The following is a 71,202-nucleotide window of genomic DNA, read 5'->3' on the forward strand; positions in this document are numbered from 1 at the left end:
AGGGCAACCCACAGCATGCCATTAATCATTCTTTAACATTTAGCATGTGTACCCCAGACTGTAATATGCATGTGTGTGTATGTATGTATGTGTACATTCACAAACATGTATGTATCTACTCAGAATAGCTGAATGGCAAAAAAGCATTGTTTTTAGCCTGGTCTGTGGTTGTGATACCCTGGCTCTCTTTGGGTGCCTGTCGTCTTCTGTATGGGTTGTGCTGCGTGGCCTGCGTCCGTCTGCCTGTTGTTCTGTGGTTTTCTGCTTGTCCAGTTGGAGCCATTGTGTGATTGCACTCAAGCCCTGTCAGAGGATGGCGGGGATAGCTCTTCATCTCAGGAGACAGCTTCTGTCAAGTGTCCTCTCTCCCAGTTTCTAGAATCTGCTACTTCCATTTCCCCAATGGTCCTTGCTGGGCCTGAACCACTTCCCGATTCCTGTCTGCTTCCCCTAGCCATGGCCACGCTTTTGCCAGCTGGTCCTTCTTCAGCCCTCTTCAGTCAGGTCTCTTGAGTGTTGTTTGTCTCACAGCTGCATTCTCGGTGAAGCACCGGAGCCCAAAATCACCAGGGTTGAGGAAATTCAGATCAGGGAGAGCAGAGGCTCTAGAATCTAAACTTGAACTAGAACCAGAAAATCGTTGTGTTCTCCTGGAGGATTTTCTTGAAATTAACTTAAATAATACCCCTTAATGAAGGGGCTAAAATTTAGATTCTTTACTCCTTCTTGTGCATGCGTGTGCACCTGCATGCATGCGTGTGCACCTGCATGTATTGGGTATATGTACATGTGTGCATATATGCATGTGTGTACATGTGTGTGTGGCATGGGGTGTGAGTGGGGGAAGGCTAGAGATTGATGTCAAGTGTCTTCCTCTACCATTCTCCACCATGTTTCGAGCCAGGGTCTTTCACTGAACCTGAACTCATCAGTTGGCTAGACTTGCTGCCAGGAAACCCAGACATCTAGCGTCTCTGCCTCATAGCTCTGGGGTTCCAGGTCACATGCAGCCTTTTATGTGAATTATGAGTATCCCAGCTCAATCCCCCATGCTTGTGTGGCAGCCCTTAACCCATGAACCATCCCCCTTGCTCCGTCCTCATCTTAAAATAATTATACAAACCCACAAGAAAGAGGAATGGGGCCATGTCACAAGTCCCATGCTTGAGGGGAAAGATGGTTGAGAAGGCTTGGCATACAACTGTGATCACGCAGGGTTAGCCTTCTCTTTCTGTGGGTGGTAGCTTAAGTTCAGCCACCACAGTTTGAACATAATTGGAGGAGAATTTGCATGCGTATCGAATAGGTACAAAGTAGTTTCTTGTCATAGTTCCCAAACAATACAAGGTGTCAACTATTTGCATAGCATTTACATATTAGGCATTATTCTTAGCCCAGAGATAGCTTAAAGCATGTGGGAGGGCGTGCATAGGTTATATGCAAATATTTTGCCATTTACCATTTTGTATGAAAAACGTATTCATCTTTTGTGTTTCCTTTTTTAAACGAACACTTGACTTTTAAAGGAATTTCTTTCTCTCCCTGTCTGAGTGCCTGTAGGTCAGAGGACAGCTTGTGGGAGTCAGTTCTCTGTGTGAGTTCTGGGGAGCAAAATCAAGTCACGAGGAAGTATCTTTACCCGCTGGACCATCTCGACACTGCTTTTAGCTTGTCTGTTTTATGAGACAGAGTTCAGGCGATCCTTGAGCCTACTGTGTATGTGTCGTGAACTCCTGACCCACTAGCCTGTACCTTCAAAGGACGGGATGGTGGACCGTGCCCAGCTCAGTTTGGATTTTGGTATCCACAGGGGTCCTGGGTCTAACCCTCCATATTTTCTGAGGAGTAACTATACCTATTTCGGCTACAATTATAACCTTTTATTAATAGGGAATTCCAAAATGTTCAGTTCATTCTATTTGTGTGGTTGGTGCGTGTCTTAGTTAGGGTTACTGTTGCTGTGATGATACACCATGACCAAAGCGACTTGAAGAGGAAAGGGTTTATCTGGCTTATACACGTGTCACAGTCCATTGAGGGGAACCAAGGCAGGAACTCGCACAGGGCAGAAGCTGATGCAGAGACCATGGAGGGGTGCTGCTTACTGGCTTGCTCCTCAAGGCTGGCTCAGCCTGTTATTATAGAACCCAGGACCATCATCCCAGAGGTGTCCCCACCCACAATGGGCTGGACCCATCATTTACTAATTAAGAAAATGCCCAATAGGCTTGTCTGCAGCCTGATGTTCTGGAAGCATTTTCTCCACTGAGGTTCTCTCCTCTCAGATGACCATAGCTTATGTCAGGTTGACATAAAATAAACATTGATATCTACTATATTTTTTTCCTGCAGGCAAAATATATTTGATGGCTTCAAAATGATATCTGTGAAACTGTTCCTAAAACTCAATAGTATTGGCAGAAGAATGTTGACCACACTATTTTCCACAGCTCTGTAATGGTTTGTCTCTTGGTTTCATGCATTCCGCATGGGGTGGCAGGGGTCTTGGCTTACAGTTAGAGCTGGCTGGAAGGTCACAAAGCAGCTATCACACACTGCCTCTGGTGTAAGAAGCGTCTTTTTTCTGCTTGTAGCCTATTGGCTGGGACTAGTCACATGACTAATTCACTGTCAGGAGATTAGGAAATGAGAAGTGAGTATTTGGTCACTGAACCTTTTGAAGAAGCTCTTACTTTTGATGGTTTAAAAACTAGGTTTTACTCTGTAGCCCAGGCTAGCCTTCAGGCAATCTTCCCCTCAGTTTCCTGGGTGCTGGGAGCACAGGTGTGTGTCCCCATGTTTGCTTTGAAGCAGGATTTTAAGTTGCAGCTGAGGACGGAAATGTTCTGAAAGGAAGCTCTTTAATTCACTGTAACTTGGAAAAACTGTATCAGCGGGAAAGTTAGGGGTGTGTCTATCATCACAAAGCAGTGTGCCCCACTTACGGATGGTGTGTGTCCCCATTTAGAATCAACAGGTCACCAAAGCAGTGTCTGCCCCCCATCTTAACGTCCATAGCATTAAGAACTGTTAATCTTCACTAATCATTCCAGAATGTCCCCATTTATCCAATCCATCCATCCATCAGTATCCATCTGTCCATCTAATCCATGTAATCCACCATCTTTATCCATCCATCCATCCACCCACCACCATCCTGTCCATCTGTCCTCCATCTATTTATCCATCCATCATCATTGATTCACTTCTGATATATCAATCAATCATCAATCCATTCACCATCCATCAATCTATTCACTATCCACCCATCCATCATCTACCCATCCATCCACCATCCATCCATCCATCCATCCATTATCTATCCATCCACCCAAGAAATTGCTACAAATGTGCTAAACATTGTGGTAAGCCAAAAGATGTGAAACCTAAGGAGACCAACACTGTTCCCGCCCTCAAGGTACCTAGTTCACTGAAATGAAGGATGGTAACACATCTGCTTGACAAACATCGTACCCATCACTGAGGGAAAGGATTTCGAGCCAAGGAATCCTCAGTTTTGCCTCAGTAGCTGCTCCTGCTAAGTGTCTCATCTACACGTGATATTTGTCCTATAATTTGATACTGTGATCTGAGATTTTTTTCAGAAACAGGGGCTACCTTATTCATAAAGAACTTCCCCTTGGAGACTAGGGAAATGGCGACATTTAATATTTACACTGTATTTCTTAAGTTCGGCTACCAACTGTGCTCCAGACATCGGTTAAGCGTTAAATCATTCTCTTTCAAATGCCAGTTTGCCAAGCTATCGCTGGGTGTTTTAGGTGACTCCTGGACTGTCTGCTATTCCTCTCTCTAGTCTTCTAACTCCTGTGATTTTAGTCACAGTGGGAAGATCAGCACCAGGCTGGTTTATCCCCGAGTCGTAAGGCAGAGTGCAAAACCTTGAACATAAGCCCTGCTCTGTTCCAGTCGTTCCCAGGGTCATTGCTTATAACAGTGCCACACTTGGCACTGTTACTATGCCCGTTTTTTTCAGGTGTAGAAAGTGAGCGAGCAAGCGAGAGAGAGAGAGAGAGAGAGAGAGAGAGAGAGAGAGACAGAGAGAGGGAGAGAGAGAGAGAGAGAGAACAGAGAGAGAGACAGAAGAGAACACAGACACAGAGAGAGAGACAGAGAGAGAGACAGACAGACAGACAGACAGACAGACAGACTAGAATTTATTCCTAGGGTCGGGATGAGCCCAGGCTGAGAGCTGGGCCTCCCTGAGACTTCTTGGTCCCCTTTCTTGCATTATCATGTGACCCTGCCCATTTCTAGAACTCAGACAGAACCTGAGTAAGATTGGCAGAAGGAAAAAGACACAAAGGGACAGTGCAGACTTTTATTCCCAGGGAGGGAGGACCCAGAACCCTGCAGGTGCTGCTGTGTCTCTGTAAGGATCAAAGTTTACAGGCTGGGGCAACAAAGGGCAGAAAAGGATGAGGGATGAAGGAGTTTGAAAAGTTTCCTAATTTGGCCTTCAGTTGGCTGTTGCTAGGGTAACCAGCCAGTAGTCAGCTAACGAATGCCAGGTGATCGATAAGCATCTCCCATCACCGGGGGGTCGATAGGGCCAGGAGGGAAGAATCTAGAGAAACAAGCTATTTTAGTTCCAAAAACCAAATTACTGTCACTGGTTAACCGAAATGGAGGTGCTTTACAAAAATGGCGTAGCCCTCGCTAACACTCTGAGCCCACTGTAAGCTATGGTTTTTGGTGGGGAGCCTGAGCCCTTTGAGGGTCTTGTGTTCCCTCACAACCCCAGCAAGCACAAGGATGATGCTTGTCAAACCTTCGCTCTAGTCTTGGAGGAAAGGTTTCCACTGTGGATGGGATAGTCTGGCTGAGCCATTCACAGTCTATTCAGAAACCCTGCTCTGTAATTGGCTCGCCACCCACAAGTCTTCCCTTCTGTAAAGCTAATTTGGGAAGCAGAGTTTTCTTCACTAGCAGGAAGAAAATCCCTGGTGATTAGAAAATGCAATTAGAATCCCACTGTGGAGGATACTGCGGCTGGATTTTGAGGGGGTCGCTCTCCAGGACGGGAGAATGTAGTGGTGAGGCAGGGACAAGTGCCCCAGGCAAGACCTTCTATGACCCATAGTCTGTCTGAGGTTCAGAAACGGAAAGAATGCCCTTTCAGAGGCTCATCAGCTTGGTCCGTTTGACACAAAGCAGCAAGATTGCCTTGGAGCCAAAGATTGTTGAAATTAATTGACTGGGGTAATGCACATAACTCGTTATAAAAGGCACACTAGACACATAATTTAATAAAAGCTGCTCCCCATTCAACTGCGGAGACCTCCTTGCAACCCAGCTGGGGGCCTGGCTTAGCATTTGCATTTGAGTTTAAGGATTGTTGAATAAACTCAGTCTGATCCTGGGCTCCGATCTCTACCTAGTTGTGGGTCTTGCAGGGCTGCTGGGAAAGCGAACTGAACTGAGGACGTTCCAGCAGAAAACCGGAGTGGCAGGAAAAAGAAACTTTCTTTCGGTAGGCTGGCATTTGCGAGGGTGCGAGCTTTCTGTTTGTTTAGCCAAGAAGGGAGTGGGGTGAGGATCCTGAACTGGAGTTGGAGTTCTGTAGCGGTGTCTTGCAGTCCTATGGCAGGGAGAGAGAGTTGGGGAGAGAGAGGAGGGTCTGGGGAGGGAGGGAGAGAGGGAGGGGGAGGAGCACACACACACACACACACACACACACACAGAGAGAGAGAGAGAGAGAGAGAGAGAGAGAGAGAGAGAGAGAGAAGTGCCCCAATGAAAGACCTTCTGTGACTCACAGGCGTGCCTGAGGTTCATAACCTGAAGAATGCTCTATCAGAGGTTCCTCACCTTGGTCTATTTGGAGGGGTGGGGAGAGAGGGGAGGAGGGAGGGGTGGGGGGAGAGGGGAGAGAAGAGAGGGAGAGAGGGAGGGGTGGGGGGAGGGGAAGAGGGAGGGGTGGGGAGAGAGGGGAGGAGGGAGGGGTGGAGAGAGAATATATGTGAATATTAAGATTAACTGTAAAGCCCAACCAACCCCAGTTTTTTGTTTTGTTTTGTTTTTGTTTTTGTTTTTTGAGAAGACACTCCAGGGGTTAAACTCCAATTTCAGGAGGAAAACCACAGAGTCCACTCGAGCAAACATCCTATGGCAGCCCCCTTACTCCCAGCAACAGCCAGTCAGGCTACAGCAGCAGGGCCAAGGTCCATGTAGACAACCTAAGACATCCTGCAGGAAAGAATAACCTAGCCACCCCGTGTGTCAGGTGGTTTTGCCCCCGTGTTCGGTTCCTGCAGATCACGTCAGACTTGCAGTTTAAAAAATACTAACGTGCTGACCCGTGTGGAGATTACCCGAGTTTGTTGTAACTACAATAAATAGTCTGCACCCCTAGACTTGAGGCTCTCACTTGTGACCTGTTCAGCACAGTGAGAGTCCTTGCTCCTGGGTGTGAGCTCTTAATCAAGACCCTTGTGTGTTTGCATCAGAATTGGATCCTCGGTGATCTTTGGGGGTCCCTGCAATTTGGGCATATTGTTAACAAATGAGAGAAAGCAACGACCCCCTCCCTGTCCCAACCTAGGGCCACATGGAACACCGTGTCCCCAAATTTGGGAGCTATGTCAACATGTTATAAAGAATTGTGGTTCTCTTGACTCAATGCCAGTGTGAGCTTCTAACCTTTTCCAAGTCTCTGATCCACTTTTACCCTAAGGAGGGTTCTCTTGAAGAAGGAAACAACGTGTGCCACACATTTGGTATTTTAAAGGCATCCAACTTGACCTTTCGGCTGCCCCACACTGTGATGTCTGACTGACGTCTGTCTGGATGCTGCAGGGCTGAGCAGAGACAGCTCAGGCTAAGATTTTACAGTTCTGCCCCTGCCTGCTTGAGTGTCCCTGCCTCCTCTTGGCTCAGTAAGTGTACATTTGCAACGCTGAGGTTGACATAGCTGACCAGTTAAACAACAGGACAAGATCTGCTTTACTAATGAAGGTCCTAATGACCACAACATGTGTGTGTGTAAGCCACATGTGTGACAGACACTTCCCTTCCACCGTCATGGGACCTGGCGACCACCTTCAGTTGGTCATGAACACAGGGCATTTCCACACAGGAGCTCAAACTGTAAAAGCTGCAGGCTGGGGCCAGACTCTTCTGAGTATTCGCTGGGCCCGGTCAGTTGGCAGCTAGTGACACTTGACTTCAGAGAAAGCTAGGATTTCTCCTCATGCTGCCTGAGTTCCATGGCTCTTTCTTAGTGAACTGACTATTCCTACCACCCTCATATGTCCTATCCCCGGCCCAGTCCTTTGTCCCAGGACCACAGCACCTGGAAACCCAAGTGGATTCCCTCTGGACCCCATCCTCACCTGTAACAACTCAGGGACGGAAGAGAGACTTCAGGGGGAGGGACTGGGGCGGTCATGAGCAATACTACAAAAGGGTCTGGGCTCCCAAGAGAAAGGCCACACAATCCAAAGTATTTGAGCAAGGCAAAAAGTTTTACTTTCTGGAGAAGGGTGCAGAGCCGGGCCAACCAAGTAGGCAAGCAGAGTCAGTTGGTTCCTGATGGTTTCTACTCCTAATACAAAGGGGACCTCATCCTGTCTCTGAGTGGCAAGTGCTTGGCCTCGCTCTCTTAAGCACATGGCTAATTCAGGCAGTGTACTTGATGGCAAAGTGTAACAGTTGATAGTAGGATGCACATGCAGCCCTGAGCATAAATGCCAAGGGATTTACATGATGACGTCTTTCCTAATACCAATTCTCAGATCACTCATTTCATACCGTGGTGTGTGTGTGTGTGTGTGTGTGTGTGTGGTGTGTGTATGTGTGTGTATGTTTATATGTGTGTGTGTATGTCTGTGTGTCTGTGTGTGTGTGTGCATGTTTGTGTGTGTTGTGTGTGTGTGTGTGTTTGTGTGTGTGTGTGTATGTTTGTGTGTGTGTGTGTGTGTGTGTGTGTGTGTGTGTGTGTGTGTGTGTGTGTGTGTGTGTGTGTGTGTGTGTGTGTATGTGTGTGTATGTGTGTATGTATGTGTGTCTGTGTGTGTGTAAGTGTGGGGGGGAGTGTGCATGTGTATGCATGTGTGTGTGTCTGTATGTGTCTTTGTGTGTGTGTGTGTGTGTGTGTGTGTGTGTGTGTGTGTATGTGTGTGTGTGTGTGTGTGTGTCTGTGTGTGTGTGTGTGTGTGTGTGTGTGTGTGTGTCTGTGTGTGTGTCTGTGTGTTAGCATGGCTCCAGAGGGTTAACGAGCCTACATGGGTCAGAGAACTTATCCTTAAGGCACAGGTGGGCAGACTGCTGAGGCTGACACGTCTCTGTGGGGGCCAGGGGTAGGTTTTACACACTGCAGGCGCAGTGCTGTTTGGAATGTAGCCTTGTTAAATGCAAGTCCTGGCATGGAGGTCCTAGCATGAGTGTGGGGAGGCCATGCATCACCTGAGCAGAGCTGAAGGTTCTTCCCTGTGGCCCCATTCTTCTGATTCTAATGAATGGAGACCGGGTCAGCAAGCCAATCACATCACAGTGTTTAGTTGCTTCATGCAGACACCTCCCACACACACCACACACACACACACACCCTACACTGTACACCACACATACACTATATCCCCTCCTTACACCACATACTTCACACACACACCACACTTACCACACACACCACACATACCACATACTACACCTTTACACACACATACCATACACAGCACACACATACCACATACATACACACATACCATACACGCTGCACATATAAACCACACATACACACAAACTTGCACACATACATACCACACACACACACAACACAACACACACACACACACACATACCACACATACACACACACAAACATACCACACACACACATACATAATACACACACCATATACACACTACACATACATATGTGTATATGTATATATATATTTATACACAAACACATATGTCTGTCTGTCTGTAAGTATAGACACACATTTGACTATAGAGGCTGGAGAGAGGGGTCAGCAGTAAGGAAGAGCACTGGAGAACGATTCAATTCCCAGTACCCACATGGTGGCTCACAGCCATCTGTAAATCTAATTCGAGGGAATCCAACATCCTTTTCAGGCCTCTGCAGACACTGCCTGCATACAGCGCATGTACACACGTGCAGACAAACACTCATGCACATAAAGTAATTTAAAAACAAAAATTTAACGCAGGCAAGGTGGCACATGCCTTTTACCCTAGCACTTGGGAGGCAGAGTCAGGCAGATCTCTGTGGATCAAGGTTGACCTGGTTTACATAGTGAGAGTTTCAGGATAGCCGTGGTTCTAGAGAGAGACCCTCCCTCTAAAAACCAAAATAAACGAATAAAAGTCTAAATTATATATCATGCATGTGGTAGAGTGCATCTCAGAGAATAACTTTTGGGACTTGAGTCCTTCCACTGTGTATGGGTCCTGGGTGTTGAACACAGGTCATCGGGCTTAGCAGTAAGCACCTTGGCTCACTGTGCCATGTTACTGGCCCTGGTCTCCATCTGTGGTCCAGGGGAGGGCTCCGTCTGGTGCATCTGGGGTTTCTGATAGGCTGGGTGCTCACAGGACTGTTACTTATTGGTACAAATCACAGTTAGTCTGTGTCTCCTGCTGTTGGGGCCGGGGCAGATTGTGTCAGGCACTGTAAGACACAGGTCGTTCTGCCTTGGTGCTTAGACCCAAGATGGAGTAACTCAGGTCAATAGTATTGCTTTGGATAACTCAGGTAAAGACACCACCTCAAGCTGCTGTCCTGAACAACACAGTTACCCTGATATGTGGCACTATTTTTGGGGAGACATAAGTTGGAGAACCAACATCATCTCCCTAAGCTGGGGAACCAACATTTGACCAAATTACAGAGGCCACCAAAATCCATCTTAGAGAGCTAATGAATTGTATTGTTGTTACATATAGGAGCATGGATGAGGGGTCACTCACAGGAGCAGAAATGACTCAGTGATGGCCATATTACCAAAGCCCACCCAGCACGGCTATCAGTCCACAGAGCTAGGAATCTGGAGCACATTGCACAGGTCGCAGGCAGCTCAACAGGTAGAATGTCCTTTCCAAGGCTCTTCCAGCAGCTTGTCTGGTCTCTGTTCCTCTAGGCAGCTTAGCCTGTCTCAGGCTGTCTTCTGGCAGTCCTTACTGTTTACATATGCTTGGGGAAGAAGGAGTTTGTGAATCTGGTCTGTTTCAGGGACTTCCTGAACCCTTTGAGTTGCTTACTTCCTGAGCTGCCCGTGGTACAGAATGTCCCACCTCCTGTGTCTTAAAGAGCTCCTGTCCTGTCCCACTTCCTTCTGGAACATCCTGTGTCTTAGAGCCCCCCCTCCAAGATGGATGATTTTAGGTTTTATTTAGAAGGAGACTGCTATAGCAACATACCTGGAGTGGTTCAGCCTTAGCCTATTTTCCAGGAGGACTGATGACCGTGGCACAGCAGCTGTGCTGTCTCTGAAGCCATCCTTCCAAACTTCACTAACTGTCCCCTCCTGATGTTCCTTAGGTGGCAGTTACGGCACATGCTTCCTGGAGCTGGGCATTGCCTCATCCTGTGCTTTTCTTAACCTTCACAGATGGGTCTTTAATCAATCATGAACTCAACCTGAGCATGGCTCATATTATGATGACATAATATCCCCTCTTTCAGATGCTATGACTCATCTTGAAAAGACCCTTGGAAGTCTGCAAGCAGGCTGAGGTTCGTGTGTGACATTTGCACGGTTTAATTATTTTTTCCGCGGAACTGCCCTTCTCGGAAGACATGCACTGTCTGATCAAACAATAGGTTCCAGATAGAATATCTCTCTGGCAGCCACTTAATTGGGAAAAGAACTTATTCCAGCCCTGAATCTGGTCATCCCTAGTAAAAACGCTCCTCTGCCTTTTTCATATATCCAAAGTGACCAGCGGAGCTCTCAGGGGGACCAGTGAGGGCTCCTATTTTCGGTGACCGGGACTTGGTCATCTACCCCCCTGATCATTGGTCATCTATCCAGCTGTCATTCTCTGACATAACCCATCTCTGACTGAATAGCCCACACCATGCTCAGCCCTCATAGCCACTCATCTCGACTGACAGGTTGAGGGGCTGGTGAAACCCGCCACATCATACATAGGAGAGGCAACACTTCAGAGCAGTTAAGGGGCTCGCAGCCTGTCTCACAGATGGGGAAGGATGGCAGAGGAAGGGGTCAGACCCAGGTCTCCCTGAGGCAGAGCTGAGCTCTTCCAGGTGGGTGCTGCCTTGGTTGGGGTGCAGAGAAGCAGCCAGCTTTGTCGTTCTCAGTTCAGGAGTCTGAAGGTTTAGCAGATAGAAAAAGAGAAGGTTATCCCAGGAAGGAGCCTCTGTCCTGTTACCTAGGACTCTGTCCCTGGGGACGTGGTTTCTCCATTTGTGAAGAGAACAAATGGAAGCTGGAAATGTTAAATGTATACAACCGTCAGCATCTAGTGTTCTCAGTGTCACTGTGTCCCTTTGGAGAACCACGATCCCCTACAGCTGAGTCCCCTCTCTGCCTACCTTTCTTTTAGTTCCTTTCTGGGCAAGCCTCCCATCAGCTAACCTGTTAGTGCACGGTCATCTCAGAGCTCTAGGAGATAAGCCATTTCATGCCTAACATATTTAGTCCAAGGGTAGAGAAGAAGTGTCAGGAAAACAGAATTACTAATTCATCACACACAGATAGTCTGTCTCAAGTGTTGGTATATTGTTTCCAGTAATTTCTTTCTTTCTTTCTTTCTTTCTTTCTTTCTTTCTTTCTTTCTTTCTTTCTTTCTTTCTTTCTTCCTTTCTTCCTTTCTTCCTTTCTCTCTCTCTCTCTCTCTCTCTCTCTCTCTCTCTCTCTCTCTTTTTCTTTCTTTCTCCCTTCCTCCTTCTTCTTTTTGCTAAACATAAGCTTCATAAAAACCCAGAACATAAATCCAGTGGACGGATGGCTTTGACTCTATTTCAGCCAGAGGGACGTAGCAAGTCCTGAGGTGTGCAATAACTACCTGTGCATGCGCTAACTGGATGTGTGCATGTGTTAACCAGGGGTTCCTGTGTTAACCCAGTGTGGGGTTTTAACTGCGTCTTTGTACCTGGTTAAGAGTGAGCAATCAGGAGAGAATGAATCACTGCAGCCATCTAAGTCTCTCCTTGGAGGAAGGGACGTGAAAACAGGTGCCACTCTCCATTCAAGTCTATGGAGAGATGAGGTGGGGGAGGGGGCAACTGAAACACAGTAACAAACAGGCATTGACGTCAGAGCCTGCCCTGTGTTGGGGATTGAAAACTGCATGAAAGGCTGTTTCTTCTCAAGTGATTCTAATTACATTTGTTTGTTCACACGTGTGTGTGTGTGTGTGTGTGTGTGTGTGTGTGTGTGTGTGTGTGTGTGTCAGGATGGTGGTATGAACCTCCCAGGTGCCGGTGGCAGTTTGAGGACAATTCGTAGGAGTTGGCTGGCTTCTTCTGGTTTGAACTCACATTGCCAGGTTTGGTGGCAAGTGCCTTTCCCCACTAGCCATGTTGTCAGCCCATGGCACAGTTTCTTGTTAGCATGCCGCCATAGAATTATATAGAAAAACCGTGCCTTACTGAGCCCGCAGACAATGGTGTCTAAATATCAGGAATTGATTTCTCCGGGGCCTGGAGGGTGGAAGTCTGAGCTAAGGCTGCAGGATAACTGAGGTTTAATGAGAGTTTTCTTCAGGCGGCAAACCGGCCTCTTTGTGTTATGTTTCACATGAGCAAAGGAGGCTAGCGGGCTTGCAGGCTTCCCTTCATTAGGGGACCACCTCATTGATGGGGCGTCCAGGCCTCACTGTCTCCCAGGAGCCTCACTGCCCTTGCTATCACAATGAGGGTAGGATCCCAACATATAGCATTTAAGAAACACAAACATTCAGTCTTTAACATAGGAAGGGCTTTTACATGCCTTGACCTTGACATGCAAAACTTGTCTTGATACATTTGAATAATTGCAAAGAACATTACTTTTGGCAGGTCATAAATATTGGCATCTTAAAATAAAAACACCCCACGTTTAATAAAAAGCACCTCTCACAGAATCCAAACTCACCGCAGTCCGTTTGGCGGTGCATGCAAAAGCTGGTTAAATTCTTTATTTTGATCTCTTTTTCTCCTTGAATGTACAATATTTTTTTGCTCTTCCATTTATATTACTGCTAATAAAATATATGTTTTATTTTCTTTCAAAAGATTTTTTTATGGCTCATTCTGATTATCTGCAAGCAAACTTATATACGTTGGATAGGAAATATTGCTGCTTGGCACCACGAGGTTTCTTTTAAAAGCCTAAACTGAATTGAAATCCAATTACGGTTAATATAATTAAACCGCATAATACAAATTCATTATGAAGTAGGAGACGTGATTACTGATCATAAAGGTAAGAGCTTTTGGACCGTGTCTTAATAAGAAAGGTAGGGCACTAAAAGCCAGGCTGGAAAGGAAGAAATTACCGATCTAATGACAGGAGGAGCAGAGTTAATTCTCGCCTTACTTCTCGTTTCTTGGCGATGTAAATGCCAGGTAGCCTTATTCACACACGAGTAAGGTGTCAGAAAGCACACGCGAATTCATCATACTCTTTATTTGCAGTGGTCTGCGGGCTGCCAGCTCAGTGGGTTCTGGGTACCACAGTGCAGAGACAAGAATGGGAGCTGCTGGGAGTGTGGAGGACCCATTCCCTAGACGTTAGCTTCCTTCAACTCCTCCACATCGACTCCAGGGTTTAGAAGGATGCTCTGTGTGGAGCCTTCGAAGTCTGGGGACTTGGGAGCCCTCGACACTGTGTCTCAGTGGGGAGTTCTTTTTGATTTGCTAACCTTGGTTCCCATCTGTATACTGGGGACATAATGGTGTTTTCCAACCTCAGACCCTTACGAGATCTGACAGAGATGAGGAAAGGCAGCCGGGCTCCAGGCTGGCACAGTCCTCAGAGCCTGGCATGAGTGGTCCTTGCCATGTGAGGCAGGGAGAATGTTCTCATTCTTTGTCGACTGCATGGGGTGAAGACCCACGTAGTCTGTGGTGCAAGCCCACTTTCCCTCTAGGACTTTTGGGCTCTGGAAAGGACTCTTTGTTCACAGGACCCCACCTTGTCTCCCAGCGGTGTGTCCATCTTCCTACTGGGCCAACTCTAACACGTCACCTTCCCTGACTATCTTTATCAGACGGAGGAGTGGCCAGGGTCCTTCAAGGTTATAGGAAAGAAAGAAGGACAAAGTCAGTGTTTTGTTGATGGAGCCAGGGAGCTGGGCAATGTGTGGGCAGCAGTTCCCAAGCGAGGGTAGAAAAGGTAAGGAACCGTCACAGTGTGTGCTGGGGACTTCATGGATGTCTGGACACTGAGGGCTGTTGCGGTAAAAATCAAAAATGGATCGGCGGCTACCAGTACCCATGCGTTCCATCTCCGCGCGGCTCCTGTGACGTGCTCTGGCTGTCTCTCTGCCAGCTGTTTTCTCACACTGTCCCCTTGGTGGGTTGTTACCTCGCCTGACACACACACATCGAGTTCCGAGGGCCATTTTAGCATGACACCATGCTATGATAGCCCCAGGCATTCTATAGCTACGGTCTCCAGGCTGTCTCTCTGCCCTACGGGAACTTTGCTCACCATTCCCTGTAGCCCGGTAAAACCAAAGTTCTAGAAACTTGTAATTTATATGTTTAATTCTCAACCCACAATAAATTCACAGCCAATTAATAAAGATATAAACCGCCCATCTAGACAAGATAAACGTGACCTAGTCCACCTGGAGCTGGATCATCCTGCTACGTTGTCTCCATCTTGATCCCTCCCACCCAGCCCCGCCTACCCTTTCTTCTCATCCAATGATAGGCTTCGCCTTATCCTGGACCTGCCTTGGGGCATAATGACATCATCCTACTGAGGGTAGAAGATCATATTAGCCTGAGGATGAGACATTCTCCTTTAATTTGATTTTATTAGTTTGAGATAGGTCCTCGGGTAACAATCTAGGTTGGCCTGGAAGTCACCATGTAGTTGAAGATGGCCTCCAACTTCTGATTCTCTTACCTCCCCTTCCTCATGCTGAGATTATGGGCACGCTCTGCCATATCTGGGCTGTGTGACATCAGGGTAAGCTCTCTAATAACTGAGTTGTGTCCCCAAACCCTCTGCGTTTGTACAAATCCTCGCCGGTTACTTTGGCAGATGTTCACCGCCCCATCTCTCACTGCGCATGTCTGTACAATGGGAGCCTGTAACAGCTTTGTGCCTGCAGGCTATCCCGGGGGTTATGACAGAGATCTGTCAAGTCCTCGGAGCAGTTGTCCGTGCATGATGACACCTACGCTCCTTATGAGTATAAAGAAACTGGGGTCTGGAGAGATGGCACAGTGGTTAAGAGCATTTCTTGTTCTTCGAGAGGACCTGGGTTCAGTTTCCAGCATCCATATGGTGGCTCACAACTATCTGACTTCCACAGTACACATGTGATGCACATACATAATATCACACACACACACACACACACACACACACACACACACACACACACAGGAAACAAAGAAACAAAAAAAAGTCAGACACACACACACAGGAAACAAAGAAACAAAAAGGTCAGACACACACACACACACACACACACACAGGAAACAAAGAAACAAATGTCAGACACACACACACATACATACACACATAGGAAACAAAGAAACAAAAAAGTCACACACACACACAGGAAACAAAGAAACAAAAAGGTCAGACACACACACACACACACACACAGAGGAAACAAAGAAACAAAAAGGTCAGACACACACACACACACACACAGAGGAAACAAAGAAACAAAAAGGTCAGACACACACACACACACACACAGGAAACAAAGAAACAAGTCAGACACACACACACACACACACACACACACACACACACACACACGCACGCACGTGCGCAAGCATGAAACAAAGAAACAAGAAAGATTCCAAATCATTTTGTTCTGAGTGTCTTCACTGGACTCTTGCCTCTGTGGAGCGTGGGTCAGACACAGCTCTCCAGGCCCTGATTCGTGGCCCCAGCTTCTCTTAGCGTGTTTCTCTAAGGAAGGTACATACCATGGCTTGGTGTGTTTCTGGACGTCTACCAGGGGAAAACAGACAGCACAACTCAGTCTGTGCGGATGACGGCTGTGAAAGAACCATTAAGGAGCAGAGCATCACGTGGTTAGCCAGACCGGCGACATCACTCTCTTTAGCCTCCGCTTTAGAGCTTTCTGTCTATTTTGGGTGGCAGCAACAAGACTGAGGTACCCAGAGGACAACAGAGAAGGTCTTTGTGAACGTGTGGGGCGAGCGGTCTTGTGTCCAGACTGCTCGCAGGGCTCAGAGCGCTGCATCGGCCATCTTGAAGTACACAGTGGTTTTGTTTTCGAACTTGTGCTTTGTGATGTCTGGTGGGGCCCACATGTGTGAGGAGCAGATCAAGGGCCTGCGAGGCATGTCTCAGCTGCAGCTTGAAGATCACAGTAGCCGAGGATTGCTTAGAATGTGGCCAGACACAAGACTGGATATCTGTGTAAAGCATGCGATTTCTTGTGACTTATTAATAATTCATTTTTTTTGTAATTCAATTGTGCAGTAGTCCTGCGTGAACTTTGCAGATGACCGCATGGTATTGCAGTGCCCAAGGGGCATGCATATGAGAGTGTCCAGTTCATCAGGGTCTCATGCAGTTTCAGGATGGCCATACACCCAGAATTCTGGGAGCCACCACACTGCATGGGACTCAGAGAGAACAAAGCAAGCACCTTGTACCCACCAGCAGCGGAGTCATGACCAAACACCTTTGAGCAGCCAATTCTCCCACTCAACCAAAAGTTGTTTAAAAAGCAGAAAGAAAGCTCAACTGGGCAAGAAACTCACACTTTTGTTAATGTATTCTTTGATAGTGCCTTAACGCACACTATGGATCCCGTTCACCTCCGACTTCTTTTGTCCGCCTCCCACCCCTGTCAATCTCTCCTTTGAAACCTTTCCCCACATACATGTCTTTCTGTTTTGTGACTCACTGAGTCTAACCAGGGTCATCTGCGTTACCATGCGTGTGGAGTCTGGTAGCTGGTGGGCCCGCCTGTGCCCATAGAATTGAAGACAATAACTCCTTCAGCATCCATTAATGCCACCCCCGCCCCGCCACACACACAATTTCTGATATCACCAAGTAGTTGTTCGAAAAGTAAAGCCACTTTCCTTTCCTGGTCCCTTACTCTTTGGAAGCTGAAGGTGGCTGGTGTTGGTGGCTCAGACAGTGTGATGAACTGAGCCTGGTAGTGCCCGCTGCAGTGTAGTGTAGGCTGTAGTGCCGGCTGTAGTGTAGAGTAGGCTGTAGTGCTGGCTGTAGTGTAGGCTGTAGTGTAGTGTAAGCTGTAGTGTAGGCTGTAGTGTAGGCTGTAGTGCCGACTGTAGTGTAGTGTAGGCTGTAGTGCCGGCTGTAGTGTAGGCTGTAGTGTAGTGCAGTGTAGGCTGTAGTATAGGCTGTAGTATAGGCTGTAGTATAGGCTGTAGTGCCGGCTGTAGTGTAGTGTAGGCTGTAGTACAGACTGTAGTGTAGGCTGTAGTGTAGTGTAGGCTGTAGTGTAGTGTAGGCTGTAGTGTAGTGTAGGCTGTAGTGTAGTGTAGTGCAGTGTAGTGTAGGCTGTAGTGTAGGCTGTAGTGTAATGTAGACTGTAGTGTAGTGTAGTGCAGTGTAGTGTAGTGTAGGCTGTAGTGTAGGCTGTAGTGTAATGTAGGCTGTAGTGTAGTGTAGGCTGTAGTGTAGTATAGGCTGTAGTGTAGTATAGGCTGTAGAACAGTCCTGCCATCCCATCAGTTGTGTTTTATAAAACGGAGATGATGACCTGGCTTGAGCACCTCAGTGCGCCCATGCTGAGGAATCAGCCTATGACGGACAGACAGACAGACAGGCCTAGGTAAAAGAGCATATTGGCAGGAAGGGTACCTGGAGAAGGGGGTAGAAGCAGAGAAAGGAGAGACAGAGAAGGACAGAAAAAGAGGAGAGAGGAGAGAGAGGAGAGGAGAGAGAGCGAGAGACAGAGAGAGAGACAGAGAGACAAAGACACAGACAGAGAAACAGAGACAGAGAGAGGGAGGAGGAGGAGGGGGAGAAGGAGGGAGAGAAGGAGGAGGAGGGAGAAAGGGAAAGGGGTAAAAGGGAGGTGGGAAAGGGAGAGAGATAGGGGGAGAGAGGGAGAGGGAGAGAGGGAGAGAGGCAGAACAGTCCTATTCCACAGGCTCCTGCTTCGCACATGGTATGCAGCTGTTGCTAGGTAACTATTGGGCGGAACCTAGAGGAAATGCTAAGACGGTCTTCTACAGAGGCTGAGGCAGGTGGATCACTAGTTGGCCAAGTTTGTTGAATTACAGAGTGAGTTCTGGGCAACAAGTGAAGCCCCATTTCAAAGTAAAATGTAAAAAGGAGAGTGGGCGCATTCACTGGGGGAGGGGCCAGACTTGCTCAACCTATACAAAGACCCAGCACTGGAAGAAAGGGAGGGACGGAATCCTTTATGTCGACTTCCTGTAACACTGCAGAGCCTCCTGGTTAGAATGGAGTGTAAAGCCAGGGTGGTTTTGTACACTCAGGAGTACTCAGGAGGCAGAGGCGGGAGAACCAGGAGATCGAGGCTATCCTTAGCTACACAGTGAGTTCTGGTCTCGATGAGACTATGTCAAAAAATCATTTTTCGCCGCTTCAGTGCTTCTGTGTGAGAGTTAAATGTGTTTCCCATTAGTCACATGATATCCTTGTGGAGGACCGGAGCCTGGTTTCTGTCACGTCTCCAAGTCCCCAGATGATCATTTGAGCTTAGCTCAGGCTGGACCCTGACCCAGGAAATGTTCGACATTCCTTGGGGAAATCGTAAAGTGGCTTTCTGTTTGCCATGGGGAGCCATTACTTTTTAAAGCTGCTCCTTCGGGCCCTTCAGTCTCCAGAGAGGGCATCTAGTTCTCTAACATTATCATGCAGACAGGATTGCAACAGATCAGAACCCCATGCTAGTCCCCGGACTGCTCTTCTCCCACCCCATCAGAACTTCTCTCCCGGGCAGGTCTCCCCACCATTTGGTTATTTTCTCTTCTCCCTTAGGCCAGACTTTTGCCAGTCTGCCTCTGTCCCTGCCTTTGCTTCTCTCTCTGGCCCTGGAAAGCAGCAGTGGCAGACTCCTCCAGGCCCAATATTGGCGTGGTCATATTGTCGATCTCTTTACTGAGCCCCCTCCCAGAAAGTTTCCTTAAAGTATGTAAACTTGGCTGCTTGCCCCTGCCTTTAACTCCAGCTGCTGGGTTCTGACCCCTTTGGCCTCTATGGACGCTGCACTTGTGTGCACACTCTCATACATAGGCAACAGGGCACATGTGCACAATTGCAAAATTAAAGTATAAGGAGGTAAGAAAAATTCATGAAAGTAACTTAGAACTGTCGTGTTTCTTTCTTCCTTTTTTAAAAGAGGTATAAAGGTTTTATTTTTACAGATCTCAGCTGGTGAACACTACAGCTGTCACCGGTAGAGCTCGTGCTTCCCCTGGGTCTTTTCTCTGAGCGCCACTCTGAGAAGACTTGCTTCAGGAGGCAGTGGCCCAATAAGCAGGAGCCCAAAGTCCAAAGTCCAGGATGCAGAGGAGTCAAGGGCGTCAGTCAGCCAGAGCAACCCCAGCAGCCACAGTGCATGCGCTTGATGATGCGACCCACTTCCAGCTTGCCCTTGGGAACCCGGCAAATGCAGGTGGTGCCAAAGTTGGTGTCCCGAGTCTGAATGCAGAGTACCTGCTTCTTCCACTTTGCAATCAGGTTTTCGTCTGCATAGCCTTCCTTCATGCAGTATTCATAGAGTTCTCTGCTTATGCCTTTCCTCTTGTAAAGGAGGTCGAAGGCATTGTGGGCTTTCTGGTGATGGATCCTGAAGATGGGCCACCGAGATTCCACTTTCCTTTTTCCCTCCTGGGGTTCGGTTTCAGCTTCTCTCCTCTTTTGATCCAGTTCATCCAACGTTGGTTCGATCAGCTCCCAGCCAGCTGGAGGTGCTTTCTGGCTTCTTTGACTCTGGGCCTTTTCCAGCCAGATAGCTTGTAAAGATCTTGGGGTCTCTTTTCTACGAGATTAATATAAAAAAGCCTTGCTCTTCGAAGTTACGAGCCTGCGTTCTTGTCCAGATTTACCAGTTATCTATGTCTATGGGGGAGCTCGCTTTTCCTCTTCAGTCTTCTGTCTCATCGGAAACTCAAGCACCTAGGAACGCTGCTTCTTTATTGACGGCTTCCGTCCGGTGAGAAACTCTGCAGAACCAGAACTGTCATGTTTCTTTACTTAGAAAGAGAGGACACAGCAAATAGGTCACCAGAGACCACCTGAGAAACACAAGGAAATGCTGTTGTTCTTGGTGACCAGCCCGGCATCTCCTCTCTCTACAGTTGAATAAAACCCTTCGTGCCTTTGCTTCACGTTGGACTCTGTGTCTCTTTGTTCCAGGTTTTCTCAGACACGGAAGAACTTGCAGACGGATCAGATGGTGTCTTAGTTAGGGTTTCACTGCTGTGAACAGACACCATGACCAAGGCAATTCTCATGAAGGACAATTGGGGCTGGCTTACTGGTTCAGAGGTTCAGTCCGTTATCATCATGGTGGGAAGTACAGGCAGGATTGGGAGCTCCGAGTTCTGCATCTTTGATCAGCAGGTGACAGAAGCGGCTGGGTGCCACACTGGGTGTAGTTTGAACATAGGCGACCTCAAAACCTGTCCTCACAAGGACACACTTCCTCCAAACCTCTTCACAGTGCCACTTCCCATGGGCCAAGCATTCAAGCCCAGAGTCGGTGGGGGCCACGCCTATTCAAGCCACCACAGGTAGCTAATTCCACCACAGGTAGCTAATTCCACCACAGGTAGCTAGTCAGCGAGCTCTTTATTTGGAAGAGGAAGTATTTGGGGGGAGGGAGTCTAAACCTGGGGAATACCCGACACACATGAACTCCACCAGGAGTGCGGCTTTCTCCCCTGTACTTCCCAGACCAGACCCCTCCTCCTCCAAGCTGCTTCTCAACAAGTGTTGGGCCACAGCACAGCTCAGCGTGTATGTATGGATATAGACGGGGCTGGGGGCGGGGAATGGTCCTGTGTTGTTGGTCTCCATGTACCATAGTCCCACTGCTTATCATACTTCTGGCTTCATTACATTCATTAGTGAACCCACAGAATTACCGCCCACCAATAGGGGTTCCAACCCCAGTTTAATTTTTTTTTCCTCGAGGGATGAAAGGGAGGGCTTAGAGGTGAGGAACACTTGCGGCTTTTGGAGAAACCTAAGTTTGATTTCTAGCTCCCACACTGGGCAGCTCACGACTGCCCCTGCCGCTCCCCAGGGTGAAGGTGGGGGCTGTCTGACTCCCTCTGCTGGTTTCCGTGGGCACTGCACTCACATGCGCCCGTTTGCATAGACCCACATACAGGCAGGATTTAAAAAGCAGTTAAGAGCACTGGCTGCTCTTCCAGAGGTCCTGAGTTCAATTCCCTGCAACCACATGGCGGCTCACAACCATCTGTAATAGGATCTGATGCCCCCTTCTGGTGTATCTGAAGACAGCTACAGTGTACTCATGTATGTGAAATAAATAAATCTTTAAAAAAAATAAAGATAAACCTTTAAAAACAATGTTGTTACTGTCCTGGATATTTAAGAAGAATCACTGCCAGCCACGATATTCCATAGAGCCACCACCAGGCGGCCAGGGTAAGATCGGTTGCCCACTGGTGTCCTTTGGTTGATAAAGGGGAATTTAAGGGGAAATCCACTGTTCCTGTTTCTCAGCTTTATGTCAGTAATATGCACGATCCGTAAGCATGACTATGTAACTGATTAAATAACTTGATTGTAGAAAGAGATGGAGCTGAAAAAGAATCCAGTAAGAATCCCGCACCGTCAGCATCACTGAGACCAGAGAAAGCGGGCTCAGCTACCCCTGGGTGGCCTTCTCCAGTGACACGTTTGGTGCTGTGCCACCCAGTCAGATTCAGGCAGGAAGTAGTGCCTGGCTTCAAACATCAAACTTCTCCCCTCTGACCCAGATCTGTCAGCTCAGCTCGGTGTCTAGAATGCTCCATGGCCTCCTCACCCAGCACTAGCAGCTGGGACTGAGTGTTCAAACCCCAAGCCCACGGGTCACAGCCATGACCATCCTTTCTTCCTTTCTTCCTTTGTTTTTTTCGTTTGAGAAGGTCTCACTATGTAGCTCTTGCTGGCCCGGCACTTGCTGTGTAGACCAGGCTAGCCTTATATTCGTGGGGATCTGTCTGCTTCTGCCTCCCAGTTCCTTTACTGGGATGAGAAGTGTGCACCACCCCCACCCTCCCAGTCTCTGGCCAGTCGTACTTTTTTTTTGGTTCTTTTTTTTGGAGCTGGGGACCGAACCCAGGGCCTTGCGCTTCCTAGGCAAGCACTCTACCACTGAGCTAAATCCCAACCCCAGTTGTACTTTTTTTTTTTTGTTGTTCTTTTTTTTTTGGAGCTGGGGGCCGAACCCAGGGCCTTGCGCTTCCTAGGTGGCGCTCTACCACTGAGCTAAATCCCCAGCCCCGTGCTTTTTAATTGAATCTCTACTTACTGTGTCGCTCTCTCTCCTAGTTGTACGCGCAACATATGATGCTTTCTTTCTTTTTATAATTAAATTCATGTATTTGTGCGTGCGTGTGTGTGTGTGTGTGTGTGTGTGTGTGTGTGTGTGTGTGTTAACACCCTTGCGAGTCCATCTGTATGTAGGTCTCAGTGATCAAACTCAAGTGCCAGGCTCTGTAGCAAGTGCTTTTAGCAGTTGGGCCTTCCTGCCAGCCCCATGAATGACATTTTCTCCAAGTTTCAGCCGTGATCTTTATTTGGTAATTGTTCGATGTTTGGTGGGTGTTTGCCGTAATGCTCCTCTGAGTTGTTGATGACCATAATAACAGAAAATTAACAGACTTCTTTCCCAGCCTCGGGCTTGACTAAACACTTTAAACCACATCGGTGGCTTTTATTACACTGGCTTGCATTGACTGTCTGTCCGTCGTGACACATAGGAGCAGTTCCCCTGGGGTTTCTTCATTTTATCTTCTGGCGGATTTCTCTTTGGCAGCCGACAGTATCTAGCCAGAGTTTAATAAGCCGCTTGCTCTAATGACATTTAGTTTTGGATTTACAGACTTCTTGTGATGTGAGAGGGCGGGCATTCTGACTCGTCCATATCTGGTCCTCCTCCGACTCCAGACACACAGAGGATTACCGTGCTCTGCGCTCTGCGAAGTGTGCATGGTCACATGGCTCTCTTCAGCCCATGAGTCATGAGTTTTGATTTTCAGGTAGAGACAGAGGCGTTTGGTCTCTGGCGATCAAGTCTCTCCGTGGAGGCGTCGGGTTGGTGCAGCTTGGAATTCTGAGTCCCCAGAGACTGTCGCTGGTCTGGCGAGGGTGGCCTGGACTGCAGTAGCCTTTGGATTGTCAAAGGATGGAATGAGAATTTAGAATCCTTTCTGTGGGATGAGCCTACATACGTTGACTAAGGGGTGGAGCGACTCCAGTTTTTCATTTTAAGAAGTTCATGTCCCTTAAAAAATTCTGTCTAGAGGGGTTGGGGATTTAGCTCAGTGGTAGAGCGCTTGCCTAGCAAGCTCAAGGCTTTGGGTTCAGTCCTCAGCTTCAAAAAAAAAATCTGTCTAGTTTTTTTTTTTTTTTTTTTTAAACAAAACCAAACCAGGGTCTTGCTCTGTAACCCTTGCTTTGAACTCATGGAAATTCCTCCTGTCTTTGTGTTGTGGAATGCTGTCATCTGAACATAACATTCATAAATAAATGGCTTATTTATTTTATGTGCGTGGGTATTTTGCCTGCACGCAAATCTGTGCAAATTTGTGTAGTGCTTCCAAAGGCCAGCAGGGGGCATCACATACTCTAGAATTGGAGTTATAGACCGTTGTCAGCTGCCTCGTGAGTGCTGGAACTGAACCCAGGTCTTCTAGAAGAGCAGCCAATGCTATTAACTGCTGAGCCGTCTCTCCAGGTCACCTTACCATCCGTGCTGGCTAATTTTACGTCAGCCTGACACGGGTTAACATCATCTGAGAAGAGGGAACCCCAGTTCAGAAAATACTTCTGAAGAGCGGGCTGCAGACAACCCTGCAAGACACTTTCTTAATTAATGGTTGATGTGGAAGGGCCCAGCCCATTGTGGGTGGTGCCGCCCCTGGGCTGGTAGTCCTGGGTTCTGTAAGACAGCAAGCTGAGTAAGTCAGTAAGCAGCTCTCCTCCATGGCCACTGCATCAGCTCCAGCCTCCAGGTTCCTGCCCTGACTTCCTTCTATGATGAACAGCGATGTGGGAGTGTAACTCAAATAAAACCTTTCCTCCCCAAGATGCCTTTGTCAGGCCGTTTCATTGCAGCAGTAGAAACCCTAACTGAGGGCTGGAAAGATGGCTCAGTGGTTAGAGCACTGACGGCTCTTCCTGAGGTCCTGAGTTCAATTCCCAGCAACCACATGGTGGCTCACAACTACCCATAATGGGATCTGATGCCCCCTTCTGGTATGTCTGAAGAGCAAGGTGATTTCAAGTGGAAAGTCGTCAGACATTGACCAGAGGTCCCGCCTCCATTGTCCTTCCCACATCCAAAAGCTGTGTATAATCCTCCCCCTACCCCCAACTCCCAGGTACACATGGTCTTGGGAGGGGTTGCACACACAGAGTACGAAGGCTAGCTGGGGAGAGGCTGCATCTATGTAGCTGAGAGGACATCATCCATGCTGGGGTAAGAACATTCAGCATTGTGTTTGGGGGTCACTCGTGTTTCTGTAAATACTGAACCCCCCAACACATGCTTCTGTATAATCAGGTCAACAGTCCATCATGACGGACCTGGGGGGATTGTCCCTTTGCTCTGTTGTTGGTGTCCTATCTGGAGTCGGTGGTATTTGCTCACACCATCCCAGGAAGAGAGCCCTCAGCTCCCAAACGCTGCGATTCCAGCCACGTGCCACCACCAAGCCCAACCCATTGAAAAGCACCAACCTAAATTCAAATAGATACAGGCCCCTTGCCCCCATTTTTGAGTCAGGGTTTCTTTCTTTCTTTAAAAATTTATTTATTTATTATATATAAATACACTGTCGCTGTCTTCGGACACACCAGAGGGCATCGGGTCCTATTACAGACGGTTGTGAGCCACCACCGTGATAGTTGGGGATTTGAACTCAGGACCTTTAGAAGAGCAGTCAGTGCCCTTAACCGCTGAGCCATCTCTCCAGCCCCCGAGTCAGGGTTTCGTACAGCCCAATCTTCCCTTGGATCTGTGATCCTCCTGTTTCTGTCTCCCGCATGCAGAGAGGTGATGTTGGGCTCCAGATGGTCTGCAGTTCCTTTCTGGGGTACAAACCATGACCCAGATGCAGCTCTGTGACTGTGGCAACCTGCAGGCACGAGGAAAAGCCCAGGAGAAGTGTCCTCTGTGCTAAGACATGGCCGCAAGGGCGGAAGAGAGAGCCCAGACGAAGATCCTGTTTGATCAAGCCCTGCTTGCCGCCGTCTCTCTAGTATCAGCTAACGAAAACGTGAAGAACAGCAGAAATAATAATGTTCTTTCCGGGAGTGAGCCCTGTGTCTCTGTCTACCCCTGGCCTCCTTCCCAGGTCCCTGTGATGCACATGCCATATCATCATGGCCGCAGCACGGTGCCTCAGCACGGTGTGCCACCACACGCCGACCTCTCAAATGGAAACTCTAGGGCACATTGGGCACTGATGCCATAAAGGTAGGAAAACTTCACCGACATCCTGGGTTTAAAGTCTCCTTGAGGAAGGCTGTAGGAAGCTGTGGGCTATCTCCAGCTCCCTTCCGCTATTCTACTGAAGGGAGGTGGGAATAGATTTTAGGGAGGCTGCGGGGAATTAACAATGTTAGAGGGAGGGGCGTGCGGCCGAGTCTGGTCCATTGTCTGAGGAAGGACCAACGCTTCGGGAGGGGGGGAGGTCTGATAGAGTGAGGTTTCATTGGAAACACCAAGTCGGACAGACACAGACGTACGTATGACTTTCTTGTTTGAGGCTGCGAGGCCGTCGTGCCCTCGGACCTTCCATTGTCCCCGTAGAGCTGTGCACAATGGAGTTAATTCACAAAGGTTCGAGCACGGGGATGAGACTCGTTCAACAACAACTGCCACCTACCCATGGCAGCAAGGGGCCTCCGCACCCAGCCCTTGTGAATAACGCCAGTGACTTCCTGAACTCCTGATCAGAAAGCGGGGGCGTATGTCTCCCACGGCCCTGGATGGGGACTGCGTGGGTAAAGAGCAAACGGCAGGGCCGACCCAGGGTTCCCATCTCTCACCTCCCGCCCCCCACAACTGTTCCCAGTGAGTCATGACCGCTTGCGTGAGTTTAGTGGCTGCCCGGGGTAATTTTTACATAACGTTTATGGAAGCTTCCTGTAGCTGTGAATCACTCTCATGCTTCTACTCGGAATTTTGTTAAAGCCTTGTATTTCAGGGAGCGATGGCAAGGCCTTTCAGAGAACTCAATTAAGGAAGGCAGGTGGTTAGGGCTGTGCTTTGAAGCAAACGGCCACAGCCCTGAGGCTCAGCAACGGATGCCAATCCAGTCACATTTCCCCCTTTAGGTTTGGAATCAAAAAGCAATTCATGTAACACACTTGTCACCGTACTCGGAGATGACCTGAATGTAGAAGGCAAAGCTACAAGTTTGGTTTTTTTTTTGTTTGTTTTTGTTTTTTACCTTTCCCCTCCCACTGCTCCTGGCACACAGGTAACCATGGTAACTGTTCAGTATATTCTTCTGGGACTCCCCATATAAACATGTACATCTTAATTCACTTAGCGAATCGCAGTCACATTGTCCCTATAGGAATACATGTTCAGCACGGACAGTTAGGCGTACAGATGTCAAATAACTCATCCAAAGTTATCGTATATGAGTATGTCTACCCATCTATCCTCTGTCTGTCTGTGTATACATGCATGTGTACACGCATGACTACATACATGCTACATCTATCCTCTGTCTGTGTATATGTGCATGTGTGTACATGAATGACTACACACATGCCACATCTATCCTCTGTCTGTCTGTGTATATGTGGGTGTGTACACACATGACTGCATGCATGCCACATCTATCCTCTGTCTGTCTGTGTATACATGCATGTGTACACGCATGACTACATACATGCCACATCTATCCTCTGTCTGTCTGTGTATACGTGCATGTGTGTACACCAATGACTACACACATGCCACATCTATCCTCTGTCTGTATATACATGCATGTGTGTACACACATGACTACACACATGCCACAGTGTACATGTGGACATCAGAGAATGGCTCACAGGAGTTGGTTCCCCTCCTTCCTCTGTGTAGATTCCTGACTGTGTATACGTGTGTGTGCGTACACGCATGACTACACATGTGCCACAGTGTACATGTGGACATCAGAGAATAGCTTGCAGGAATTGGTTCCTCTCCTTCCTCTGAGTAGATCCAGGCACAGAACTCAGGCCATCAGGCTTTAGCAACGGGTGGCTCTACCCACCACGCCATCTTGTTGGCCCCTCCGTGTATATTTCAGAAGGCAAGTGACACCATGAAATAACACCATGAATGGCAAAGTGTGGATCACGCTTCCAGTTCAGGATGTCTGGGCTTAGAGGACAGAGATCGCCTCCAAGTTCACAAGCCTGCAAAACCCACAGCTGGCTGCCTTCGATGTTGTATGGGGCTCTACCCAGCATCTCCTCCTTCCCAACCTGCTCTGCAGAGCTCAGACTTGCCAAGCTTTCGTGACTCTGCACTGCCAATTCTTCAAAGCTATCTCTTTCTCCGTACACGCGCATACATGCCTAGGTGTGCGCGTTATTCAGCATGCGTGTATGTGCTCACGTACAGGTGCCATGGTGCAAGTGTGGAGGCCAGAGGACGACTTGCTGGAGTTGGTTCTCTCCTTCAGCTCAGGGCACCAGGCCCAGAAGCACGAGGCTGCTAATGTAACAGCACTGATTGGTCATCGGGCGGATTCTGTCAGCCTAGCACAAGTTAGAGGCATCTGAGAAGAGGGAACCCCACTGAGTAAATGACCCACCTGACTGGCCTACGGGCAAACCTGTGAGAGGGCCCTGCCCACTGTAGGTGGTGCCACCGCTGGGTGGGTGGCTCTGGGTTACATAGGGACGAAGGCTGAGCAAGCCATGAGGAACAACCCAGTAAGCAACATCCCTCCATGGCCTCTGCATCAGCTCCTGCCTCCGGGTTCCTGACCTGTATGATTTCCTGCCCTGGCGTCCCTCAGTAAGCCACATATACCCATTTCTTCCCAAGCTGTTGGTGGTCATGGTGTTTTACCCAGCAATAGAAACCCTAACTACAGCAGTTGCCCGGGAAGCCAACACATAATTTCCCCCAGTGAGGCTCATTCAAATACATCTTCGCCAACTTTCTGTTTTTTGATGGTTTCCTTCACTCCCCAAGCTTGGCTGTCCTGGGACTTGCTCCTTAGACCAGGTTAGCCTACACTGAAAGATGTGCCTGCCCCTGTCTCCCAGTGGTGGGACTAGAGGAGTGTGCCACCACACCCAACCCTAAGCTTTTCTTTAATTCCTTTTCACAAGTTGGATGTTTAATGGGGTGGGGGGTCTGGCCCTGGAGTCACCACTCTCTTTATTTCACTTAGCATTGTGTTTTCTTTTTATCTCCTTGAGCACTGGACTTGACTCTGTGTAATGGTTTGTATGTGCTCGGCCCAGGGAGTGGCACTATTAGAAGGTGTGGCCTTGGAGGAAGTGTGTCACTGTGGGGTGGGCTTGGAGACCCTCCTCCTAGCTGCCTGAGGATGTCAGTCTGTTCCTGGCTTCCTTCAGATGAAGATGTAGAACTCTCAGCTCCTCCTGCACCATGCCTGCCTGGATGCTGCCATGCTCCTGCCTTGATGATAATGGACTGAACCTCTGAACCTGTAAGCCAGCCCCAATTAAATGTTGTCCTTTATAAAACTTACATTGGTCATGGTGTCTGTTCACAGCAATAAGACCCCAAGACACCCTGTTACACTTTCTGATGCTCCTTTTCCCCTCGAACTGTACATTTTGTATTTTCCTTCATCTTGCTCTATTTCATTATAGATCGACACAACCGTAGCCGCTAATGGCCAAGCAATACAGTCAATACTAATCTATCTAGAAGTCTTCTCTGCTAGCGTTGTTCTTCATAACTCTTTGATTTAGGCTCAGACAGATTCTTTTTGGATAAGGAAAGCAGCCACATTCTTTGCCAAAATATCTCAGTAATGGTCTCCAGGCCACATACTAATGGTTTTCTCCTCTGAAAACCCTTGAGCCAGGCCCCCACAGTTCAGTCACCCTCAGCACCACTGCCTTTTATTCTCCTTCTAGGATGGCTTTTAAAGGCTTAAAACACTCAACTGCTTTCCTCATCCAAAGTCCACATTCCTCCAAACAAAAGCACGGGAAGGCCTATCACAGCAATACCCCAATCCCTGGTATTAACTTTTGTCTTAGTTAGGGTTTCTATTGCTGTAAAGAGACACCGTGACTCGTAGGAAGGAAAACATTTAACTGAGGCTGGCTTACACGGCCAGAGATTTGTTTAGTCCATTATTGTCATGGTGGCACTCAGGCAGACACGGTGCTGGAGAAGGAGCTGAGGGTTCTGCATCTGGATCAGCAGGTGCCAGGAAAAGAGAGAGAGAGAGAGAGAGAGAGAGAGAGAGAGAGAGAGAGAGAGAGAGAGAGAGAAGAGGGAAGAGAGAGAAGAGAGAGAGAGAAGAGAGAGAGAGAGAGAGAGAGAGGGAGAGAGAAGAGAGAGAAGAGAGAGAGAAGAGAGAGAGAGAAGAGAGAGAAGAGAGAGAGGGAGTGAGAGAGAGAAGAGAGAAGAGAGAAGGAGAGAGAGAGAGAGAGAGAGAGAGAGAGAGAGAGAGAAGAGAGAGAGAGAGAGAGAGAGAGAGAGAGAGAGAGAGAGAGAGAGAGAGAGAGAGAGAGAGAGAGAGAGAGAGAGAGAGAGATTGGGTGTGGCTTGAGCATGTGAAACTCCAAAGTCCATCCCCAGTGACACATTTCCTCCAACAAGGCCAGGTTTTCTAATCCCTGTCGAGCGGTGCCATGAGCCCTTGGGGGCCATTCCTATCCAAATCACCACAGTCTGGTTTTTCTTCAAGGATCAGTTCGGGCCTTGCCGCTGTTGTCACATGATGCTACATGATGATGTTGGGTCCTTTTTGAGTTGTCCCATCTGTAGATAATGTCTGTCTGTCTGTCCCTCAGAAGAGTCCCCCCCCCTAATCATAAAGTATTGTCTGATTTCCATGCTTTATAGGAATTAACTTTCTCTGTATACTTAAAAAAGACAATTCGTGTGGGGACATTTCAGGATGGGCTAAATACGAATGATTAAGAGGCGATGAAGTCACTGCTCTGGGCCGCATCGGATCACAGTGAAGTCGCTCTCACTCAGCTTCCCATCGCCACGCTGAAAGTAAACTCATTTGTCTTCCCGGAGGTGAGGATCAGGATTAGGGAGACGGCAGCCATATTTCCCAAACAGCCACTATAATGGAGCTTCCTCTCTGACTTAATACTTATACAAAAACGTCAACCTGAAGTAACCCATGCTGACAGTTAGCTGTCTCCATTCTCATACTTACAGTGAAAATAACAGTGAAACAATTTATCTATTTTTCAACTATATTTTATCATCATCATCATCATATCATCATCATCATCATCATCACCATCATTATATTTTTGCACGGGTGTTTTCCTTGCGTGCATATTTGTGTACCGGGTGCATGTGTGCCTGTGGAGCCAAAAGAGGGCATTGGAACCCCTGGATCTACAGTTAAAATGGTTGGGAGTTGCCTTGTTGGCTCCAGGAATCCAACCCAGGTCCTCTGGAAGAGCGGCCGGTGCGCTTAACCACTGGACCATCTCTCCAACCTGGCTCCTGTTTCCTTCAGCCTATAAAACCAACCCATCCTTGGTTCACTGCAAAACTTGATTCTTTTTTTTTTTTTTTTTTTGGTAGCCTGAGATGAGATGCTGCCATGAATCACGTATAGATCCAATAAAGATCTTTAAATTTTTATAACCTCATCCTTCAATGGATCACAGCGCCTCATCGAATTCTCTGGCCAGACTCAGGTCTTTGATGGTTTTTCCCTGAACTAGTCCTTGAGGGATTCCAAAGGATGATGTTGAGCACAAACACAAACCCCACCCCTTCCTCCGTTTTAGCCTGTTGTCATCCTTCTATTTATTTACTTTTCTTTTGTCGTATTTACTTATCCACCTCTCTTTGCTCAGGAGCAGAGACTCGGACTCCCCCCTTCCTTAGTGGTTCATATTTCCCATCATTAGTGAGTCCAGTGCTCACCGGCTCCCAGATTTAGCCGGGGTGACGTGCTCCTTGGATGTGCTCTAAGCATAGCCTAACACGTGCCAGGCTCACCCGTTCCTTCCTTCCCCGGTCCTGAAATCAGCCCTGTCTCTGAAGAGTTTTTTTCCTCAGTGAGGATGTTTAGAGTTCAGACTTGGGCAGCAGCTGCTGCCTGTGGGTTCTCTACTTCCAGACCCTGTCAGGAAACACACGTGTACGTGCATGAGTTCAAACCCATGACTCCTACCCTAGGGCGTCGCCGTCTGGGTTTATATCTCATACTGGGATTTCTCAGACTGAGCAGAGTACCTTATGTGTCATATTGGTGCAAGAGGCATCCTGAGAGGCCTCCAGGAAAAGGAGTCATTTTATCTCACTGAGGGAGAGAGAGAGAGAGAGAGAGAGAGAGAGAGAGAGAGAGAGAGAGAGAGAGAGGGCTATTGTCACACTGTGTGGAGAAGACCTTTATGTGTCCCTTGGGCCCAGCTTCTTTGCTTTAGCACAAGGGTGTGGTCTTATTCTCTGTAACTCAATCTAGGAAGCTCAGGTGAGGAAGACACCACATGAGCCTTTAAAGTCGGTCTCTGCAGCATCAGGGTCAACAAGGATGCTCAGCCAGGAAGAGGGATTGTTGTAGAAGATTGACAACCCGAGTTCTGTCCCCCAAACCGTGTAGAGGTGGAAGGAGAGAACCGGACCCCACAAAGATGCCCTCTGATGTCCACAGTGCGAGGAGGCATGCTGTCCACCTCTTTAGTTAGTTTTGAGACAAAACCTCTTACCAGTCTGGACTTTGTCAACTAGGTTGGGTTGGCCACAGTGAGCCTCAGGGCTACCTGTTTCCATGTCACCTGGGATTAAGAGTGTCACCTGTGCTTTTAAATAAAATTACATTTAGTATTATGTGTGTGTATGTGTGCATGTGGTTATATGTGTATCTGTGTGCATGTATGTGTGTGTGTCTGCTGTGTGTATATGTATACATGTGTGTGCATGTATGTGTGTATGTATGTGGCTTTCTGTGTGCCTCTGTGTGCCTCTGTGTGTATGTTGTATAATATGTGTGTCTGTGTCTGTGTGTGAGTGTGTGTATGTACATGTGATCATGTATATATATGTATATATATATGTGTGTGTGTGTCTGTGTGTGTGTGTGCAATTGTGTGTGTATGTTGTGCATGTGTGTGTCTCTGTGTCTCTCTGTGTGTGAAGTGTATGCATGGGTGTCTGTGTGTGAGTGTGTATTATGTATGTGTCTGTGTGCATATGTTTGTGTGTGTCTGTGTATGGATGCACTTGTGTATATATATGTGTGTGCATGTACATGTGTATATGTATGTGTAGTGTATGTGTATGCATGCATGAATGTGCATGTCATTTGCATGTGTTTGTGTGTACCACAGCATGTGGAAGTCAGGCAACATGTGTTGCCTGTTAGTTAGTCCTTTCCTTCCATTATGTGGATCCTAGAGATTGAACCCTGGTCGTGAGGCTTACATGGTAGTAGTTTGGCTGAGAATGTCCCCCATAGGCTCAGATATTTGAATATTTGGTTCCTGGTGGCTGGTGCTATTTGGGGGAGGTTTCATTGGTGCAGCCTTGCTGGAGGAAGTCTGTCTATCCGTCCGTCCGACAGTGGAGGCGGGCTTTGAGGTAAAGCCTCCACTATCTCCCGTGTGCGTTCTCTGCTTTGTGCATATGGCTGAGGATGTGGTCTCGGATTCCTGCTCTGGCTGTCACACCTCTGCTTTTGCCGTGCTCAGCTGCCTTGGCAGACCAGAGCTAAGATAAGCCCTTTCCCCTGTAAGCTGCCTTGCTTGTGTGTTTTAGAACAGCAGCAGGAAGGAACTAAGTCGCCTGGCAAGTGCTCTCCCACCAAACCGTCTCAGTGGCCCTGAGCCTGGCCTTTCCCAGGGACCTGGAACTTGGGTCCTTGTCCTCAAGATAAACCCAGATGGTCGAGCCATTCCCCAGGTTCTACATGTATTAATATGGGAAGAAATCCATCCAGCAGAAATGCCACAGGACGGTGCCTAGTCAACATTATGTCCCCAGTCCATGTCAGCAATGTTACATCTGGCTACACAGAAGATAGGGAAAGTGCTCTGAATCAGGGTTCTCCCCTCCCCAGCACCTCAGAGCGCTTCTTGTTAAATACTCTGTAAGACATCACTGCCCACGGATGGATCTGTCTCTTCTAGAACCCAGCACCCAAACCCTTCCCTCCTCTGTGCTCTCGGCTTTATTTCATACATTTGCTTGCACCCGACCCGTCAAGGCACCCTTCCGTCCACCTGCTGTTTAGTCTCACACCTGTCATGGTGGTGTTCATAAATTGCCACCAAACAGATTATTAATGAAGGAACTGCAGGAGGCACCTGAGGGTGTCACAGCCTTGGTAGGAAGAGGCTGACCCCAAGGGCTCGTTGGAAGGCTCTGATGGGAGACGCTTCCAGCAGGAAAGCGATCAGTTAATAAGACAGAGAAAGGAGCCGTTTGGGGTGGGGGAGAATGGGAGTTCTCCTGGGAACTTGGGCTGTCTGAGAACATCTGGTTGTCAAGGTAGGGTTGATTTTCTGTTCGCCTTCTCCCGAGAGGCATTCGGTGTGCTGAACAGTAGGATTTTCCATTTTTCCATTAAATCGCAAATGCCAATAATTATAAATAGAATCGTGTTTTAGAATGTGGCCTTTTCATTCGCCCACTGCGCGGCCACTGCTCTCACGGCGCGTGAAAGCACTTTCTGCCTGCGGTACTAGAAACGGTAAGGGCACGGAAGGGTTACCAAGGGAGATAGACGCTTGCTCTCTCTCTCCAAGGCCCGGATCCGGGCCCTTGGAACCTAATGCCTGTTTTTGTCAGTGTTCATAGGAGCAAACATTTTGATGACTGTGTAGGAGTGGAAAGGTGCTGTCCATTTCTTTACCCATTATGATGGTCAGGACCCGGATTTCCAAACTGAAGGTCACCCAGAGAAAATCATAGAGAAATTAATTGCAGCTTAACATGACACGATGAGCTCACAGGTGAAGACCTAAAGCCCCAGGGAGCTTGATGTGTTTGGGTTTGATGAAGTATACACAGCTGTGGAGAGATATGACAGCACAAGGGTCTATGGTAATGATGACAGAGGGGGTCGGGGGCACCAGCAGGACCCGTCTGCTTAGATTCTTCTCTTCTTTCTGGTTCTCTCTCTTTCATCTGGGACAAGGAGCAGAAACCCTGCAAGTGGGTCTCCTGGAGAGAAAGGAGAGAGGAGGCAGGAGTCTCTTCAGATGTTATGGTTGGCTCTGAGCACAAAGGCTTTCTATGACCTGCCTTGGGGAAGAGCTTTCTTGTTTTCTGTCCGTCTTCCTTTTAAAAAGTAGTGTGTAGTGTATGTGTGTGTGTATGTATGTGGTGTACATGTGAGCATGTGTGTGCATGTGTCTTTGTGCCTGTGGTGTATGCATGCACAAAGACATGTTCTACGTGTGTGTATGTGTTTGCATGTGTGTGCTTGTGTATGCACATGTCTGTGTGCATGAGTATGTGGTGTATGCAGGCATGTGTGCATGCATGTGTGTGTGTTCTACCTATGTGCATGTGGGTGTGTGTATGCATGGATCTGTGTGTATGAGTGTGTGGTATATACATGCATGTGTACATTCGTGTGCATGCGTGTGGTGTACCTGTGTGCATGTGTGTTCTCAATTGCTTTCTATCTATTAGTTAGCTAGTTTGTTTGTTTGTTTGTTTGTTTGTTTCTGAGACAGGGTCTCACTGTGTAACCCTAGCTGTCCTGGGACTTGCTCTGTAGACCAGGCTGACCTCAAACCCACAAGATCTGCCTGCCTCTGTCTCCAAGTGTCGGTGTGCAGCACAGTGACCGGCGCCATCTTGTTTTTTCATAGCGTCGCTCACTGAGCCTGAAGCTTGTGGATTCAGTTGGCTAGAGTAACTGGTGAGGAAACCCCAGGGATTCTCCCACCTCTGCCTCTTCAGTGCTGGGATTGTAGGCACACGCTGCCATGCCTGTCCAGACTCAGATCGTGCTTACACAGCAGACACCTTACCCATCTCTCTAGCCTGGGAATTCAGGTTTCTCTGACTCACCTTGGGAGAGGGAAGCGGGAGGGCCCCCTTGCACGCAGCCTGCCAAGGGGCCCCACTCGTGGTGCTACGTTCTGACCCACCATCAGAATAAAGGTCTTTTGCCTTGAGATGATAGAGTTGCACTTGATTGTACGCTCCTCCGCCCCTCCTCCTCAGCGGAAATGATATCATTCCTGGACTGTGGGAAAACACAGGCTTGATCTGAGGTAGTCTCATCCTCCAACTCTCCTGTGTTCTCAGGGCCTCAGTTTCCCCTATGAAGACAGGAAATAAGAGAGCTGAGGAGAGCTGAGGAGAACAGTGTCCATTCTCCCACCTCAGGCCCCTTGGGCATTTCTCTCACCTCAAGGTTATCAGCCCTGGTTTCCCTGCTGGGGTTTTTGTTCTGTGAGGTCAGGTGACCAACTTCTCTGAGGAGCAGCCGGTTTGCTCCTGTGCCCTCTGCTCCCCAAGGCCCCTGAAGAAGATAGTCAGTCTGAGCGCTCTCTGCGGCAGCAGCCTGCGCCCAGGTCTGTCTGTCTCTGTCATTCTTCATCAGAAACATTTGGCTGAGTGTCTGCACTGGTCCGTGCTCTGTGGCACATCATGGGGTGCAAGGGGGAACATGGCAGCTGGATCTCTCCTGGGGTGCAAGGTGTCCCCAGCTAGGTTCTGCTTCCTGGACTGAGGGCTTCTGTTTGTCCACCCTCACCTCTCTGCATCTGTTCACTGTCTGGGGGAGCTGCTCATATCAGAGCCTTTCTTGTTCCTGGCCTCTGATTGCTTCAGCTGAAGAAGGGAGGCTGGGATGTGAGCTTTCCTAGCTCCCTCCCTGTGCCTGACAGGAATACTCAGCTCCTCGAAACAGCCTTCCCTGGGTCTCTCCCAGCTTCTTTCTCCTCTCTGTCTTTGGGTTTAGTTCCTACGTTTCTCGCTGCCTTTCATATCTCAACTTGTAAATAATACTTCTGTGAATATCTCCTTTTGAAATTACGTCAGTCTGGATGGCCTATCTGCTTTCTGTTGGGCTTCTCACTTGGTTCACGCCAGCCCCTGTGTGCAGTGAAGTGTGGATCGCCAAGGCTGGGTTCCTCACATTCAAAAGCTTTCACAGAATTCTCTGTGAAGCCCACAGTGCCTAATGAAGAGTGAATTGCAGCTTAAGATTTCTCTGTGTCGGTTATCTCCGGACGGGCTTTCTTAGTATCAATCTTCCTCTGTACAACTCGTGGTATAAATTATTACTAAAAAGCCTTTTCCACAGCAAACACATTGATAAAGCCTCTGCTCTGAGTGAATTTCATGATGCTTAGTGAGATGTAAGCCTTGTCTGACGCTTTCCACCTTCCCCTCACAGGGCTTTTACTCAGCAGAGTTCTCCTTCTCAGAGAAGTACGTCATTACCCTTCGTGTCTCAGGCTCACGTCTCTGCTGTGGATCCTCCTGTGTGGGGAAGGCTCTTCCTTAACTGTGTTCGTGGGGCCTTAACTCCATTCTTAGCAGAGCTGTAGCAGAACAACTTTGCGTCTCCTTGGAAGAGACAATGTCATATTTTTATATTTCCCGGAAACAGTTAATCTGTTAGGTTATTTCTCTGTTGGTGAAATGAGCCAATTCAAGCCAAATTAAATTATATGAAATGCAAGTTTATTGGGAAGGGGGAGAGAGGATGGGAGACGGAGAAAGAAAGCGTGTGTGCAGAGAGAGAAGGAGGGAAAGAGAGAGAGAGAGAGAGAGAGAGAGAGAGAGAGAGAGAGAGAGAGAGAGAGAACCAAAATAAAATGTCTGGATTATATTAGGGAGAAGACTACTCTTGGGGAAGGGCAGTCCAACCCCTGGGCCAGATCGTAGGGGGCAGGGTATGCTAGGCAGGGACTGAGGGATCCTGGGAGAACCTCGAGGCCAGGTCTGCTTTGATAGGTGAAATATTCACCTCAGCCCTTCGTGCTGCCTGGGTCTGAAACCAAACATGATCAGGTCTATTTTATGCTTCAGACTTGCTCTAAGGGTGTCACAGAAGGGAATTTTAATTCCTAGGGAAATGTGTTACCAGATTAAACCCACATCTGTTAGCATCCTTCCCGGGTGGTTGTTACTGTCGTGGTGGTGGTTGTAGCTGGCTGTTGTTCATCCGAAAAGTCTTCCTTACTTTCCTAGCTGCTACAGGTCAGGGCCCCACTTTTTGGAGATAATAAAAAAAAGCAATAGAACAGAAAGCAGGATTTTTCTTTCTTTTTAAATCTTTCCACTTATACAAGGAACAAACGTCTTCAAAACCTCACGTTGCCTGGAGTGAGCTCCTTCACTTCAGTGTTAGAGTAAGCTCGAATGAAAATACCCTTGTTCCATCTCCTTCCTCCCGAGCACCCCCGTCCGCCATCCCAGGAAGGCCAGGAAAGCCAGGCAAGCGCTCTACCATGGGACCAACCCCCCAAGCCCTCACCTCTCCCCTTTGCCATTTTAAAAATCGACTTTACTATTTGTGTGTATGTATGGGGGGGGCAGTCATGCCTACCATGGCATGTATGCATGTGGAGGTTGGAGGAGAACTTTGTGGATTGATTCTCTCCTTCCCCCTAACATGGGCTGCAGGAACTGAGCTCAGAAGCTGAGGTGTGCGCACCAGGAGATCAAACACATTACCTAGTCTGCGTGATGGGAGAGAGAGCTTCGCGACCCGGTCAAGCAACCCCTATGCTTCCGCAGCTTGTAAAAGCGTAACGGTGTTGGCAACCTCACTCCGCGTGTGTCCTCTTCCTGGGACCCAGGCTGAAGAAGAAGTCTCTACCAGGGAAATTCTAGGCTGCCAGGGGCAGGAATCCAAGAAAAAAAAAATGTTTAAGCTTTATTGGACATAGAAATGTTAAATTTGCTTACATTTCATCACCTAGATGTGGTGCAAAGTCTAGGGGTCAGGTCTCCCCGGAAGGGTGGGGTGAGGTCTCACCGGAGTGGGGGTCCCAGGTCTCCCCGGAGGGGTGGGTCAGGTCTTTCTGGAGGGGCGGGGTCAGGTCTCTCCGGAGGGGTGGGATCAGGTTTCTCTGGAGGGGTGGGACCAGGTCTTTCTGGAGGGGAGGGGTGGGGTGAGATCTTTCTGGAGGGGTGGAGTGAGGTCTTTCCCGAGAGGTGGGGTGAGGTCTCCCCGGAGGGGCGGGGTCAGGTCTCCCCTGGAGGGGCGGGGTCATGTCTCTGAGGAGGGGCGGGGTCAGGTCTCTGCGGAGGGGCGGGGTCAGGTCTCTGCAGAGGTATATGTGAGTCAACATGCTATCAAGCAGATTGTATATACTTAGGACAGGAAAGAGCCAACAGTGAGAATCATGAGTCTAAGAAACGCGTATTCCTTTTTGGTTTTGGTTATGTTTTCACGGCCTGCAGCTTGTAAACTGCCACTCTCTCTGTTGTTGTCTTGAGACATAGTCCTAGAGATGACATTGCTGACATCCGGGAGACTGTATTCGACTCCCTTTTTGTTGAGTTCTGTTTGCTACTTCCATGTTAATTGCCTGGCTTAGTATTTCATTTTAGTGGCAATTCCAATGACCGCCTAATATAGCAAGAAAATCCAATAAAAAATAAAGGCCCCCTTTGCCTACCGCAGGGCCGTTGCAGTGATTAGCTCTCTGTATGTCATTTCAGTTGTCCGCTTTTTTTTGCATTCATAAGACATACGGAAAAACCTTACTTTTTGTTTGCCTACATGTGTTTTAATGTAAGTGGAATAACACCGCAGATCTGATTCTGCAACCTATTGTTTTGTTTGCTTGTTTGTTTTTTTAAACTTGGAGCTCTTCCCCAGCTCAGCTGTATTTTCACCTGTGACTTTGGGGCATTTAAGGACATTGCTATCTTCAGATTATTCCAGAACTTGCGTGGTAGCTCACAGTTGTTTCCAAATCCTCACCTCTGCACATGACTAGAATGTATTTTTTTTTCTATGTGCTTTGCTTCACACTCTCTAAGGCAGATACATATGACTACCACATCCCATTGAAAGGTAAATATGCAGCTAAATTCTCCTCCTGGGGGATTTTATTCATTCACAGTTGCAGGAACCCAGGGACCCTGTGACCCTGCCTCCTGTGTGTTCAGTGACAGGGGGTGTTTCCCACCTTTTCAGTCTGGACCAGTCTGGACCAGTCTGGACTAGTCCGGACCAGTCTGGACCGTCTGCTGGTGGAAAAGGTTGCTTTGCTATCCTTGTGTCAGGAGAGGGAGGGACATTGTCTGAGAGCCAAAGTTCAGCGCTCACACCTCTCTCTGTTCCTATCCTCTTTCCCCACACGCACTGGCTCTGTAAACTCTTTTCTCACACAGAGCCAGTCACAGTTTGTTAGAAATAAGTTTGGGGTCGCAACAAAGGAAAGAGACCACCACTCCAAACGGAGTGTCTGGACAAGGCCAACTTCACTCTGGACCAAGAGAGGGTGTCCGTGGAAGAGCACATGGAGACAGAATGTATTTGAGTTTTATTCTAACTCGGGTGCTGACTGTGCTTTTTCCCTATTGGCTGGGGTCAGACCAACAGTCTTGTTAGTTGGCTAGTCTGAAAAGAATTAGTATGTAGGAAATGGGGGTGGGGGATGGGAAAGGGCACCGCACTAAGGAGAAAAGCTTCACAACTCCAGGCACCAAAATCTGGGAATATAACAGTGGCCCTTTGTATGAACCTTCCTAAGTTGGGAGCGAGGTAAAATGTTTGCATAAAAGTCTTAGAAGGTTGTGTTCTAAACACAAGTGTGGTGTTTGACTGAAAAGATTCACATTTAATATTATTTCTTCCTAGGCGACATCCCTAGGGCAGGGCCTCGCTTGTTCTCAGTGTCAAGCAGGTGAATGGGTATCTTTTCACCCCAGCAGGTGAAATACAGAAACAGATGGGACCTTACATAGTCTCACCTTCCTTCCCTGCCGTACCTCAGACCTCAGCTGAGGAGCTGACTCAATCAGAAAAGCACCTGCCACACAGACACGAGGACAACCCAGAACCCGTGTGAAGTCAGGGAGGGAGGGAGGGAGGGAGGGAGGGAGAGAGACAGAGAGAGACAGAGAGAGACAGAGAGAGAGAGAGAGAGAGAGAGAGAGAGCAGAGACACAGAGAGAGAGAGAGAGAGAGATAGAGAGAGAGAGAGAGAGAGAGAGAGAGAGAGAGAGAGAGAGAGAGAGAGAGAGAGAGACAGAGAGAGAGAGAGAGACAGAGACAGAGAGATGGAGATAGACACACAGAGAGTGAGAGAGAAAGAGAGAGCAAGAGAGCAAGAGAGAGAGAGAGAGAGAGAGAGACAGAGACAGAGACAGACAGAGACACAGAGACACAGAGAGAGACAGAGAGAGAGGGAGAGGGAGAAGGAGGGAGGGAGGGAGGGAGGAAGAGAGAAGGGGAGGATCAATCCTGGGGTTTGGGGTCAATATAGGTGTAGAAGATTCGATAAAAAAATCTTGCCTCAAACAACAAGGCGGGGAAGCTGTTGCGAACTATAAATCAGTGGTATGGTGCACTTTAACGAAGCGGCAGTGGTGGTGGCAGGAGTACCTCATGAGTCTTGCCAGAGTGTCCCCCTGAAGAATCAATCACGCCATGCAATAGGCCCAGTATAAAGATTTATTGAGGAAGAAAGGAACAGGAACCTGGAAAGGTATAGTGACAGAGAAAGTTGGGGAGAAGGACAGAAAGAGAGGCCCTCTGGGAACACATGGGGGACAGGGAAAGAGAGTGAAAGAAGAGTGGGGCTGGGGTAGGGAGCAGTCCGCTAAAAAGCTTTCGCCTCTGCTGCATCTGGCTCATGGCGCACAGATGACGCAAGATGTTGCTAGGTAGCTGTTGGGCGGAGCCTAGCAGAATTGTCTGTAAGGCAACAGAAGCAGTTGAGGAAGATAGTAGATGTGGATTTCTGGCCCCTATTCCGTGTGCACACCCCATTCACGTGTGTACGCACAAACACAGAAAGCATTCATCTTCAAAGCTGAAGAAATCAAGGCATGGTGTCTCATTCCCTGGAAGCCCAGCACGCCAGAGGCCGAAGCAGGAGGATTGCTGCAAATTTGACGCTAGACTGGCTTATAGAGCCTCTTTCAAACAAACAAACAAACAAACATTAAAAAAACCCAAATTCCGCAAACCTGAAGGTGAACTTCTACTTTGCAGAAAAGGAAGCAGATCTTCTACACATTATAGCCCTCATGTATGCACGTTGGCCTAGTTGCTGTGAAGGAAGGCAGGATTTCCGTGGGGGGTTTCAGGATTTCCAAAACCGGGAATGTGCAAAACGAGACCCCAGGGATCCCCAAATTACCTTCCATAAAATATGAAAGGACCCCCAAAGGAGCACCGACGCTCTAGGATCAATGTAACTTATGTAGGTGAGTGCTGTTGGCATCTAACAGGGTGATGGGAGCTTAGGCTCGGCTCACAAATGACAAAGGACAGCGTGTCTCCAGACTTAGTCCTCTTCTCTGGCAGGACCGCCCACCTGGGAGTGTGGCTAACAAGTGCAGGTTTGTTCTCTGTGCAGAGCATTCAGAACTCAGAAGATGGAAGGCATCGGAACACAGAGAGGCTTCAAGTCAGTCAAGCCATGGAAGGCAGAACCCGCCCTTTTAAATGGTTAATGACTCGTGTGACAATTCTCCCAGAGTGGGACAGTCTGACCTTTCATTTTAGAGAGCATATAATTATTAACATTTTCCTTCCAGGCAGCAACAGTCACCTCTTGTTCCATTAGATTAAATTAAAATTTTTGGTGTACTGAGCATCAGGTCATTATCAAATCACAGAAGTACTGAGGTGGGCAGATCCAGAGGTTCAAGCTTTTCCATTAAAGGGGCGTGTACCATCAGACTTTGGGGATCAGGCAAACAATCAGATTTTGAAGGCTGGTTCTTCTTAAAACACAAGCCGGTTTGTCTTTCGAGATTGGTTTAAGCTTTCAACTTACTCATTTTATTTGAGATAGAGTCTTACGTTGCCCTGGCTGGCTTGCAACTTACTGTATAGTCCAGGCTGGCCCCAAATAGCGATTGGCTTACCTCTGCCTCCTGTGTGCTGGGATTAATGGTGTGCATCACCGTGTCCAGCACTCGGTTTCCTTATTAATTGTTGAAGGATGTTCTTGTGTGCACGAGTGGTCTGCCTACATGTATATCCGTGTACTATGTGCACGCCTGGTGCCCTCGGAGGGCGGGAGAGGCCTGGGGAAACGAACCCACAGTCTCTGCAAAAGCAGTAGATGCTTTTAACTGCAGACCCCTCTTTCTAGCTCTGTTCTGGGGGTTTTGACTTTTGTGTCTTCTGAGACAGGGTCTGTTTTTCTTAGTACCATGACAAAATGCCTGACGAAAATCGAGTTGGGGGGGGGAGCTTATGCGTCTCAGCTTTGCCTCCTTCAGGTGGGTAGACCCGATTAACTTGCCTTGCACTGACACAGCAAGGACGGTTTCCAAATTGTTGAAAAGACTAAAGGAATGGAGAGAGAAAGCCTCACCATCCATCCAAGTCTCCTGAGATGACGACGTCGCACGTGTCTGCAACAGACGCAGTTTCCAGTGAGAAGCCCTGGTCCTTGCCACCGTGGGAGGAGGTTCTGTTTCCTCAGTGGGTCCACGTGTGTGTAGAACTTCTGGGCGCTGTTTCTATCATGTCTCTTGTTGCATATGAAATGCCTGACAAAACAGCGCAAGGAAGGAAGGGTTTGTTCTAGCTCACCCTTGCGAGGGACACGGTCCATCCTGGCTCAGAAGTCATGGTGAATGGAGTTATGAGGCAGCCGGTGACACTTTCGACGGGTGTGTGTGTAATGCTGGTGGCAGCTCACTTTCTCCCCTTTATTCAGTCTAGGATCTCAGCCCGTGAAACGATGCCACAAAGACAGTAGAACTTCCTACTCCGGTTAACCCAATCTAGACAGTCCCCTGCATAGGTAGCCAGGAGTCTTACTTCCTCGAGATTTATGTCTTGTATCAATTTGAGAGGCCCATATTAAACACTGCAATTTTCCTTCCCTTCCTTCCGCTTCCTGTCTTGTCCTCCAGTTCTTTCTGTCTATCTTCCACTCTCTCCTGCCTACTCTGGGCATGACCCACCTTTTCCTTCTAAGTCACCTGTATTGATTTCCTGGAGGGCAAAGTCCCACAGTCAGGTGACTCAAAGCAACACAGATCCGGAGACAGAAATCTGAAATTGAGGTTCTGGCCTCTGGTGTGGCCATCAGTGCTTGGCTTGCCACTGTGCTGCTTCAACCTGTGCCCCTCTGTCTGTCTGGCCTCTTTCTGAGGGACACCGTGTCCGTGTCTCTCACTGTGTTCCACCAAGAACATTTCTTATAAGGAGTGGATTCCTTTTGAGCATTTAAACATAATTACATCGTTAAAGACTCTTACGGATACAGAACGTTCTGGGTGGACATGAAGTTTTGAGGGTGGATTGGACTACTTATTATATCATTTATGGAGCCACCTAAATAGAGCCAAGATGCTTCTGGTCTCAGCGACGGGACCTGGGTGCCATGGCCCGAGTTCGTGTGTGTTGAACATAACCTGAGGACGTGACTGTTTCTACATAAAAGCGCTAACTTTCAGGCACGACAAAGCTACCAGAAGATGAAGGCCATTTATCCCACACCTCCACAGTAGAAAACACATAGAATGGCTGTGTCATCTCCTAATGCACTGGCCGGGTACGCATACCCGCAGAACCTACATTAAGTGATTACCAAATGGTAAGATTTGGCTCCAAACAATTTGCCATCCCAGAGTTGAAATCACTAGTGAGGAAGTCCGCTAGTTTCTCAGGGTTATTTTACAGTGTACGGAAACATGAGGAGTGGGGGGCACAAGGTGGGGGACCCTGAGGGTAAGAACAAGGTAGACCATCATGCAAGCCACTGGAGGCTCTGGCGTAGCTCAGTCTCCTTGACTAAGCAACTTCTGGGTTTAATGGAGCCCGGTGTTCTTTATTGAAACCCAGCTCTTGGGTTGTAGACCAGGGAATGCATGCAGCTCCATTCTACAGTTTTTGCAGAGATGCAGCCAGGAACCAGTGGTTGAGCCCTTTGTATAAACTCCGTCCTTCTGTGACGGTTTGTATATGCTTGGCCCAGGGAGTATCTCTATTAGAAGGTGTGGCCTTGTTGGAGTAGGCATATCACTGTGGGCGTGAGCTTAAGGCCCTCACCCTAGCTGTCTGGAAGTCAGTCTTACATGGCAGCCTTCAGATGGAGATGTAGAACTCTCAGCTCCTCCTGCACCATGCCTGCCAGGATGCTTCCATGTTCCTGTCTGGGTGATACTGGGCTGAACCTCTGAACCTGTAAGCCAGCCCCACCCAATTAAATGTTGTCCTTATAAGACTTGCCTTGGTCATGGTGTCTGTTCACATCAGAAAAACAAAACAAAACAAAACAAAACTAATACTACTTCCTTCCTTCCTTTCTTCCTTTCTTTTCCTTCCTTCCCTCCTTCCTCTCTCCCCCCGTCATTCCTTTCTTTTTTTTTTTTAAAAGAGAGATTTATTTATATTATTTATGTGAGTACACTGTCGCTGTCTTCAGACACACCAGAAGAGGACATCAGACCCCATTACAGATGGTTGTGAGCCACCATGTGGTTGCTGGGATTTGAACTCAGGACCTCTGGAGGAGCAGTCAGTGTTCTTAACCGCTGAGCTGCCTCTCCAGCCCCCTTCATTCCTTTCTAAGGCATCCATTTAGCAGAAAGCATCATCAGGAACTTCGCCACCAGGGTCTATGGCTTCCTCAGCTACAGGGCCAGGTTTAAAGAACTAGATATGAGTGCCCACCTGTGCACAAGTTTTACATCCAACAAGAAAACGGCTGGTTACTTTACCGCCAGAACAGCTGTGCCACTATTGTTGTGGTGGGCTCATGTTGCCTGGCCGGTTGGGGTTGCTGCCCAGGGAACACCTCTTTATGGATCGCCGTGTTATGTATTGGGCATCTTCATTGTGCTGGGCACTGGGGTAAGCCGTTGATGGGAACTGATTTCATTCTGTTTTCACAGTGACACCATGGTAGGCTTTAAGTAGAGGTAGGATATGATTGTGGAGGAAGAAAAGCTGTTGAAAACGGCAGGACAGGTGACAATAGGTACACAGGTGACTTTTAGAATCCATGGTCTTTAAGGGTGGTTGCTTGTTTTGGGCACGGATACTTAGCTGTTTGGTGTCTCGGTTTTTCTATCTGTAAAAGGACATATTAGGCACTTTCTACCTTTGGGAGGGGAACGCGATTTACATAAGAACAGAATCAAGTAAGATAGTGCGTTTGAAGATGTGGAGTTGTGCTTGGTGCCCACTAACGCCTCGGCAGGAATTATTTCTCTCCGTGTCATCACAGGCTGTCACCATCCTGACTGACCTCGCCATAGCATTGTAACCAGAACACCAAGGTTCCTGCTGTTTGTCTCCACCGATTTCAATGAGCAGAGACAAGAACCGAGTCATTAAATTGTGTTTTATTCATAGTCCAGTGTCTGGGAAGGCAACAGGTTCACACCATAGATGAACCCTTTATGTTTCAACTTTAGCCAGTGGGTTATTCAAGGAGGAGGAGACAAGAGTGATCAGTCCCTTAGGAGCTCTGCCCTTCCGGAGCCCCGCCCCGGGACCCTGGCCTCAGAGCCCCGCCCTTCCGGAGCCCTGCCCTTCTGGAGCCCCGCCCTTCCGGAGCTCAGTCCTGCCCCTCTGGTTAGCTGGCCAGACTCATCCTCCCACCTTTCCATCTCCCTCATCATTGCTTCTCCATACAGCCGGATAGGACATTCCCAGGGATGGTGGGTTTGTTTAGTATATGCTGGTCTATCGGTTCTGTGTTCTGCCAGGTGCCAGCCGCCTGTGCTGGGGAGTTAACTCACAACAAATTCATTAGCGGTGTGGGTTTGATGAGCTACTCACAGTGTGCATGTACAGAGTCCTTTCTACACTATGGAATGGAATACAAGGAGTATTTATACATTTGTATGGAGTGCAAATGCTTCCTTATAATATAGGATGTACTATGTCCTATATATAGTATATCCTATGTATAACTCGCCTGATGTATGTCCTATATGATAAATCACACACCATGTGCCATATGCATATACACACATACATACGAACATATATAACACCCTACACAATATATCCTATGTACAATATGTCCTATATGTAGAATATACCCTGCACATTATATGTATATGTAATACATCCTCACTGAGTATTCTGTTAGAACACATCTAAAATATACAGACCACACACCCAGTCCTGAGAGGTTCGTTGACATTCTGAGGCTTGTTTTTCTATGGCGAACAGGAAGATTAAATCCACTCTTGGAAGCCTGTGACTGGAAGCACATGCAACTCCACAAGAAACCCTCAGGTATCATGAATAACACTACCACTATGTACTTTTTGAACAAAGGGTGCATTGGGGGGAAAAAGATACTTTTTTCCCTAGCAAAATAAGAAAAAAATGCACAAAGACGTTCTTTCTTCTTTGAAGTTTTTTCTAGGCTATCAGTGTGAGGTAAGGGGCCCTCCATGGTAGGGTGGAGAGGGAGGGAGGACTTTCCTGGGTATCCCAAGGCTTTTCCAGCTTTTAGAATACAGGCAGGGCCGTGCAAGCCTGACTAGGTTTGATCCCTGGATGTCAGTAGAGGTGGAAGGAGAAAACCAACCCTAGATTGTCCTTTGATCTGCAGGGGCATTTTTAATGTAAATATGTCCTATGTAAGTAAGGGACTTGCTTTTACAGGAAAATTAAAGTTTGTTTGTTTGAAATTTAGAGTTGACCCCTTTTTATCTGGTGACCTACAGAAGGGGACAATGATACAAGCCCTGGGACTGGGTCTAGCATAGAAACACAGGTTACAGAGAGAGAGAGAGAGAGAGAGAGAGAGAGAGAGAGAGAGAGAGAGAGAGAGGAGAAGAGAGGAGAGAGAGACACAGAGAGAGAGAGAGAGAGAACAGAGAAGAGAGAAACAGAGAGAGAGAGAGAGAGAGAGAGAGAGAGAGAGAGAGAGAGGCATATTTCTCCCTTTTGTACTGCAGATTGAACCCAGACCTTCATGAATGCTACCCAAATGCTTTACCACTGAGTTACACCTCTAGCCCTTGAACCAGGTATAGATGGAACTCGTGGTTCTAAGTTGCCCAGGGGGAGACTGAGCTGTGTGGTCTGGACCTTGGAATGCTGCTGTATATATGGCTAAGTTTACACAGCCTGGCCCATGATGGGGTGTGGTGGTGGGCCATTTGCACAGAATGGGAGCTTCCTTCCTTATCTAGAACTACAGTGTCTGAGGTGCCCTGGGCTTCCTGGTGGTTTGGGGAAGTGAGGCAGGCTGTTGCATCCTGGGACTACAAGTGTCTCATTTCATTTCTGGTCTCTTTATTGTAAACCTTGACCTTTGTAAGCAATGTGATTGATGCATATTACTATAAAATCCGTGAATTTTAAGTGTATAAGCAAGATCTTTAATAAATTTATTGAGTTAGGCCACCATATCCACATCCAGTTTTTAGGACATTTTTATCACCACCAAAGACACCACCGTTTGTCTGTTTATCACTGACCTAATTCCTACTGAGGTCCAGGCAGCCACTGACCTACTTTCTCTGTATAGGATCACTTTTTCTAGAAACTCCCAAGGAAGGGAATCACTTAGTGTACTGGGTTTTAGGTTCACCCATCAGAAACGTATTAAAAAAACCCAACTCATTTTATTGACAGCATTATGTATATGTGCATGTGGGGGCCCTTGGTGGCCAGCAGAGGGCATCAGATGCCCTGCAGCTGGAGTTACAGGGGTCTGTGAGCTGCCAGACACGGGTACTGAACTTGAGTCCTTGTAACTCTTGTAAGAGCAGTATGTTCTCTTAACCACTGAACCATCTTTCCGGCTTCTAGTGTTGTTGGGTAGAGACCCAAAGACCACTTCGCATGACCAAAATCTGAATTGAGAGTCTATTAGTGGCTGGGCACCACCAGGAGAGAAACACTTCTCACAGAGCAGCCTTGAGTACATTTTACAGGACGTCTCTGAAGGCAAAGATCACAGGAAAGCTACAAACATCCTGGTTGGGAGTAGCAGGGAAGTAAAGCAAGCAAGCAGTTTAACAGAAGCCAAATGCATGCAGTTAGCTGGGCCATTGGACCCCCCAGGTTATAGAACTGAGTTGGGTACCTTCCCACAGGTAGAAAAGGAAGTGTCAGTTTCGGATTAAGTCGAAGATGGCTCCAGCTAAGACCAGATGGAGGGAACATGGCCCTGTCACACTAGTTAGTTTTTTTTTGGCTAGTTTTTTTTTTTTCTTTTCTTGTTAAATAAAATTCCACTTATGGCTTTGCTAATTTTGTTTCCTCCTATGCCAGTCATCGGACAACTGTCTTTTTACCTCTTGGCTCTTAGGAACAGGAAGGAGTTACTAGGACATGGCCAAAATATTAGGGAAGTGCTGATTTGTATCACCGTCCTGACTGGGCGGCGTGTGAAGAGAGTTTTAAGATGGATGTGATCTTTGGTGAAATGAGAGATTCTTTTTTTTTATATGGTATAGGACTGTTTTAAGTTGTAAGATTCTTTTAATTTGCGTTTTTCAGGTCTGTGATGATATCCACTTGACCGTTCTGAAGAGTGCCGGCTGAAGCTTTCCTTCAGAGCGTGAAACCAAGGAATAAACTAGGAAGGAGAAGCAAGCCACTTTGCAAATGAGCTTATGCAAGCCCTTAAATGTCCCAAGGGATCAGAAAACCCAAGCATTACAATAGCCAGGCACTGTCTGCGACTTTGCATAGAATCTTTTAAAGACATTTCAATCGTTTGGAACGGTTTGCTGGGGCTGTTCTACCTTGGAGCCTCTTCCTCTCTTTTCTTTAGTAAATCTATATGTCTTCGCTTAAAAAAAAAGAGATAAGTGAAATGGATGCATCTGCTTGCTATCTAGGAATCGCTGGCGATGTTTTAGAGAAAGTGAAGGAAGCCTGCAGCCTGAAAGAATTGGGTGGGTGGTTTGTGTGAAAAGAGCCACGTGGGAAGAGGTTTTGGAAGAGAATGTAAAATGGGAGAGGTGGGAACTGCATCCTGGATGCTCACTTCATTTTGAAAGCATCACTGGTCGTCTTCTGCAGGTTTCCTCTCTGGCTCTCCTGGGCCATGTTTGCCCAGGACTCAGAGAACAGGCCAGCCACAGCAATTGGTTCAGAGAGAGGAAGTCGAGGCAGGCTAACTGTCCTGAAGTGTGATTTCCATTTGACGATTTCTACAAGGCCTGTGATAGGGAAGTCTGGGATAGGGTCTCTGGTTTTCTGCCGAGGTCGGTGTAGCTGACAGCGTTCAATGTCCTTGGGCACTCCATCAGCTATCTTTCTTCTTGCTGACTAAATTCCAGGCAAGGAATGTCTTAAGGAGGAGTTTGTTCTGTGTCACACTTTGAGCTGAAAGAATAAAAAATGCAGCTAAGAAGTCAGAAGTTTAAAGAAGCCCTAAATACCTCAAATTCCAGACCCTGCCCTCTCCCTGTAAGTAAAAGGTCATATTTCTTGAGCCTGCTGTCCCAGGAACTAGATAAAAGGACTTAAGATAAGGCCCTTAGAATCTTGAAAACTGGAAGCTCCTCCTTGGATATTTCAGGCGCCATCCCTGCTACCTTGGGTTGGTTTCTCCTTTAAGCCTCTCGGGGTGTGCCCCTGCCTGGGATAGAGTCAGTGCAATCAATAAACCTCATGTTTATTACAGCAAGGACGGTCTCACGTGAGTTCTTGGGGGGTCACATCATCCCGAGGCTTGAGTGAGGGTCTCCCCGCTCCGGGGGTCTTTCAGAGCAGTCCACCACGGTGGGAAAGGGGATGGTGGCAGGAGTGGTTCCAGCTGGGGTAGTGGGAACAGAACACTTCAGTTCTCCTCAGGGTGGACCAGGTGAGAGGGAACGAGAGAGAAAGTGGGAGGGGAATATGGGGGAGGGGGACAGGGTAGGGGAGAGGAGGGGAGAAGGAGAGATAAAAGCTGGAAACCAAGTGTTCAAACCCGTGAGTACTGTGTGGGCGGAGCAGGTGGGAGTGGGTGCATGAGATTGAGTGGGTGTCAGGGGAACACGTCTCACCCACCTTTACCCAAGTGTGAGGGACCTGTCCGAGGAAGAAGACAAAGGAGAGAAAGGCATCTTGGGACCTAGAGGAAGCACTGGATGACATAGCATGAGGCCTTAGAAACAGAGTGCATAAAGAATTCCTCTTTCCAGGCAGAAGGAACACCCATTCAGAGCCTGCCCCACATGTGGCCCATACATATACAGCCACCAAACTAGATAAGATGGATGAAGCAAAGAAGTGCAGGCTGACAGGAACCGGATGTAGATCTCTCCTGAGAGACACGGCCAGAATACAGCAAATACAGAGGCGAATGCCAGCAGCAAACCACTGGACTGAGAACGGGACCCCTGTTGGAGGAATCAGAGAAAAGGACTGGAAGAGCTTGAGGGGCAAGACCCCATATGAACAACAATGCCAACCAACCAGAGCTTCCAGGGACTAAGCCACTACCCAAAGACTATACCCTGGACTCTCTGACCTCATCCGTAGCAATGAATAGCCTAGTAAGAGCACCAGTGGATGGGAAGCCCTTGGTCCTGACAAGACTGAACCCCCAGTGAACGTGATTGTTGGGGGGAGGGAGGTAATGGGGGGAGGATGGGGAGGGGAACACCCATTGAGAAGGGGAGGGGGAGGAGCTAGGGGGATGTTGGCCTGGAAACCGGGAAGGGGAATAACAATTGAAATGTAAATAAGAAATACTCAAGTTAATAAAGATGGAAAAAAGAAAGAAAGAAAGAAAACCTTATTAAAAAAAAGAATTCCTCTTTCCAACTGGAAGGCTCTTGACTCAGTCTCAAGTAAATTGAGGTTGTCAGAATTTGATTGAAGTAAAAAGGGAATGGGTATGCTGTCTTTGTTCCTCAGTGTGTGGCATGAGCTCTTGTTTCTTACTGGCTTTAGAAAGTACCACACAATTTGCTTGTATTTAAAAAAAAATCTATAAAGGGTCTCATATAGCCCAGATTGCCCTTAACCGTGGTAAGTGGCTGAGGGTGACCTTGAACTTGCTTCCCTGGGAGGGTTGGGGTTGTTACTAAGAGAAGGCTCCTTTGCCTTCCAGCTGGCTTGTTTTCACCCTTTCTGTTTTTTGTTTTTTTTTTTTTCTGATGCTTTTTTATAACCGACAGAGTCATCTAGAATAAATGACTCAACAGAGGGGCTGTGCTGGTGAGTCACACGCACGCCTGGAATGCCGGTAACTCATTTGCTTCATTTTACCTCAGACAGGCTGCTACCACATAGACAGATGCTCCTGAAAGTTGAAGGAAAGAGGATGAAGATAATTCCCCAAGAAGGACAGATCAAAACAATGTCATTTAATCTCGAACCTTTGGATTTCCCGAGGCCATCTCCTTTGGCTTTGAGACACCCGGTCAATACATTTTGCTTTGCAAGGAAGCCTCCCTCGCTGTAATTGATTTTCAGCGGCGAGAAATTGTCCCATCTGGCTCTCATAGCTCCCACAGCGGAGGCCTCGATTGGCCAAGTATGATGAGTCTTGGCCTAGGGCATCATTGCGAAGCCAGCACTTGTTAGAAACTCAGAGTGCCAGGCCTGGCCCAGTCCCCTGGATCAGAGTCTTCATTGGCAAGCTCCCAGCCCTCATTCGTCTCTCTCTCTCTCTCTCTCTCTCTCTCTCTCTCTCTCTCTCTCTCTGTCTCTCTCTCTCTCTGTCTCTCTCTCTCTCTCTGTGTTTGCATGCACTTGTGCCCCCACACACTTACGTACTTACGTGTAGGGGTCAGAGGAATTCACTGTAGACCAGGTCGGCTGGCCAGCAGGCATGAGGATCTACCCGTGCCCACCTCTATAGCACTGTGATTATAAGCACACACCACCATATCCAAGTCTCCAGGGATCGAATCAGGTCCTTGTGCTTGCAAATCAGGCCCATTCCCGACTGATCTATCTCTCCAGCCCGTGACTGATGGCGCTTAATGAAGCCGGCAGTAAGGACCAGCAAAGTAAGTTAGCGGGTGCTAGGCGATGCGGGAAGAGAAGGCGTCTCCCAGGAATCCGCGTCCTTGGAATACCTCACCAAATGCTTGAGCCCGCTGCTAGGACCATACCAGGTTTTCTCGATGAAGAGACAGAAATTGCCTGCCTCGTGCTGGGGAAAGGCAGTTTGCAGGGCTCTCTAAATCTGATGGCCATTGTGAAGCCATTCGAATGAATTAAATGGGCAGTCTTGAGGTCTCAATTGTTCATGCGCCTGATCCTCAGACATGCTCAGAGGAGGTGCGGATGTGGAAGAAGGTGGCTCCACCCTCCTCAGTATAGTTCTAGTGTGAGACGATCCTAGGAAGAGGGAAGGGTGATTGATGGATTCCGACCGTCTCCTGTTCTATCAGGGTGTGGATGTGGTGAAATGCTCTCCACGTGCTTTTTATGTTTGGACACTTGAGCCCCAGCTGATGGTGCTGTTCTGAAAGGTTGTGAAACCTTTTGGAGGTGGGACCTAACGGGAGGAAGTGAGCCTGGCTCCACTTCCTGTCCTCTCTGCCTCCTGGTCTGCTGAGATATGAGCCAGCAGCCTCACGCCTCTGCTGCTACAGAGCCTCCCTCTTGCCATACAGATATGGAGTAGTTCTAGTTTTCTTTCTGTTGCTACAACAAAACCCCTTGCCTAAGCAACTTAAGAGAGAAAGGGTTGATTTGGCTTATAATTCCAGGTTGCGGTCCATCATTGTGGGGAAGTCAGGGCAGCAACAACTTGAAGTAGCTCGTCACATCCAATCAAGAGCAGAGAGAGGATGAGCGAATGCATGTTTGTCATCTCATTTCCCCTCCTCTATATAATCCATTATGCATACCTAGGGAATGGTGCCGCCCACTTTGGGCAGATGCTCCCACATCAATTAGCAGAATTCCCCACAGACCAACTTGATTTAGACAGTTCCTCATTGAGACTTTCTCTTCCTAGAAGATTCTAGATCAATTTAATTGACAAAATAATGGTTATAGGTCACTAGTCTAGTGAGTCTGGCTGTGTAGGAAAGCTACTAGTGTATGTTCTGGGCCCTCCAACATCAATCATTCTCTAAGAAAATGTACCACAGACTCGCCCACAGGACAATCAGGTAGTGAGGAAGTCTGCTACTTTCTAGGTGAGGTCATTTGTTCCAAAATGACTCAGCAATCTGTCTGGGCACTTCTTGTGAGTTTTGGGTTCCCCTTTGAAGTTAGATATCTTTCCCTAAAGACTGAATCCATGTTCACAGCGCTCCTGATGTGTGCGTTTCACAGAAGATTTTTATGGCGCTAGAGGAGATTTTCTTTTGTTTCAGGTGCAGAGGTCCCCTCATCCCTTCTCCCCCCTACCCCCCACAACTTCTGTAGCACCCACACAGCCACTTGCTACATGTATCAGTCCACAGGCCTTTGAGATGCAGCTTCCTACAAAAGTTACCCCGACAACCTCTGTAGCACCCTCACAGCCACTTGCTACATGTATCAGTGTATCAGTCCACAGGCCCTTGAGATGCAGCTTCCTACGAAAGTTAAGCGCGTCTATTCCTAGGAATTTAACCATCTAGATGAGGCAGGCGGTGGGGAGATGGAAGGTTCACGAGGCACGGCTAGGGGATCCGATTGAAGCCTTTGCTGGCTGAGGGTCAAGCACTCTGACTTGTCTAACAAAAGCTTGCTGTGATGATTGTTTTCCTAGAGATCATGCCGTCCGAGCACTAGTGTCTCCTGGGGTTGCAACACCAGACTGTGTACTGTCCTTTCAGAAATCCTGGGGTCGCCCAAGGGGAGACAGGGGTGCAGTGTACTGGAAAATCTGGGGGTGATTCCTGGCGTGTATTTTGGTCTCACATGATAAGTAAAAGCGTCTCTGTGTACGTTGCCTTTTACATTTTTTAATTTAGTGCCGGGGAATCAACCGGGGTTCGTACACGCTAGGCAAGTGCTCACCCGAGTTACATCCCTGGCCCCCTTTGTTTGTTTCTATGAGACGAGGTCTCGGTCTAGCCTAGGCTGGCCTTGACTCTGTAGTAGTCTTCCTTCCCCTGCCTCCCAAGTGCTGGGATTCCAGGCGAGAACCATCATGCTACCTCACACAAGCATGTTGAAATAGTACTGAACCACGGCTAACGGCCAAGAGTGATTGTGACCTTTGACCTGGGCCTCCCTCCTTCCTTAGCTTTAAATCTGGAAGCTTCTGAGAACGTCACAAGTAAAGGTTACACACGTTGTTCACGGTCAGGCCACATAGTCGCTGCCTTACAACCTGTTGAACAGTGATTCCCTGACATGGTTGACCGATTTGACAGGGTTTTATTGTGTAGCCTAGGCTAGCCCTGAGCCTACAGCGCTCGCTCCTATTCAGCCTCCCATCTGCTGGGCTCGTGGAGATGGTCGGTTTGGCAGGCGGTTTTAACTGGTTTCAACCGGTCGGCATAGCTTCTAAGTTTGCTTCCGAAATCACCTTATTGTCTCATTCCAAAGGAAAGTTGTGAGAACAACAAATCTCCTCTCGGCTGAAGCTAAGGGACCCACGCTGCTGTCTGTGGCACTCCTGGGTCTCCTTAGAAACCAGCACTCATGTGAAACTGGGGTTCTTGACTTAAATGCCCCAGAAAAGAATTCCTGTGGGGGGAGTCGGTATTGGAAGTGTATGAAGAAAAGGCTGAAGAGACAAGATTCGGTGCATACGTGGTGTGTGTGGGCATGTGCGAGTGTGTGTGTGCGTGTGTGTGCCTGTGCGTGTGCATGTGTGTGTGCGCGTGTGTGTGCATGTGTGTGCATGTGTGTGCATGTGCATGTGAGTGTGCGTGTGCGTGTGCGTGTGTGTGTGTGTGTGTGTGTGTGTGTGTGCATTCCGTAGGTACCCAAGGAGGCCATTGTGAGTTGCTTGGAATGGGGGTCTGAACAATAATCTGCAAGAGCAGTCAGTGCTCTTACTAGTTAAGCCATCCCTCCGGCCCTAAGGAAAGGTTTTAACATGGGTTTAAGCAGGGACAAGGGAGAGGGGAAAGAGACACGTAAGAGAGAGAGGGTGGGACTCACCCTGGACAGGCTTTGAAGGAGAGAGCGTGTTGCTGGCACTCGGTTTCCTTTCACTCCTGGTGTAAGAGGATGGCAGACCACAAGTCACACCCATCATCTACTGTGGGAGCTCACGTATAGGGAATTCATTCTGCAAACGCATAAACCCCATAGCAAGACAAGCTGCGGTGGCTCCCTAGTGGTCAGACCCCTAAGTCTTCTCAGTCATGGAGCCCTGTTCTCTGTGCATCTGGGTCCCCCCTCCCCCATCCTCCCCACGATTTTGGCCTCTGAATAAAATAACATAGGTTGTCTCTGAATGTCAGGATCCTGGCGGCTACAGGTGACCAACACTGACTAGCACACTGACTAGTGCACTGACTAGCACACTGACTAGCGCACTGACTAGCTTGCTCACACCAAGTGTATGACTGACGCTAACTCAAATGCGAGGAGCAGCAGTCTGTCTTCTCCCTTCTGTGTCTTCATGGATGATGGATGTTGTCTGCGTCCTCAGACCAGTGAGACTCATCCCCACCACCTGGGTGTCCCATAGGACTCGATAGCCAGTGGCCCAGCAGGGAGAGCCTCTCTGGTTTTGCTTGTTTGGTTGTTTTGTTTTGTTTTTGTTTTTTGTTATTTGAGACAGAGTCTTGCTCTGTAGCCCAGGCTGGCTTCAAGCTCACAGGGCACCTTTATTTCTGGCCTGATCGGTACAGTTACTTGGGGTTTTCTGTGCTGCCTGGGGTCAAAGGTGTAGCTGCTTTGGACAAGAATTGGAAGGCACTGGCGAGTTAGGTATAGCTCAGGCAGGCAAATTGGGGCAGGTGCAGGGGGGACAGGCAGTGGTGTGGTGTCTGTGTCCTCCGAGTCTACAAGGGATAAGGACGAGGGTTGAAAGCCACCAGTCATATCCGGTTCTGCCATCTCTGAAATAGCCGTCAATGATAAAACATTTGATCAAAAACAACATCACGCAGGCCCAGAGCTGGGTCTGGTCCCCACTTCTCTTGAACTCCAGCTCCCAATGTCCTGTTACTCAACACCCTTGTCCTAATTTAGGGGTGGGGCAAACAGCCTCTTACCTGATAAATGGAGTCCTTCAGAGACACTCCCACGGTCCTTGTCCCTAAGGACCGACCATCTGTGACAATGTTCTTGTATTTTCTCGTGACAACCCTTCTAGGACCTGGCCACTCTAGGGAGCCAGCGTAACAAACAAGAGGAAAAAGCAGAGTGGGAGAACCCGGCAGGGCCAAGAGTCTGTGTTCCACAAGGCTCAGAACAGGGAGCTGGTAGTGGGGCGCTGTGTGGAGAATCCACTTCAGTTGAGCAGCTCACAGTGTCAGCCTCATTCTCCACCCACATTCAGCTGTCAGCAGGGAGAAATCATCACGGTGCGATAGGACCCTGTGCACAGCACTGCAGAGAGGAAACATCAGCAAACCTTTGCTGTGCACAAAGGGGGCTGTTGAGATGGCTTACTGAGGAAAGGGGCTTGCTGCCAAGCCTGCTGATCTGAGTTCAAATCCCTGGACCCACATAGTAGGGAGCGAGAACTGACTCCCACAGGTTGTTCTCTGGCCTCCACACATGTGCCATGCAAGCATTCGTGCACACACACACACACACACACACACACACACACACACACGAGTTTAAAAGAACATTGTCTCTAGGCAGGCGATCTACACAGTAACTTTTTTGTTAGCTTTGTCAAAATTCTTCCATTAAGACATTTCATCAGCACTGTGGGATGAGGAATCCTTTCCTCTCCTCATGTCCCCTTACCTCTCCTTGTCTTTCCTCCAAGTCTCAGCCTCACCAAGCAAGCCCCACCCCAATGAATTCCAGCATTTGGGGTGGGTGAGGGTAGGGGTAGGGGTGGCAGAGGCAGGCAGATCTCCATGTGCTTGAGGCCAGCACGGTGCACACAGTGAGCTGCAGCCAGCCAAGGTCACATAGTGAGGCCTTGTCTTGATAAATAAGTAATAAATGAACACCACTGAGGTCGCTTCATGATCCTAAGTCTAGACACAGAGCGCAGCTCACCCACCTTGCTCTATGACATCCCCCTCGTTCTATGACAACGCACCCACCTTGCTCTATGACCGACACTGAAGTTAATGATAAAACATTATAATAGCTGTCGGTCTCCCACTTGGCAGCACCTCTCGGTGTTGGGTCAGGGAGCTGGAGGTTGACATTCTCTTTTGAGAGATCCTGGTCTTCAGAGGAGGATGTCCAGAGGGGTTGCTCACAACCAATCTTAGATAGGGGAGCGAGCACTTGCTTTGCACTAACGGTGTGTCAGCTACTATACAGAGCTTTCACACTTATTTCCTTTGCCCGTGCATAGTGAATGTGTCTGCATGTGTGCATAATGAATATGTTCATATGTGCATAGTGAGTGTGTGAGTGTGTGCATATAGTGAGTGTGTTTGCATGTGTGCATAATGAATATGTTCATATGTGTGCAGAATGAGTGTGTGTGTCTGCATGTGTACATAGTGAGTGTGTCTGCATGTAGGCATAGTGAGTGTGTCTGCATGTGTGCATAGAATATGTTCCTATGTGTGCAGAGTGAGTGTGTGAGTGTGTCTGCATGTGTGCATAGTGAGTGTGTCTGCATGTGTACATAGTGAGTGTGTCTGCATGTAGGCATAGTGATGTATATGCATGTGTGCATAGTGAGTGTGCATAGTGAGTGTGTCTGCATGTGTGCATAGTGAGTGTGTCTGTGTGTATTCAGGTAAACGTAGAGACCACAGGGCAATCTTGGCCGTTCTCCAGTCACTATGCCCTTTGGTTTTCTTGGCAGTCTCTCGCTGCCTTGGGGCTCGCTGTTTCAGAATGTAGAGCTTTGCTCATGTAAGGCAAGTCTTCTACCACTGAGCCATAACCAGCCCTTTCCTTCTTTTCCTTAAAAGCTAGCCTTGAACTGAGCTGCAAAAGGTAAGTGCCCAATGAGTGAACTCCCATCAGAATCATGCAGCAGTGGAAGACACAGGATTCAAACACTGAGTTTGGAGACCCGAAACCAAATTCCGAAGGAGGAGTTGAAGTGTTCGTAACTTACATCTGTTGAATTTGTAGTTCTCTTACCAGCAGGGCATTCCTAGCTTAGCTTAGAGCCTGGGAGATAAACTAACAGGTTATTCGGTGGCTCAAGTTTCCTGGCAGAGAATCCTGCAAGGTCTGGGAGCTTTACTGAGGACCTTCAGCGCGTGTGCTAGGTGGCTGAGTACAGTAGCTCTCAGCCAAAGTGACACAACCACTGGCCTCTTGAACTAAGGGGTTGTCTGACCAAATGCAGTCTTTTCTAGGGGCAGTGGCTGAAATGCACACGGGTCGCCTTGACAGCGTGCACAGAGCCAGACCCCCACAGGAGGCAGCCTCTGCCTGGCATCATGAGAAAAGAAGCAGATGAGAGAAGGATCCACACAGCCGTTCTCACCTGGGGTGACCTGGCCCTCCAGGGGCATTTGGCAACATCGGGAGCTATAACGATCACATGCCACATGACATTATGGTGCTCCTGGGATCGCGAGTGTGTGTGTGTGGGGGGGCGCACAGAGGCCAAGGCTGTTGCTCCCCACTCTGCCTTGCACAGGATGCCTGGCTGCAGAGGATATGGCTCCAGAGTGATGTCTATGTTGCTGAGACCGAGAAACCCTGCTGGGACGCAGTGCCAAGCTTCCCTCAGACTGCTCTAAAGACTGACCAGGTCGACGGAAGGATGCCGATCATAAGGCTAGACCTGTTGAGAATGCCTCTCCTAGGGGGAGATGGACACGTGTGTGCCTGCGTGTCTGCATGCATGTGAGTGTGTGTGACTGTGTGTGAGTGTGAGTGAGTGCAGTGAGTGAGTGTGTGTGTGTGTGTGTGTGTGTGTGTGTGTGTGTGTGAATGCGTGTACATGTGTGAAGGTTACTGGTCAAGCTTGGCTGTCCCTTCAGTTACTCTCCACTTTGTTTCTTGAGACAGAGTCTCTCACTTTAATCTGGAACGTGCCAAGTTCGCTATCCTGGCTGTCTGGTAAGCAGAGAGAATTAATACACTCACCAGAACACGAGGCCGTCCGGGAGATTGGAGTCTCTCGGTTGAACTTGGCCATGTACCTTGTCTGTCTGCTTGCTTGAGACAGGGTCTCACCATATAGGTCAGACTAGCCTGGAATTCAGAGATCTGCCTGCTTCTGCCTCCCCAGTGCTGGGATTAAAGTTGGGACCCACCATGCTGGACTTGAGCCTCAATCACTCGATGATTCGATGACCGGATCTCAGTTGACTAGTTTTAACCACCACGTATTGCTTTCTCGTGGAAGATACCCGTGGGGATCAAATGAACAGAAATGTGGGTACATCATCAATAAGGGGTGTGGTGAGGTGAGGCAGATGGGAATGGGTGCAACTGTAGACAGGGAGGCTGGGAATGGATACAGCAGGTGACAGGGAGGCTGAGAATGGATACAGCAGGTGACAGGGAGGTTGGGAATGGACACAGCAGGTGACAGGGAGACTGGCAATGGATGCAGTGGGTGACAGGGAAGCTGGAAATAGATGCAGCTGCAGACAGGGAGGCTGGGAATGGATGCAACCATGAGGTGGAAATGGCGGGGTCCTTAAGAACCTAATCACTGGCAGATCTCAGGAAGAGAGTTCAGAGGAAACAGCAGCAGCAAGGGCCTGGGGCATGGCGGATTTGTGTCTAGGGAACAAGGAAGGGGAACGATATGCTAGAGATTCTGAGGAAGGACTGATTTTACTAAGATACAGTGGGATACTGTATATTATGGCATACTTTGATTTCCTGAAGTTAAGGGCATTTTGTTGCTTTTTGTTGAGGGAAAAGAGAAAGGAAGTGGGGGGGGAGAGACAGAGAGAGAGACAGAGAGACAGAGAGAGACAGAGAGACAGAGAGAGAGAGACAGAGAGACAGAGAGACAGAGACAGAGAGAGACAGAGACAGAGAGAGACAGAGACAGAGAGAGACAGAGAGAGACAGAGAGAGACAGAGACAAAGAGACAGAGGTTGAGAGAGAGAAATTGAGAGAGACAGAGATTGAGAGAGACAGAGACTGAGAGGAAGACAGAAGACAGAAAGAGGTTGAAAGAGACAGAGACAAAGAGAGATTGAGAGACAGGGAGACAGAGGCCACCTCCCTTGGTCCAGGTAGCAGGCTGTCAGAGTAATGCCCCTTCCTCCTGAGTCCCAGCATCCCATGGGTTCCCTCACAAAGACCTGAGATGGATTGTAGGTGTCCAGGGCTGTCTTCCTGAGGGAAGGAAGTCAGCGAGAGCTTGAGGAGACTGGGACTTGCGGGGCCACACGCACTTTTGGAAAATTATACTAAGTGAAGTGATTAGTTGTGGCTTCATCCTAACTTATCTTAACAGAAACTCAACAAGCTTCCAGAATGTGGCAGGAACATGCAGTAGAGCCTTCTAACGTGGCAGTGCACACTTTTAGCTCATGTTTGATGCCATTCGGGGCCAATTCAACCAGCCGGAGCTTCTGTGAGGAGGGTACTGAAGCCGGCCCCTGTATTACTCTTCTCATCGCTGTGACCAAACACCTGACAGACGACGATTTAACGGAAGGGTTGTTATTTTACCTCACAGTTAGAGGGTGTACCATCATGGTGAGAGAGCCACTGTGGTCAGAGTCTGAGGCAGCTGGCCATGTGTCAGGAAGCAAGGAACAGCCAGGAACTGACGCTGGGCTTCCAAACCACTTCCTCCAGCTGGCCCCTACTTTGAGACCTTCCAAGTTAGCATCACTTGGAGGGTCAAGTGCCTAAACCCATAAGCTGTTGGGGGTGTTTCACATTCGACCCAGGACAGGGCTGAGGAGGGGACGAGGGCTGCACAGTGTGAGGTGGGATCTCCCTGAGTGCATCTGTCATCTGAGTGGAAACCTCCTTAACCTGGACTTCAGACATCTCGTCTGGAGCATGCAGCTAGCCACAACATCTGCCTTGTAGGGCGTAGCAAGGGTCCAAGCAGTAAATGCCTAGAAAGCTCTCTCACAGCTCCTGGCATAGGCCAGCACACTGAAGACTTGTGCCAGGCTTGTGTGAGAGCCTTCCGTGTCCGCTCTACTGAAAAAACGAGGCCCTCGGACCAGCAGCCACACCCCAGGGGGAGAGTCAGACACAGCCGGATATTACTTCAGGATCCCACTCAGACCTACAGAGGCAGAGCGTGCACCTGAGGTAGAAGCTGAGTAGTTCTTGGGGGTGTTTTTGTCTGATTGAACCCCTGGGAGCTGATGCTCACAGGAAGAAGTGGGTCTGGTTCGATTCTGGAAGTCTGTCGACAGCAACCTGTTGGTGCCAAGAGATGTCAGCATCGGGACACAGGACGCAGCCTATGGGGCTCTCCGGGGGTCCTCACAGTCCTTCAGGACCCCCGGGACTGCACGAGATCACCCAAAGTGGCACCACTTACAGATTTGCTGACAGGCAATGTGACAAGCAATACAGAAACAGGAGAAGTGATTTCTCTCTCGTTTTCTCAGAGCAAGGCCATTTCGATTCCTATAGGTGACCCGTGGTTATGATTTTTCCATTTTCTGTATTTGCTTCCCGGCTAGCCACCCGCACTTCCTTTTATTTAGTGTTTTAATTGAAACCGTGAGGATTGGCAGTAGCGGAGGAGCCAGAAACCTTGTAATTTGGGAAAGTAAATGGGAGCATTTTGTTTGGAAAAAAAAAGTGCATTAGCAAACACTGCTTCCTTACCAGTATTACTTTTAAGGTTTATTTATCTTTGTTTTATGTATGTGGGTCCTCTGTCTGAATGTGTGTCTGTGCATCACGTACATGCAGTGCCCTCAGAGGCCGGAGAAGTGTGTCAGACCTGGAACTGGAGTTACAAATGGTTGTGAGCCAGGGTGTGGGTCCTGGGAACGGAACCCCAGCCTTATGCTAAGATCCAACGCTCTTAACCACCGCTTCACCTCTCCAGCCGGCGACCTTCTTCCAAGACCATTTGCATGCGTCCTATGCTGTGTCTGTATGTGGGAGGCACAGGACGACTCGGGGAGGTGCACCACAACCTCACATGTGTTCGTGGTCACGGGAACCAAAGTCTTTATCCCCCCCCCCCCGAAGCATCACAATTACAGCAGGAGACACATGGTGTTTACTATCATGTTAGCAGGAGACATTCAAGCACGGTCCCTCTGCCTCATGGATTCAAGAGCAGGAAAACACAGAACAAGGGAGGTATCTGTAGCTGAAGTTGTCTAGGGCAAGAAGGGAGCTGGCGGTTGCCGGCAGCACACAGCGTTGTCGTACAGCAAGCTGGAAAATCTTGTCCTGCGGTGGTGGGAGTGACTGCTTTACTTGACAAGGTACAGACGTTGCCCTGACAGGGTCATTTGACTTTAACACCACATCTAGAAAAAGAAGCAACAGCCCAGACAGCCTCTCTCCTAAACGATGTTAAAATAACCACTTGATAGAACACTCTTACCAGGGGCGGGAAGGGAGCTTGGGAGTAAGGAATGGAGCAAGAGGCAGTTCCAGTGCTGGAACAATCTCCAGTGACAGGAAAGCAGTTTCTAGTGAAACACACACCCTCCTGCCTGCCTCCTCGCCTTTAAAAGGCAGAGAAGCAACATTACAAGACCTTTTTTTATTTGTTTGTTTTTGTTTTCAAAAGAGTAACATCTACCTTGAATTGGCCAGGATACCAGGACCTCTCACTGACTAGAGCAAGTTGCTACATTAGGTTTTGAAGCTTAGATTTAATGAACGAAACCCCAACAACAGTAACAACCATGACAACGGCACAGAGAGAAGGGGGGTCACATCTCCATGCAGGGGTTCGGGGAGGCTGGCATGGATGCGAATCCTGGAAGGGAGCAGCGAACATCACATCGTTTTTTCACAGCTTCACTAACTCTCCCACAGAATATGTGCAAAGCTCTCCACATAGCAGGCAGGGAGCTGGGGCTGGCTGCTGTGAGCCGGGATGCTTGCCGGAGGTCTGAGCGGTCTGTTCACAAGAGCCCTCCCGTCTGGATGGCTTGAAGTACAGAGTTACTGATATAAAGCAAAGAACAGGCAGGAGTCACAAGCCCTGGGCGCCTAGCAATGAACACAGATGACACTCAGGGCTGCCTTGCCTGATTCTTCTAGAATGTGGTGGATCACACTCTGACTTACCCACACACAGATCCTCACAGGCAGCCCATTCTACCCCATGTCCCCATCTGCAATGGGTCACCAGCTTACAGATGAAGCCAAGCACAGTTCCAGCTCCAAACACCCTCTGTGTCTCACCTGAGCATTGGTTTTCTCTCTTGGCTAGCCGTGGAACACCTCCACGGGGGTCCTAGCCCACGTTCATGCCATTGCAACCGCAGAGAATCTCCTTGAAGGTGTTCCGCAGCTCCAGGCTGCGGAAGGCGTAGATGAGGGGGTCGATGACAGAGTTGCACATGATGAGAACCAGGTAGGTGTTGAAGTGCGCCGTGTAGCAGATGCAGTAGGGGTTGGTGGGGCAGGTGATGATGAGGACCAGGTGGAGGAAGAAAGGAGCCCAGCAGAAGATGAAAACCCCCAGCAGGATGGTGATGGTGACGGCCCCCTTCATGCACGAGTGCTGCTGCGGGGCTACCCCGTCAGCAGGTGGCAGCGCCGCGATGCGCTGGACGTGCAGCCTGGCGAAGAGGAACATGTGGATGTACAGGGTGCCCATGAGGAGCACCATGGCGAAGAACATGGTGATGAGGCACACGATGACCATCTTGCTCTCGGAGTAGACGATGAACATCACGCCGCAGATGCCACAGCAGACCCAGATGGCCACGATCAAGGAGAGGGCTTTCCTAACGGTCATGATGCTGTGGTAACGGAGGGCATAGAAGATGGTGACGTACCTGTCCACGGCGATGGCCAGGAGGTTGCAGATGGAGGCCACCAGGGAGATGCAGATCATAGAGTCGAAGATGTTGTCCATGTGCTGGATGAATTGGTCCTCCAAGGTCAGGGAGTCGCTGTTGATAACCACGATCATGATGGTCTCCAGGGAGTTGGACAGGCTCACCAGCATGTCGGCCGCAGCCAGGCTGCACAGGAAGAAGTACATGGGGGAGTGCAGATTGCCGTTCCTCACCACAGCCAGGATCACCAGGATGTTTTCCATCAGACTGACGATGCCCAGCGCCAGGAAGACCTCAGGCTTGATGAAAACCTGCTCGCAGAACCCACTGCCACTCCGGTTGCTGGCAGAGGGGGCTGCAGGGTGCTGGGAGAGGTTAGGCAGCGTCGGATAAGAGGAGGACGGGCAGCAGGAAGAGTTCATGGTTAGCAGCGGGGACCAGTCCCGGCTGCAGCTCCTGCAGGGTCCTGAGCAAGCTGCTGGGAAAAAAAAAATCTTCTTCTAGGTGCTTCTCTTGTGGATGCTGTCCAGTCTAGATTTTAGTTTCTCCAGAGAGAAAGGGGGGAGGAGGGGAGGTTGGAGACATAGAAAAAACTTTCCTTTGCGTCTCCAACAATCAGTGCAGACTCTGACCAGCCTGTCTCATCCCCTGTCGCTCTGACCCTCTCTCTCTCTGGTCTCTTCTCATCCCCACCCAACACCGGTTGCTACAGTTACAGCTCTCTACTCATAGCGAGGCAGGGGTTGTGGGACTTGATGCTAGATGTGAGAAGGGAGAGCACTCGGGTTTTATGCATCGGAACTCCTACTTCATCTTCAGTGCAGCAAAATGACCACTGAGCTGCTAGCACGGTCTGACTGACAGCAGGTCGGGGCTCCGGGTTCCATCGCGGAGATGAGGAAGCAGACTGGCGCCCCCTGCAGACCGGACTGCTCACCTGCGCTCCAGTAGGAGAGGTTTGGGTCTGCCGGGTAAAGAGAGATCAGCATTTATTCCTCCGCTTGTGGGTTGGTATGGGTCAGGTCTGCACTCGGTGTAAGGAATGCAGAAGGAAGCAAGAGACGCGCTGCCCCCCTCCCACCCTCTGTCAACCAGAGTCTGGGTTGGAAGAAGAGAAACCAGAGAAGCACACACACACTTTGATGATATCGCAGGTGTTACTCGGGAAACCCGTAGTGAAGCAAATAACACAGTCATGCGAATTGCACCAAATTTGTTTATTTCCAAGAACATACGAAAACTAAATCTTCACTAATAGATCAATTTAATATGAAATTTAACATGTCTAAGACACAATGTTATTGCTAAAGTGTGCCAATGCTTCTGGCCCTACAGGGAGTCTCAACCTTTTTGCTAGGGGAGGAGAGTGTTTGTCGCCAATGTTGATGGCTCATGATTGGTCAGGGCATGGTTTCTGGAGACTGGGGTGGTCACTGCGACTTTCTAAATTACATCGACCTCTGGTAGTGATGTAGGCTGGTGTGAGCAGAGGTTTCCTGTTTGTGGGGAGTCGGAATGTGTGGGTTCATGGCCAGATTATCTTGGGTTACTTTATTTTCTGCAGACAGGGCCTCACCTATACCAGGCTGGCTTCGAACTCACTGTGAAGTCAAGGATACGTTTAAACGTCTGATCCTCCTGCCTTTGTGTCCTGACTGCAGGGATTACAGGCACGTGCCAGCACACCTTGTTTCTGCGGTGCTGGGGATTGAACCCAGGGCTCCATGCACGCTAGGTAGGCATTCTACCAACGGAGCCCCATCTCCCAGTCTGTCTTGGACTATATTTAGAGCGTACAGTAGTCATTCTGAGACCTTTGGGAATGTAATAAGTTAGCGGATCACCAATTCCCACCCACCCCACCTCGTGACACAGCGTCCGGATCGAGAAGTCCCCAGCACTTTGCCGTAACCTGCCTACACGCTATCCCCACCAATATACTTGAAAGTACCCAGATTTATTACTTTCTTTTGTTTTGTATTTATAAACAGTTCATGAAAACATTCACACACTGCGACCTGATTTTGGGGGCGAGCTGAAGCCATGTGTATCAGCCATAGCCACTCATATTTGGTTCCAGAATAAACAACCTCTTGTTCCCTTTGAGGTGAGAGCTGTGTTTTGACGTCAGGATGCTGAGGCAGGAGTGTTTTGAGTTCAGGTCCTGCTTGAGCTACACAGTGAATCTGCGATGGTTTGTCTACGCTTGGCTCAGGGAGTGGCACTATTAGGAGGTGTGACCTTGTTGGAGTGGGTGTGGCCTTGTTGGAGTGGGTGTGTCTGTGGGCATGGGCTTAAGGGCTGCCTGGAAGTCAGTCTTCCACTAGCAGCCTTCAGATGAAGATGTAGAACTCTCAGTTCCTCCTGCACCGTTCCTGCTTGGATGCTGCTATGCTCCCACCTTGATGATAATGGACTGAACCTCTGAACCTGTAATCCAGCCCCAATTAAATGTTGCCTTGGTCATGGTGTCTCTTCACTGCAGTAAAACCCTAAGACAGAATTCAAAGCTAAACTGGGCAACGTAGTGAGACCCTGCCTCAAGATTACAACCGTGAAGAGGGCTGGGCTGTAGCCCAGTGGTAGAGCACATGTGTAATATATAAGGAGAACAGGTTCAATCTCCAGACCAAACCAAACTAAACCAAACCAAACCAAACCAAACCAAACCAAACCAAACCAAACCAAACCAAACCAAACCAAACCCTGGGCATCAATGAAGCCGCTGGACAGAGGATTTTTCCGTTTGCTGGCTTCTCTCTGCACGAGTCCACGCTCTGTAGCTTTTTACTTGCAACAGAACTTCTCCTTTGGGATGGGAGTTGCACTTAGCAGACCCTGCCCCCATCCTGTCCAGCCGAGCCTGTATACTACAGTACAGCTCGGGGTGATGGACACAAATCAGGGGGATCTAGGGGACCATGGGGCAGAGGGCAGGGGCTCTAATCTGGATGGCTAAGGACCCTTCCTAGTCTGCTGGATATGTAGGATTGACTTCTACAAAGAGATGATATCCAGTGTGTGGGTTGGTGGGGTAGAGGCTGGGGCTGAAGAGTGTAGAGGGGACCAAGGGGATCATATGGGAGGGCTGAGGTAGAGGAGGGCTCCAGGCAGAAGACCTACCAACCATGCTTGCAGTCTGGAGGGCACAACCCTCTGGGGTAGGTGGGCATGAGGACCCCACTGGACCTCTGAATTGGTCACCTGGAGCAGTATGAGCCAGGGCTATGCCATTTTGGGTGACCTGTGGCAATTTTCAGAACTATAGTAATTCGATAACCAGGGCTTAAGTATTGAAGTTTTCTGGATGTTTCCCTCCCCCTGGACTCCCAGTAATAGCCATCCAGGAGAGATAGTTATCAATCACCTGACATTCTTTAATGGACTACTCACTGGTTACCCCTAGCAACAGCCAACCGTGGCCCACAGAAACTTTTTCAATTCGGGTAGAAGGAAATTTAGGATATCCGTAAAAGCTTGGAGCCGAGGAAATTGTTTTAAGCGGATAGCCTCAAGTTTACGATGCAGATGGCTGTTAGACACAGCCAGAAGATAAACCAGGATGGATTCCAAATCCCTCTCACAGACAAAGTGCCCTCCACACCGATAGAAAGCAGAGAGTGGCTGGCTGAGAAAACTGGGTGGAGGATGTGGGTATGAATTCGTGTAAAAGTAAATATGACTGGGGGATTAACCATCGGGAAGGCAGGCATATGCAGATCAGGGTGGGATTTCGATACTGTTTCCGCCTGTTGGATTGCAGGGAGTTTAAAAGCTGGCAGGCTCTGCAGAGAACGTTAGGATTCTCACAGCACCTTCTCGGTGTTTGTAAACAGATCTGCAAGCTGTCAGCGTCTGCTAAAACGGGACTGATGGGGGTGGGGGTGGGGCATCTCAGCCAGTGAGCCAAGGGGTGTGAAATACTACTTTGCCAATTGTCAGCCCTTTAATGTGATTTCCTGATTTTAAGCCACCGTTCTCCCTGGGTGCAGGGAAAGCAATCTCAAACTTCTGGCTGCTTCTTGTCGTCAGGGTCCCACCCAGAGCTGTATTCATACCATTTGGGTCTGTGTGTTTGAGGGTACTAGTGTCATGGGTAAAGCTGGGTTGCAAGGTAGGAATATTTGATACCCATGAGGTTTTCCCTGTTTTGTTCTTGGCCTGGGAACACTTCCTGGTTTCCATCCTCTGGAGGAGAACTTGGGGACTTGACGTCCAACATGTGTCTTTATGTGATAGCACTTTAAAACTGCTTTTGCTTTTGTTTTGTTTTTTTAAAGCCCCCAAACAAACAAACAATAACAAAACACCATAGCTTTGAATCCTCACTTGGGCCCACCAGGTAACTAAAAGATCGGTGAAGGGCAGGGACTTCTGTCCTCCTCTGTGTCTGCCTACCTAACCAATCTTAGCATGTCCCCCTTTAGGGCTGATGACAGAATGGACAATAGTCCCAAACCAGCGGCCATCTTGGACAACTCTTCACTAATGAGTGAAGGCAGGCAGAGTCACAGACCCATTCCCTCCAGATGAGGCCAACTGTCTGTCCCTGAGAGTGAGTTGCTGACCTCACCATCTTGTACTCTGGTGACCTCTGGGGATATCCCCACCCCACAACTGAGGGCAGAGGCTGATAATCTTCAGTATTGTTTCTCACGGGCTCTCCACCTTGCTTTTGAGGCAGGGTCTCTCACTGACCTCAGAGAATGTTGATCGCACTAGGCTAGCTAGTCGCTGAACCCCCGAGATCGGATCCTTCTGCCTCTGTCTCCCCAGAACTGGGATTCCCATCGTAAACACGCCCAGATTCTTCACGTGTTCACAGGAGAATTCAGATCATTCCTCAGGCTTTGCCGACAGAACCATCTTCCCGTCTTTATATGTTGGCTCTTTAATTGGACTATTGGGCTGGGCATCAGAGCTGGGGTTTTTGCCTTAAAACTCTGGCTACACTCCAGCCGCTAAGGAGGACCTACTTGGTCTCTGACCACTGTGACCTCTCCTCTGGGCTTTGAGAGAACCTAAAGACTCACGTCTCCATTTCACTGGGATCTTCTATAAATAAGTTGACTTTATTTTAATCATCGGAGGATATGACAGTGTCTGCCTGTGTTTGCCATGTGGTACTGGCCCATGTGGGGATTCTTGTTTTCAATCCTTGGTCAAAAGCCATCCTAAAAATTTAGAGTGGATTAGTAGAAAATCCGCCCAGATGTTCTCTGCACTCAAAAAGCATCTTCAGTCATGCAGCCGCCGTATTCCTGTTGTCTTTCAAGATCTAGCTGAAATGTCAACTTAAAGACATTTTTTTCCCCTCGACTTTCATGTGCCGGCTTAGCCTCTCCACCGCAAAATCTCCCAAACCAGGCCGGTGGGGTTCCGCACACCTTCCTTATTCTCAAAAGCACACAAAAGAAAAAAAAACCCCAATATTTTAAAACCTACCAAGAAAGCAAGAAAACAACACGCAGAATTGGAGAAAGGCACTGGAGATGAGACAACCTGCTAAGTGACTTCTGCTTAGGAGACACAGAAAATGTGCATAATCCAATCGGAAAGCCAAAGGACCAAATTAAAAAGCAGTCAGTAAATTATTTTCGTCATTATACTTCGTCATTTTACAGTATACATTATACTCTAATATCATGTCATATCCAATCCCATAAATATGCCCAAGCATTTATGCACTGATAAAAATATATTAAAAATAAGTAGCAAGGGATTTATTTGGTCAGATACTTCACCGAAAGACATATCAAATGTCCAACAGGGGGCTGGACAGATGGTGCAGTGGTTAGGAGCACATGCTGCTCTTGCAGAGGACCTGAGTTCAGTCCCCACTAGCCATGTTGGGTGGCTCACAGCTGGCTCTAACTCCAGCTCTCGAGGATCTGAGGTCCTCTTCTAACTTCTGTGGGCAGGCACTTGCACTCATGTGCACAACAAGCACACTCATATACATCACTAAATGTAATAAAAATAAATCCTTTAAAGATGTTCAACAAGCACTTAATATCATTAGCCACTATAGAAGTACTTAAAAATCCATTAAAATTCACTGGATTGTGTGACTTAGGCAGACAGACCTTATGATTCAGTATTTTATGTTAATAAAGCCGTCATTAAAATAGCATGAATGTAGTGTGGTTAGAAGTCACGTGTCATTGCAAAGAGGTGCCCCTGGCTAGTGTTGGGACACGTCACTAGATTTTACCTGGATCTGAACTTTTCCTGACAGGAAGGTGTCCACCCTTCCCCGGCACCCTGCGATTTCAGCAGCTCCTTGCTGGACAGCTCCCAGTGGCCCGCTTCCTGCTAAGTCTACCGCTGGCTTCCTTGCTTTAGCCTAGAGATCTTCAAGTCCCTGGCACGCACTGTATTACCGTGTAATTATTTCCTAAACTCACTAGCCACACACTCTATTTTAAGCCTAATTCTGATTTGTTACCTTCTGAGTTAAAACTCCTCAATTTACTCCCACTGGTTGGTCTTTGTTTCTTTGTTTCTTTGTTTCTTTGTTTCTTTTTTCTTTCCTCTGTTTGTCTGGTCAACTGGATACATCATCTGGGAAGAGGGAGCCTCCGTAGAAAACGATGCTCCATCCTATTACCCTGTGAATAAGTCTCTCTGTGTGAGGTCGTGGTGGTGGTGGTGGGGCATTTTCTTGATTAATTATTGATGTGGAAGGC

At 48.5% G+C, this 71,202-nt stretch overlaps 2 protein-coding genes across 2 annotated transcripts; both read right to left on the minus strand.

Annotated features, from left to right (window-relative positions):
• Window positions 1-19,691: 19,691 nt before the first annotated feature.
• Window positions 19,692-25,845, minus strand: LOC116901082 (protein BUD31 homolog). The gene is made up of 2 exons (XM_032902647.1): window positions 25,778-25,845; window positions 19,692-20,145 (listed from the first exon to the last, which is right to left on the minus strand). The coding sequence occupies exons 1-2, from the start codon at window positions 25,843-25,845 to the stop codon at window positions 19,692-19,694; spliced, it is 522 nt and encodes a 173-aa protein (XP_032758538.1).
• Window positions 25,846-62,961: 37,116 nt separating this feature from the next.
• Mc3r (melanocortin 3 receptor) lies at window positions 62,962-65,028 on the minus strand. Its single transcript, XM_032902466.1, has 2 exons — window positions 63,912-65,028; window positions 62,962-63,022 (listed from the first exon to the last, which is right to left on the minus strand). Exon 1 carries the CDS (start codon window positions 64,933-64,935, stop codon window positions 63,964-63,966), a length of 972 nt encoding a protein of 323 aa, XP_032758357.1. The 5' UTR covers window positions 64,936-65,028; the 3' UTR covers window positions 62,962-63,022; window positions 63,912-63,963.
• Window positions 65,029-71,202: the final 6,174 nt, after the last annotated feature.

The sequence above is a fragment of the Rattus rattus genome, chromosome 5 (assembly GCF_011064425.1).
Source record: "Rattus rattus isolate New Zealand chromosome 5, Rrattus_CSIRO_v1, whole genome shotgun sequence".
In the NCBI taxonomy this organism is placed as follows: domain Eukaryota; kingdom Metazoa; phylum Chordata; class Mammalia; order Rodentia; family Muridae; genus Rattus; species Rattus rattus.

Excerpts from the sequence above, each read along its gene's own strand:
- Mc3r (XM_032902466.1), bottom strand. The coding sequence starts at position 64,935 with ATGAACTCTTCCTGCTGCCCGTCCTCCTCTTATCCGACGCTGCCTAAC.
- LOC116901082 (XM_032902647.1), bottom strand. The coding sequence starts at position 25,845 with ATGTCGGTGAAGTTTTCCTACCTTTATGGCATCAGTGCCCAATGTGCC. Across the intron at positions 20,146-25,777 it reads CTAGAGTTTCCATTTGAGAG|AAAAGAGACCCCAAGATCTT; the intron begins GTCGGCGTGTGG and ends TTAATCTCGTAG.